Source organism: Artibeus jamaicensis, unplaced genomic scaffold (genome assembly GCF_021234435.1).
Source record: "Artibeus jamaicensis isolate MK-2021 breed Jamaican fruit bat unplaced genomic scaffold, CSHL_Jam_final contig_3206, whole genome shotgun sequence".
NCBI lineage: Eukaryota > Metazoa > Chordata > Mammalia > Chiroptera > Phyllostomidae > Artibeus > Artibeus jamaicensis.
Genome location: NW_026521757.1, coordinates 177205 through 249293, shown reverse-complemented (window position 1 = coordinate 249293; position 72089 = coordinate 177205). Strand labels below are relative to the sequence as shown.

At 35.2% G+C, this 72089-nt stretch overlaps 1 non-coding gene across 1 annotated transcript; it reads left to right on the top strand.

The window, feature by feature from the left end:
• Positions 1-1100: 1100 nt before the first annotated feature.
• On the top strand, positions 1101-1233 carry LOC119039960 (small nucleolar RNA SNORA33). The gene has a single exon (XR_005080759.1). It is a non-coding gene; the product is annotated as a small nucleolar RNA SNORA33 (small nucleolar RNA).
• The last annotated feature ends 70856 nt before the right edge of the window (positions 1234-72089 follow it).

Below are 72089 nucleotides of genomic sequence, written 5' to 3'. Positions count from 1 at the left end.
GTAAAATGCCTGCATGTATTTAACAACTAGTTCTCCAAATTAAAACAAAAGCAAGCAAAACAAACAAACAACAAATTAAAATATTTATTTGTAGTATTCAGTGATTTCCATGGTGTAAATACCCATTTTATGACCAATTTCAAGCTGTCAATCAGACATAACTAAAGTCTCTAAGTTGGGAGCAGATATGTACAATCGGGTTGTATGAGGTGCCTTTAAAACACCACTGGGAGACTCCTGGTGAGCACAGAACTTCAAAAGTGTCTCCTATAAATAGGAAGCTATGTAGTAGCTGAGTTACAGACTATCTCAACCATTGAAAACTGCTTCTCATATATTCGTGCTCGATAATTAGTTGTTCAACAGATATCTCAAATGAGTTACAATAATTTCTGAGCTAGTTAAATTACATTTAAAGTAGTATATTCTCTTCTAGATTTTACATTTTTACAAAGTTTTTATTTTTTTATTGAATTTATTGGGTAACACTAGTTAACAAAATTATAAAGGTTTCAGGTGCACAATTCTACAACACATGATATGTACACTGTACTGTGTATTCATCACCCCAAGTCAAATTTTTGTCTATCACTACTTGTCTCCCCTAAATCTTCTTCTACGGTTACCAATTCCCCTCCCTTGGCAATCACTATATGGCTGTTTGTGTCCATGAGTATTTTCTCTTTTTCTTTTATGCTCAGTCCCTCTAATCTCACTAAGACTCCCAAACACTCTGACTTACATTTTAGTAGCAATGTGCATAAAATGAAAATCATGTCAGAATATTGATACAAATATTGATACAAATATAGCAATAGTATATAATACCAGAATATCTAAAGAAAAGTAGATTTTGCTTATAGAAATAAAAATTTAGAGGTCACATGATAACCATTTAAAAATATTTAAAGTGTCATTTTGAAAAAGATATTTGATTTTTCTATATATGTCTTTAGGAAGTAGAATGAGAAAGAAATAATATAGGCAGATTGGCTTACTGCCATAATGAGATTTTTTCAATAATTTGAATCTTTCAAAGACATAATAAAACTCTGTAACAATTAAGAAATTTATTAGCTTTAGTTCAAGAATAGGAAGAAAACCCAGCCAATGTGTCTGCTCATCTGAATGTGTTTCTGCAGAAGTTCGGAGAAAGCTGGCAGTATAGTAAAGCCATGTTACAGAACTTTACAGACATTGAACTCATTAAGCTCCCTGAAAATGTCTGTAAGAAACAAAAAGCAGGAGAGAAAAGAAACTTTTTTGAAAATCTTATTCTGGAAATTTAAATGTCTGGTAGAAGGTTTGAATAAATAAATCTAAAGTGTTCTGCTATCTTTAAATTTTATGATTGTGTGTGAATAAATACCCATAGCAGAGCAATGTAGACATTCCCTGGGTGATAAAAGAATTGCTAGCCGTCATTATACATTTCCCACAGGTGAAACTGTACCACACTTATGCAGATGGATGGCAAATTATCTCTCTATTCATGATTCGAAGTGTTTCTGAGAAACCACTTTTCAACTCAGACACACTGAATTTAGAGAAAATGAATAATTTATTTACACAGGCTATAAAATGAATATGAACCATGCCTTCTTTAGCATTATATGAAGTATATTTGTGTATAAATAAAAATATTCTCTACTCATATGAAACATGAAATATTTTCAAGCCACTAAATATTTTAATAAAACCAAGTATATGTGAGATCAAAACCTCTAAAAGGTGCATATCTTCCACACTCTAAAAGTATTCCTTCTGGGCTTCTGGTCAAGATGGTGGCATAGGTAAATACAGTTCTCTTCCTTGTACAACCACATCAAAATTACAATTAAACTACAGAACAACCATCACTCATGACTGTCAGAAATTGAGTTGAATATAAATCTGGCAACCACAGAATTACAGAAACCACATCCATCCACACTGGTAGGCGGGGCAGAGACACAGAACAGGCTCCTCCCACATCCACATGTGGTAGATAAAAATTCAAAAAAGATATCCTGGAAGCAAAAAGTCCCAGCCCCACATCAGGCCCCCCAGCCTAGGTTTCCAGTGCCAGGGAGATAAGTCCCCATAACTTCTGGCTGCAAAAATCTGCAGGGATTGAGTCAGTGGAAGAAACTCCTGGAGTCCCAAGCAGTCCCTCTTAAAGAACCCACATGTGGACTTACTCAGACTCATGCCCTCTGAGCTCCAGCTTTAAGGTAGCAGGTTGAAAGACACCAGTGGCATTCAAGGAAGTATTAAAGTGTCTGGCATTAAAGCAAGAGCTGGGGGACAGTTTTCTCCTAGATAGAAAGGTGGGCAGATGCCATTGTCCTTTCTGAACCTTCCCCCACAATACCACAGAGCTAGTTAGTGGGTATTTTTTCTGAGATTCTATCAATCTAGCTAACACTGTTTGCCCCACCTTGGAGATCCTGGGTTCTCCAACTTACCTAACTTATGGGCCTCCCAAAGCTATTTACAGTGACTTTTCCTTATGAATGGCTGGTCTTGGTTCATAGTTCACAACTTCTTAAATCCTCTCAAACAAGCAGCTGGCCTCAGTGAGCTCCCAGATCCTCTACCTCTGGCTAAATAGCTCCAGCAGCAGCTAGCTTAGACTCACAGTTTGGCTTCACCTACAAATCTCTAAGCCCAGCATGAATAGCAGCTATCTCAGATTGCTCATAGCTTAGGCAGGGTGACACCAGGCAGAACACAGGTGAAGGCTGACCTTGGCCTGCACCATCCAGGAAACACCAGAGCCTGTGCACCCAGTGGACAGTTATAGATTACACTGAAGCACCACTGCCCTGCTTCTGCACAGCTGATCTTCCACAAAGGGCAGAGGTTGGTGGTGAGTGGTCAAAGCCAATCCTTGCAACTGACTAGCCTGGGTAAATCCCTCCTATTGAAGTGCCAGCAGAAACCAAGCCTCAACTACAAGAGGAAATATAGTCAGCCCATGCAGAGGGCACACCTTGAATAGTCAGCCTGGGTGATAGGAAAGGCTGTGCCACTGGACACCTGATACAAGTAGCCATGTTACCAAGACAGGGAGTCATAGCAGCTCTACCTAATACATAGAAACAAATGCAGGGAGGCTTCCAAATTAAGGAGATAAAGAAACACGACCCTAATGAAAGAACAGATCAAAACTCCAGAAAAAGAACTAATCGAAACTGAGATAATCAATCTATCAGATGCAGAGTTCAAACACTGGTTATAAAGATGCTCAAGAAACTCAGTAAGTACCTCAACAGCTAAAAAAGATCCAGCCAGAAGCAAAGGATACACTAATTTAAATAAATAACCATTTACAAGGAAACAACAATGAAGTAGATGAAAGCAAGAATCCAATCAATGATTTGGAACATAAGGAAGTAAGAAACAACCAATTAAACAACAAGAAGAAAAAAATTAAAAATGAGGATAGTGTAAGCAGCATCTTGGACTACTTCAAGTGTTCCAATAATCACATTATAATGGTGTCAGAAGGAGAAGATCAGAGCAAGAAATTAGAAATCTATCTGAAAAATAATGAAAAAACCTTCTCTAATTTGGTGAAGGAAATAAACACATAAGTACAGGAAGCACAGAGAGTCTCAAACAAGATGTATGCAAAGAGGCCTATTCCAAGACACATCATAACTAAAATATCAAAGGTTAAAGATAAAGAGAGAATCTTAAAATCAGCAAGAGAAAAGAAGTTAGTTACCTACAGGAGAATTCCCATAAGACTGTCAGCTGATTTTTTCAAAAGAAACTTACAGGCTAGAAGGGATTGGCAAGAAATATGCAAAGTCATAAAAAGCAGGGACCTAGAGCCAAGATTGTTCTATCCAGCAAAGATATCATTTATATTCGAAGGACAGATAAAGAGCTTCCCAGCCAAGAAAAAAGCTAAAGTTCATCATCACTGAGCCATTATTATGTGAAATGTTAAAGGAACTTATTTAAGAAAAAGAAGAAGATCAAAACTATGAACAATAAAATGGCAATGAATACATATCTATAAACAATTGAATCTAAACAAACTAAGCAAACAAGAAGAACAGTGACAGAAGAACAAAATACAGAGAGCATTTGGATGGTTGCTAGTAAAAAAGGGGTGCCTATCAGAGAAAGGATGAGGAGGTAAGGGGTTTAAGAAGTACAAGAGATGGTTAGAGAATATCCATGGGGCTATAAGGTACATAATAGGAAATGAAGTAGCCAAAGAACTTAGAAGCATGACCCATCAACATGAACAGTGGTGTGGGAATTACCTGAGGAAGTGGGGGATGCTGAGTGGAGGGGGAATCAATAGCGAAAAATTGAGACAACTGTAAGAGTTATTATTAAATATTATTAATAATAATAAATAGCCCTGGCTGGTGTAGCTCAGTGGATTGAGTGTGGGCCTGCGAACCAGAGTATCGTGGTTTGATTCCCAGTCAGGGCACATGCCTGGGTTGCAGGCCAGTTCCCAACGGAGGATGCATGAGAGGCAACCATACATTGATATTTCTCTCCCTCTCTCCTTCCCTTCCACTCTAAAGATAAATAAATAAAATATTTTATATAAATAAATAAATATAATTTAGAAGTAAAATTGTTCTTCCTGATTGCAAATATATGTTTTTTCATATTTGACATTCTTTCTTACTTTGTCACTTGACAATGCTATGGTGGCCAATTTTTGCTTTCTGAAATAAAATATAGCAATTTTACTGGTGTTCATATTTTTGTAGAAGCATTTCCAGTTAAAATATGATAATAAAAGCAATTTTTTAACAAGAACTAATTTTCTGAACAAGGCATTTAATGGCTTAGGCTATCAGTATTGTCAACTGGATAATGAAGGCATTAAACTAAAAGTATCTAAATTCACTTTTATTTCTACAATCTATGTTATCCAAAAAAATATATTTCAGGAGGTTATAATCATTCTTTGAACTGATACTATGTACCGAGTTGTATACTAGACACTCATGACACAGAAGAATAAAACCTGAGGCATAGTACCTAGTAATAGGCACCATCATTTAAATGTTGTTACAATTTATATTCACTGTGCCCAAGTTTCAGTGTCTGTACAGAGGAAGAATGATTTATTCCATCAAGAGGATGGCAAGAGAGAATATTATACAGAAAATATAATGTTTGAGCAGTTTAAGAAAAAAACTAACATTCAGAAAATATCCATATATCTCACGATTTGTTACTTTAAAAAAGAGGGTATGGGGGGATAAATGGTGATGGAAGGAGACTTGACTTGGTGTGGTAAATACACAATACAATATATAAAGGATGCGTTATAGAATTGTACAGCTGAAACCTGATGTGTGCACCAGCTCCCGATGCCTGCGGAGTCATAAATGAGATATGAAACAAATTCACATGGACTACCAAGTCTTGTGGAGGAAAAGAGACCACATGGCTACTCCCTCAAGGGGGGAATGTCTTAGAGCAGCTTGGCCACCCTCTCAAGGAGAGAGCACGTTGACCTAGCCTAGACAGGCTTTTATTGGGTTTAATTTGGGAAGGAATGCAGGTACAGCTTGTTAATCATTGTTAGGCAGTAAGGATCAAATAGTAGATAGCATACAAAGAACTTCTGGACTTCTTAGGGCTTCTTCTGAATCAGGGTCTATCAGGTAAAAGGCTACAAAACTTTGGGAAACAAACTCATTTCCTGTTCTGGCCTTTATCATTTAACTAAGAGCATTCTTAACAAAGCAGGTTTCACAGGATTTTACATATCCTTTCTCAGACCTGATCACCAGTGGAGCCCACCCTTTCCAGCACAGGACTACACTACCCTCTGTCATTGTTTCAGGCTTAAGTCAGGCAGAGGAGGCAGATAGTCAAGGAATTATCAGAGACTTCTCAAGGACTCAGGGGAGTCAGGCTTTGTCAAAGCTGAGGGGCAAGGGTCCATCATCCCCTTTCTCTATAGCCCCCCAAGTCCTTCCCTGGGGCCTCCATGTGATTGTGCCTGTCTTAGGTCAATCCTCCCTTGAGGACTCTTGCCCGTCAATGGCTAACCGACCAACACTGGAAGCCAATTAAGGAGCAAAGGTAGTGCCCCTGCCTGGGAGATAAGCTTCGTCTCCTTAGTAGCTTATGGTCTGAAGGTGGTTCACTCAGCTTTAGCCATGGGGGATTCACAGCTCCCGAAACCAGGCAGGGCAGTTCCCAACAGAAACCTGTATCATTTTATTGAACAATGTCATCCCAATACATTCAATTAAAAACAAATAACAAACCTATATATGTAACACATATATTGAAAACAAAGTTATACTAATAATTTTTATGGTTCTACCTTACATTTAAAAACTTTTATAACTATCCTTCTTTTATTTTGTTTTTTTATTGTTGTTCAAATACAGTTATCTTCATTTTCATCCCACCATGGGCCCCCTCCACACCCATCCCTGCCTCCCACCCTCAAACCTACCTATTTTGGCTTTGTCCATGTGTCTTTTATACATGTTCCTTGATGGACCTTCTCCTAATTTTCCCCATTATTCCTCTCTCCTCTCCCCTCTGGTTACTGTTAGTTCATTCTTTATTTCCATGCCTCTGGTTCTGTTTTGCTTGCTTGTTTGTTTTGATGATTAAGTTCCACTTATAGGTGAGATCATATGGTATTTGTCTTTCACCACCTGACTTATTTCATGTAGCATAATGCTTTCCAGATCCATCCATGCTGTCTTATACACAGTATCCTTAAATGCCATTTATTTCTAAAAGAATAAATATATATTTAAGATACTTGTAAAGCATATACCAGTTTAGATAAATATTATTTTTTAATAATTTTTAAATTTTATTTATTTATCTTTAGAGGGGAAGGGAAGGAGAGAGGGAGAGAAATATCAATGTATGGTTGCCTCTCATGCATCCTCCGTTGGGAACTGGCCTGCAACCCAGGCATGTGCCCTGACTGGGAATTGAACCACAATCTTTTTGTTCACTGGCCCGTGCTCAATCCACTGAGCTACACCAGCCAGGGCTATATAAATATTCTTATGGTAGTTTTTCAAAATCTAGAATTTCATTAAATTGTTTAACTAATTGCTTTAACTCCCATTAAGAATAATTTTTACAAGACCAAGTAACAAGTATATCTCTGAAAATTATGTAAAGTCCCCAAAGGTCTCCAAATTCATTGTCTTTTGCAGTGACTGGACAAATATGAATGTGATTGAAGGACACTAGAATTTTTTAAAGTTGTCATAAGAACCCCAGCTGAACCCCAAAACCACCTTCTCTCCTTAGTTTTTTTTTAATTTTTCATTTAATTGAATTTTTATTATTATATATTTTCTATTACCATTTACCTTCCAATTCTTTCTTCTACCTCCATCCACTCTCTCCCCACTGCAATCACCACACTGCTCTCTGTGTCCATACATCCTTTCTCTCTTTTTTTTTTTTTTTGCTTGATCCCTTTACCCGCTGCCTTTCCACTTTAGTAAACTTTGTGGATCATTATCTTCTAGAAATGCACTCTCTTCCATATGTAATCCCTATTTCTTATTGCTTGCACCAATCTCTATCAGTTCCTTTGGGTTCACCTTGTCAAGAAGACTGCTACATGGTGTTGTGTCTCAAATTTTCTTTTAGGACTTCTGCTCTACCTACCTCCTTTGGAAATCTCCTCTAGTTTCATGACTTCTGTGATCAGGTATTAATTAGAATTCTTCAGTCTAGACTCTCTTTTCTATATATGCATTTGAATATTTCACATAGACAAAATTTTCACTTGCCATATTATTCTTTACTAAGTACTTGTCTTTATTTATATTCTGTACAAGAAATAGTGGACCCATGTAAGATATATCTGGTTATTGGAAAATGTTCTCGTCCTTTTATAAATTCTCCATTCTACCCTGATTTGTGTGGCTCAGTAGATTGAGTACTGGCCTGTGATCCAAAAGATCACCAGTTCAACTCCCAGTTAGGGCACATGTCTGGGTTGCAGGCCAGGTCGCCAGTAGGGGGCCCATGAGAGGTAATTACACATTGATGTTTCTCTCTCTCTCCCTGCCTCTCTCTCTAAAAATAAATAAATAAAATTTTTTTAAAAATAAAAGCTAATTTAAAAAAATTTTTGAAGTTCTCAATTACTGTATGTTCAATCCACTTCCAAAATATCTTTAATTTTCAATGTCAAACACTGCTTATTCATGTCAAAATGCAAATGTTCATGTGGTACATTTGTCCCTTGAATAATACAAAACATACAGTTAAAAACAAGTATATTAACACAAAATGCTACTTCAACCTTAAGTGGTCTGTTGATTTAGTAGCATCAAGAGGAACTCTAGGAATTGCCTACCACTATATTTTATATACATCACCTCACTGAATCCTCACATAAAGCTGTTTTTAACATCTCTGTATTATTTTACCTCCTCATGATCTTGCTACTTCCCTCATTCTATTTAGTAACATCAAAATATTCGCAATTATATATGTAACCCATTATGTCAAGTGGCCCTTTTTGCACTGCTAGATTTCAGCAATCCTTAGGTCTCTGCATTCAGACCCTCACCCTTGGCTTGGAGCTCATCCATTTGTATGGCTGGTTATGTCAAACTCATGTTTTTATTTAAAGGGCACCTCAGGCTTGCCATGAACAGTCCATGTAGGACTTACTATCCTGTTTTAATTGAGGTTCATTTTTATAAAATTATACTTGACCATGTATGTGTAGGTCACTGTGGAATCTCTCTGTCTTTAGCTTTTTAAGATATAGATATTCAAAATATTATCTCTCCATGCTTTATCTCTATGTGATGACATTAGCAATACATTTTATTTTTACAAGAAACATTTACAGAGACCCAGACTTTTTTTACATTTTCTTAATAATTGGTCAAATTCATGTTATGCCTAAGCACTAAATTACATGTTTATGAGTTCTTGAGCCTTTCCTAAGCAGCATCTTAGGTTTTATGGGTCCAGAAGTGAGTTATCTTTACTCAAGTAGAAAAACAAACCTTTTAGGAAAAAGGTATATAGGATTCATTATGACACATTGACAATTACATTTAGTATTTTGACAATGATATTTGAATATAGGCTTAAGAACATTTAATTTACTCATAAAGCTATTTTGGATAAATGATCATGCATGAAACCCAACAATCTATATTAGATTAGGTGCTATTACTATTGGTGTTAAATTCATTCTCTGCAATGTGTGACTAGCTTTATCTCAGATTGATTAACCAGATACTCCTTCTCATAACCCTGGTTAATTAAACTTCTTTCAGTTATTCTGTTATACTATTCTCTCTTCATTTTCAGTATACAATTACCTATTTTTCAATTTGAGTATCCTGACTTTCAAAATTACATTACATTAAGACTAAATATTCCATGCTTTGACTAGTAATCAGGCTTCATTTGGATGGCTATCATCTTTCCCTTTAGTAATTCCTGACCATCCACTTTGCTATTACATTTGTGAATACAATAATACTTAGTACTCTGCAAAAAGCCAATGTATTCCACAATTCTCATTCTTTAGATCAATTTCCAAACAAAGTCACCTCAGCTCCTTATAAAAACCTTACTAAGGGTTTTTCCACATGTCAATGTAAACTGCCACTCATTTTTAATTACAGTTATGCATTTTAAATTCAAACAGGTGACCAGGGGTGAAACCCTCATATTCAGAAAAAGTTAACCACAAATTAACTGAAAACAAAGATTTTTGCATTTCAAAAGAACAACAACAACAACTTTGTTTTATCAGTATCCCTTATGTTCATTGCAGCATAATCAACAATTGCAAAGCTGTGGAAGCAACTGAGTGTCCATCAATAGATGATGGATAAGCTACGGGACATTTACACAATGAAATACTAATCTGGCCTCTTTCAACAGCAGGTATCAACACTTTATTTACTAATCAGTAGTAACTAACCAATAGTAGCTGCTAATCAATAATGTCTATAACTTCATTTGTGTTCATCCACCCAGAGGACGCTGGTAAAATTGCCAGGTTTTGACCAGCAATTTTCCAACAACTGTTCCCCCAGTTCTCCTCTAATTTCTCTTTGCACCTATCCTCTGAGGTGTTTTTTGATTTTCTTTTCCATGTCAGCATTTCAAAATATCAGCTTCAATATACCATAGAAAGCCAGTGCCATTGTTTCTAAAACACAAGAAACAATTCCCAAGTCCCCCATAAAAGCAAAATATCTTTTTTTAATGCCTTATGTTCTCCATCTCTACAGCAATTTCATGAGTCCAAGGCACAGGGCTCTCTTAATGCCACAGAATTCTATGAAAGTATATCATAATCAAATCAATCACAATGTCTTGTACAATAGCTGGCAAAATGTTATTTCCATCTCCTCATTTTATTTCCCCACTCATTTTTGATTCTGTGATGATTCAGAGTGTATCTAAGGTCATGTCAACCACCAACTAAAATCCTTTGAAGGTTTTTAACAGCCCTTAAAATGAAGATCACTTTTCTTCTTTGGACTTTAAAACTCTTATTTGATACTGCCTCCTACTCTTCAGCCTTATTTGACATCACTCCTATGAAAGCTCTCTGCACTCCAGCTATCATAAATTCCTTTTGATTATTCTATTATGCCATTTCTTCATGCCCAAGGCTATCATACACACTGTTCTATCTGCAAGAAGTGGGTTTTCTTGATTTCTACCTCACTTCTGCTAACTAACTAGTATTTGTGCTTCAGGTCTCAGCTTTCTCTTATCACCTCTCTCCCCAGACTATAATTCCTTTGACTTTAATATGCTTATCTATTTTTTTCCTCACCTGAGGTCATGCTTATTGACGTTAGAGAGAGGGGAAAGAAGAAAGAGAAAGATAGAAAGAGAAATGTTGATGTGAGAAACATTGATTGGCTGCCTCTCCCAAGCACCCCAATCATGGACCAAACCTGCAACCCAGACATGTGTCCTGACCAGGTTGAATCAAACTGTCAACCTTCCTGTTTATGGGATGATGCTCCAAGCAACTGAGCTACACTGGTCAGGGCTAACATTCTTCACTTTTACTCTGTAGCACTTAGTGCACTTAAAATTTTTTGTTTAATAAATGTCTTTCCTCTAAGGTCAACCTTAACTTAAAACATTCTATGAAAAATATTGTTTTAGTCTAGATAAAATAATTAATTTTATATTTATATATACATAATAAAATTTAGCATGTTAATTTTTATCAAATATTATGAGAATACTAAGGCATGTACAAAAATATTTAGATCTGTGTTATGTACTGTGATAGAGAAGCTGACTGGGGAAGAAGAGGAAGGAGGGGAAGGAGAGAAAAAGGAGAAAGTTTTGCAATTTTCAATTTTTAGGAGAATAAGAACAGTAAAAATAAAAAATCGTATGCCAGAGAACTGTTGTGTGCATGAGGAAGTGTGAGGTTTACTTGTTAGAACAGTTTAAATCGGGCTCACAGTAATGATGCTTAAACATAGTTGTCTACAAGTATCTCCTGGCTGAAATTCACATGTGCAATAATACATTCTTTTCCCTTAGCAAATTGTCTTCAAGTCAACAAAACCTGGCTTTAATGTATGTATATATGATATTTGACATATATTAATCCAAAATATACATCTCCTCAGAAAATAATGAAGTAAAGAAATGAAACAATAATAACAGATGACTAAATACCAAGGAATGCTTTTTACATGATATATTGAAAAATAGATAAGGTATTTTTACTTGATAAAATTAACCAGATATTATTAATTATAAAATTCTCTTTGAAATAGAATATACAGAATAATCATACCCACAGAAATATGCTTGTGGATTTTGTATTTGTATTAAATGTTTGCATAGCAAAAGAGACTGCCAACAAAACAAGAAGGCAAACAGTGAAATGGGAAAATAAAAGAAGATATTTGCAAACAACAGCTCCAATAGGGGGTTACTATCCATAATATATAACGACCTCATAAAAGTCAATACCAGCCCTGACTGGTGTAGCTGAGAGGATTGAGCACTGGCCTGTGAAGCAAAGGGTCACCGGTTCGATTCCCAGTCAGGGCACATGCCTGGGTTGCAGGCCAGGTCCCCATTAGTGTTCACATGAGAGGCAACCACATACTGATGTTTCTCTCCCACTCTTTCTCCTTCCCATCTCCTTTCTCTAAAAATAAATAAATAAATAAAAAGTCAATACCAAACAAACACAAAATCCAATTTAAAAATGGGCAGAGGACCTGGACAGACATCTCCCAAGAAGACATATCAATGGCCCACGGATATTAGAAAAGATACTCAACTTTACAAGCAAATCAAAACTACAATGAGATAACACCTCATACCTGTTAGAAGGGCTATTATCAATAACACAAGTAAATAATAAATGTTGGTGAGGCTGTGGAGAAAAGGAATCCCACACTCAATGCTGGTGGGAATATAAACTATTACAGCCACTATGGAAAACAGTGTAAAGCTTCCTAAAAAATAATAAATTAAGACTAGAGTTACCACATAACCCAGCAACCTGCTTTCTGAGTATTTATTCAAAAATATGAAAACATTTATTCATAAAAATATAAGCACCCCTATGTTCGTTGCAGCATTATTCACACTGACCAAGACATAGGAACAACCACTGTCTTTTGATAGGTGATTGGATAAAGAAGATGTGATACATTATGCAGTGGAATGCTATTAAGACATAAGAAAAGATAAAATACTACCATTTGTGATAACATAGTTGGATCTTGAGAATATCATGCTAAGCAAAATAAGACAAACAGAAAAAGTTGAGAAGTGTATGATTTCACTCATGTGTAGGATATACAACTAAGAACAACAAATTAACAAAAAAGAAAAGCAAACAAAACCACATAGACACAGATAATTAACTCTATGGTGGTTACCGGAGGGAAGAGGGGGTACAGGGTAGTGAGGGATAAAGGATGTCCAATATATGGTGATCACAGAAGTTTTGACTGTGGGTGGTAGGCATACAATGCAATATACAGATAATGTATTATAGAACCGTATACTTGAAACCTATGCAATTTCATTAACCAATGTCACCCCAAAATTTTAATTAAAAAACATGCATATGTTTAAATGGATAAAATTGAATATTTAGCAATAACTGTAACATAGTTGGGCCTTACCTGTGACCATATTCACTTCCCCTAATTTTCTCTCTTAATCTTCTTTTTTTAAATTTTATCTCCCTCTTTAAGTCGCAATGGTTTAAATATCTATTCTAAAATGTAGACTTGATAGAGATCCAAGATGGTGGAGGAGTTAAGTGGAAGTTACACCAATTTCATCCTGGGGCCAGTCTGGAGTTACAACTAAACTGTGGATAAATTACCAACTGAATGCTAGTTAGAGAGAAGCCAAATAACCGAGGACAGATAGAAGAAACCATTTTACCATAAGACTGGTAGGAAGAGCCAAGGAGGCACAAGAGGGCTGGCTGGGCTCCCACAAGTGGCAGCTGAAGTTCTGAAGAGGTATTTCAGTGGCCAGAGGGTTCCTCCTGAGAAGTGTGGGGTCTGAACCCCAAGCCAGGCTCCCCAGGTGACAGCACCATAGCTGGAAAGGAACCCAGATAATATACATCTGTGAAAAGAGGCAGGGTTGCCATCTGCTATGGAGAGATGCAGAGAGGCCAACATACAAAATTTCATTTGTAGCCACTTAACCTGGGCTCTGGCAGAGGGAGGGCAGAGTAGACTAGAGATGCTTGAAGAGAGTCGGGGGGTTGGTGACTCTGGAGAGAGAACTAAAGGAACAGCTGCCAGGATTCCTGTGCTTGAGTTATTCCCCATATTGTAGAAGCCATTTTCTCAGGTAGAGCACTCCTCTCCAAGTGGCGTCAGCCTGACAGAAAGCAACAGCCCATCCTACAGGAATTACTCTTCCTCACCCTGTAGATCTTAAGCCAGGCTGCTAATTTCAGCATGACTAGTTCAACAACTGGTTAGTTTAAAAACTAAGGAGAAAAATACAAAGAAGCAGCCAGATTGAGAAGACAAAGAAACAGACCCCAAATGAAAGAACAAGAGAATTCTCCAGAAAAATAATTAGATGAAATAGAAGCAAACAATTGATTACATAGAGACTTTAGAGTGACAATTATAAGGATCCTTAACAGCTTGGAAAAAAAGACATTGAAACCATGTAAAAGGACCAATCAGAAATAAAGAGTGCAATATCTGAAATCAATAATATACTGGAAGGTGTAAGTAGTAGGATGCATGAACTGAGAATTGAATCAAATGATTTGGAAGACAACATAGAAAAAAATACCCAGGCAGAGTAGCAAAAAGAAAAAAGAATTTTGAAAAAGAAATGAGTAGAGCTTAAGAAATATTTTGGACAGCATGAAGTGTAACCACATCCACATCATATGAGTACCAGAAGGAGAAGAGAGCAAGATGAAGAGAAGGAAAAGGGACCAAGAACATATTTGAAGAAATAATGAACAAAAACTTCCCTAAACTGGTAAAGGAAAAAGACACACAAGTCTAGGGAACTCAGAGAAAACCAAACAAGTTGGACCCGAAGAGACCTACACTAAGACACATCATAATTAAAATGACAAGGCTTAAAGACAAGGAGAAAATCCTAAAAGCCTCAAGAGAAAAGTAGGTAGTTACTTACAAGAAAGCACTAATTAGACCGTTATCTGATTACAAAACAGAAACATTTCCAGTCAGAAGGGAGTGGTGTGAAATATTCAAAATAATGAAAAGCAAGGACCTACAACCAAGACTACTTTACCCATTGAGGCTATCATTTGAAATTGAAGGAGAAATAAGGAGCTTTCCAGAAAAGAAAAAGCTAAAGGAGTTTGTTAACACCAAACCAGTACAGCAACAGATGTTAAAGGGTTTGCTTTAATAAGAAGAAGTAGGAGGAGGAGGAGAAGAAAAACAGAGGAAGACAGTCTAACAATAGAATGGCACTAAGTACATAACTATCAATAGTCACTTTAAATGTAAATGGCTCAAATGCTCCAACCAAAAAGCATAGAGTAGCTGAATGAATTAAAAAACAAGACCCATATATATGCTATCACCAAGAAACCCATCTCAGATTGAAATATACACAGAGACAAAAACTAAAAAGATGGGCAAAGATATTTTATGCAAATGGAAGGGGAAAAAAGCTGGAATAGCAGTACTTATATCTGACATAATACTTTCAAATGAATACTATAATAAGAGACAAAGGACAATACATAATGATAAAGGGAACACTCCAACAAGAGGATATAACTGTAGTAAACATTACAAACCCCACACAGGAGCATCTAAATATGTAAAGCAAATCTTGATGAATGTAAAAAAAAAGAGCAACAGAAATACAGTCATAGTTGAGGATTTTAACCCGCCAACCCCTGCATTGTCTTCAGTGGATAGACCTTCCAGACAGAAAATCAACAAAGAGACAATGACCTTAAATGGCACCCTCGACCAAATAGATTTAATTGCTATCTTCAGAGCATTTCACGCCAGTACAGCAGGATATACATAATTTTTGAGTGCATGTACAGTATTTTCTAGGATAGACCACATGCTAGCACACAAAATAAGTCTCAATAAATTTAAGAAGACTGGTATCACATCAAGCATCTTCTCTGACCACAATGCTATGGAACTAGAAATCAAGGACAAGAAGAACACAGAAAAACATGCAAAGACATGGAAGCTAAATAACATATTATTAAACAATGAATGGGTTAACAATAAGATCAAGGAAGAAATCAAAGATACCTTGAAACAAATGAAAATGAGGACAGAGCAATACAAAATCTGTGGCCTGCTGGGAAAGCAATCCTGAGAGGAAAATTTATAGTATTACAGTCCTATATCAAAAAACGAGGAAAAGCTTAAATAAAAAATCTAATGTTACACTTAAAGGTCCTTGAAAAAGAACAACAAACAAAGCCTAAAGTGAGTAGAAGGAAGGAAATAAAGATCAGAGCACAAACAAGTGAAATAAACTCTAAAAAATGATGCAGAAAGCAATGAATACAAAAGCTAGTTATTTGAAAGGATAAACAAGATTTAAAAAACTTTAACCAAGTTCATCAAGAAAAAAAGACCCAAATTAATAAAATCAGAAATGAAAGAAGATAAATAATAACTGGCATCAAAGAAATACGAAGGATCCTAAGGAAATATTGTAATCAATCATATGCCAATAAATTGAACAATCTGGGCAAAATAGATAAACCCTAGAAACATACAGTCTTCCAAAACTAAATCAGGAAGACTCAGAGAATCTAAGTAGACAGATTACACCTAGTGAAATTGAAACAGTAATAAAAAACTCCCAACAAATAAAAGGCCTGGCCCAGATGGCTTCACGGGAATTTTACCAAACATTCCAAGAACTAACCCCTCTCCTTCTCAAACTAGTTCATAAAATTCAAGTAGAGGGAAGGCTCCAAGCTCATTTTACAAGACCAGCACTGTCCTAATTCTAAAACCAGATAAAGACACTATAAAGAAAGAAAATTATACACCAATATTTCTGATGAACATAGATGCTAAGATCCTCAACAATATATTGGCAAACCAAATATAACAATGCATCAAAAAGATCATACACCATGATCAAGTGGGATTTATTATGGGAATGCAAGGTTAGTAAAACATTTACAAATCAATGAATGTGATTCACCACATAAACAAAACAAAGGGTAAAAAACACATAGTCATATCAATAGATGTAGAAAAAGCATTTAAAAAAATCCAGCACCCAGTTATAATAAAAACACTCAGCAAAGTGGGAATATAGGGAACATACCTAAACATAATAAAAGCTGTATATGCTAAAGGTGCGCCCTAAATTTCACCAATCACTAAGTATTAGCACTAGCAGCACAGCTTTACTCAGAATGCCCAGTTGCACCGGATCTGGCAGCAGCTTGCAGCAGGGTCTCTTCAAACATGTTGTTACTGCCAAATCATTCTGAATGCACTTCACATTCACTGTATCTCTTCTTGAAAGGACAGCATGGATTAGAGTAAAATCAGCCTCTACTTCTTATTCACAATTAATTCCGAGGTGAATTCAACTTTGGGGGAAAATAAAAACAAACAAACAAACAAACAAATGTAACAGATCATGAGAAAAGATGAGATTCATGTTTGGAGGGTAAATTACAATTTAGAAGAAAATGAAGTTTTATAGTTAAATGGGATCTTAGACATTATTTGATTTTGCTTTATCACTTTATGGAATATGAATCTAAGTCTGAGGAAGGTTAAATGACTTCTCTAATGTCACAGAGGCACCAAGAGTTGTTTGTTTTTTTTTAATAATTCTCAATATTTTACTCAATGAAAGTGAGTCTTCTGTTCAAAATTTATTTTGCAGTTTTATCTGGCCTATGTAATAATTAATACCACATAAGAGGTTTTGTAAAATACATTTTTACTATGAAAAAGTGTGCCCATAATAAATTTAAGTGTTTCTCCTTAAATTTTATTAATTTATTGGAAAACAAAACAAATTTATTTTTGCAAACAGGTAAAATTATTTACTGAACAGATAAAAAAAGAAAATATCAATATTGTTTCAAGCAGCAACAATGCTCTAAGAAATTAATAGTAGAGCTTTTATGAGTTTATTTTTCAACACTATTTTTAAATGCCTGGCCAGGTAGCTACGTTGATTAGAGCATTGCTCCAATATGCCAAGGCTGAGGGTTCAATCCCCCATCAGGGCACATACAAGAATCAACCAATGAATGCGAAAATAAGTGGAACAGAAAATTATTTCCTCTCTCTCTCATATCAATTTGAAAAATCTTTACAAATTCAACAGATTACCTAAAACCAGATTATTTAAAATGTTGGAAAATACAGCTACCTTAAGAAAAGGCAAACTGTTAATATATAATACAGCTAAATGAATACTATAAAGTTTCTAATTTTTTAAGTATTTATATTTCCATATATTTCGTGCAATTTTAGTGGAAATATATCAAATGCTAAATCATGCTAACTTTTTTGTTGTTGTTTGTTTTTACAATATATTGTATACCTAACCAGCATTTTCTCATTCAGAAGTCACATCATGTTTTATTGATTGCCAGAAAAAATCCTTATAAAATCTCGTCGCCTTGTACTTATGTTTATGAGATTCTAGTTTTAATTGATTTTCATTCTAATTTGTTACTCTGAGGATTTTTTTTCCTTTCACAGTATTGACAATTGCATCCAAAGTAATGTATTATGCAGGGGTGGCAACTGCCTTGTTACTGTTGGTAACTTTTTATTTGTCACCACGCAAGTGAATGTTCTTATCTGAAACTGTCCAAGTCATCATTTTTCTTGGGTACAGCCATACAATCAATGCGGTGTATGACCGATGTCTAACTTATAAACATTACAGGGTGTGGAGTCTTAAAAAAATAAGAAAATATTAACAAAAAACTCAATACTGCAAATAACTGAACCCATTAAAGGAAAAAAGTAAAGATATCCCAAAATGTCAAAACAGCTGGATAAAAACTAAAATAATATAAAGAAAATAGAGTCATGAATTTCCACACACAAAAAAAGGAGGCGAGGGATGTAGTCACAGGTGCGGAAACCAAGTAATGGATAAACCACCTCAATTGAGGCTACAGAGAGATCCTCAGACTGTGTTTAAAGAATACAATTTCTTATGCCAATGAAAATAATTTGAGAAGGAAAGGGTGAAAATTTTATTTTAAATAATGCAGAAAAGAGTCAAAGAAGAGAAACACACATATATGTGCAAATGAGTGCATGTACATGTAAATACTTTCAAATCTATCTCAATTATTTCATCCATTTAAACAATAGCAGGCCATCTGCTCCCTCCAACTTTATGAAGACCTGGTTTCTTAGTGAAAACGCTTAGGTAATTGATCACTGCAGTGACTTCACTCTTAGAGTAATCTCTTCCATGCTTCACCAAAGTTGGAACTTTGTTTCACATTTTTTCCCAAGGTGATCTGGTTGCTCCTGTCTAATGCTCTGTTCTCCCTCTCACTTCCCACATACTACTGGTATTGCTGTGAGGGAGGGGAAAGGTGGACCATCATCACAGTCTCAGAGTCCCTGCACCATAACAAGGATCTGCCTTCTATTGTCAGGTAGGTCTGCAGCAACCGCTACTAAAACTGTCCATCACTTCCCCCGCATCAGAACTCCACACACATGTCTATACGCCACCAATCATGATGAATGTCCCATTTGAGTTAGTCATCTCAGAGATATCTGAAAAAAATAAACGTGATTAAATTCATGTATGGAAAGGATTAATAACTTTCTTTTTTTAATTTTGTGGGAGAGGATAGCAAAGAAAGTTTTAGGTCTTTCTAATCCACATCAAACAATTCTTCTAGTACCCTTAAGTCTGGTTCTAAAAGGCTCTTAAATGATAGATATTGGAAAACAGTGCACTCCATCACGATTTTAATAATTTAGCTAGTGTCCAAGGTTCCCTTAGTTCAAGACTTATATACATGCTAATTTAGAGATGCAGATTTTCCTAAAGTGTGTAGCAGGAAAGAAAAATAAGATCTGAGTGTTAGCCGACTGTTACTATGAAAAACTGTCAGCAAACACATTTCTTGAGACACAATCTCCAAAAGATTACATGAAAAGGGATTGTTTAAAAAAGTGAAATGATGTCGTCAATGCAGTCTCCCCAGATTCCTTTACTAAATTCATTTTGTTGCAGACAGTACAGAAAAAACAAAAGCATATTTCTACTCTCTCTGAGTCAAGACTATGTGTTAGTTGGATCATATGTTACCTGTCAAAATACAAACCTTTCCAATTGTGATCCAAGGCTTCACGCGTAGAGCTTCTATCAAGGAGTCCTCTAATAACACTGTCTCTATTTGAAACAGGCTTTCAGGGTCTGGCCTCCGACTTGGTACCAGGAACTTTCACAGAAACCTGCTCCTGCTGTGAGAATCAAGGGCACTGATAATGTTCAGCAAAACCTTCACTGGCACTTCCACCACCATTTTTAATATAGAATCAATGTGCCTTCCTTTTGATGAATTAAGTAATTCAGGTTTGGAACAAAGTAAACAGTCCACAAACAGAACCAGCTCCTTATATTTCATTCACAGTTTCAACTACTTGTGTGAAAGCATTTGGAATTATTTTGTGAAGGGGTCTAGAAGATATATTATGTCTTGTTTTTAAAGGATCTTAGAATACTCATTTTAACTATACAAAGGCAAAGACATCTTGATTTCACAGGCCTCGTTTAATATCTGCAGTTCTCCAGTTTTTTCACAAATACATACACGTCTAGCATTGTGCCCAGAGCTATCGCAAATGTTTACAACTACAAATCAATGACAGTTCTGTTGCAACATGTCTCATATGAACCAATTCCCTTGTGAAGATATGGGAAATTAAAATCTTCTCACTAAGAAGGAAGTCTGACACCATCTGAATCCTTGTAGAACTAAACCAGGCACAGTGATCAATGCAGGTCATTAGAGAGTTAACGATGATGGATCAGTTGATGGTAGCATTTCTAAGAAAACACAAACCGTGGCCAAAGATTATGTTATGTGCTTTTTCACTCACCAAGGAAATACACTCAGTCTTTTGTGAAAGGACAGGATATAACATATGGGCAATAAAAGCCAGATGCTACCCAGGTCTGTATAGGACGTCTAGATTAGAAAATCTCCTTTTAGAAAATACCACTTAACGTAACCTGATTTGTTGTATGTAAAATAATAACCATTATATTGAAACATGGAAAGAAGTTAATCATTAAAAATTATTTTACTTAATTCTTTAAATAAACCATAAACTAGGAATTTTTATTACTATTTTATAAATAAAAAAATTAAAAAGATGTGATACAAATTACATGGAGTCACATAATAAGTTGGACTAAGGTTGAGAGATCTGAATCACATTTACCTGGTTTCAGAATGAATTCTTTCCCTTCTCTGTCAGTGCCATAGTCTCAAATAATTAAACAGAATACTTGGATAACAAACAGTTCCTCAGTACATTATTGCAAATCAATACCTGGAGAGACTTTGACCATTACTAAAAAATGTTTGAATCTATAATGCACAGGTTCTAGTAAATATATTAAAATAATATAAATAGTATACACATTCATTAAGTTTTTGTGAAATAAACTTATATGAAAAACTCATTAATCAATCAGTTCAATTTGTGAACTCTTATATGCTCAATACTTTCCTTCAATTGTGGATGAAGCACAGGAATATAACTGATCAATCTTCTCTAGCAGATAACAATCTACATCCATGAGGCACCTAGATATAAGAAAACAAAGAGCAAGATGACATTAGTGATAACTTCATATAAATATTAATATTCACTTGAAGAAGATTTTACACTGTATTACTAATATTTTGAAAATGATAATAAGTTTCACAATCATAATACATGACATAATACTATTAATAGACAAATAATGATAATGCAAAGATTCATTCTTACTCAAAATATATTTTGTAAATTTATCTGCAATAATTTACAATTTTTAAAAATATCACTTTGGTCAGTATGTCTAGTAAGACATTTACATGTAAACTACTTTGGTCCTGATTCTAATACCATTCTTTCGTTTTTCTAATTGTTGTCTAATTTTGACAGGAAGTACATAGGCAAGCTTTTAAAATGGAAAATAAAAAGATGTCTGACAGGTCTTTCTAAAAAGCATCCTTTGAGTGTGTTAATAAAATGTGTTTGACATAGCTTTAGCGTTTCATCATAGCAGAGAGACAAAACAGAGGAAAGCACATGGGTCAGTCAATGCCATGAACACCATTCAAAAATTCATACTACACAGCTTCTGCTAAAATGGAAAAGACACTCTTTTTTAATGAATATAAATGTTCAGTAGTAAATACTGAGAACATCTACATCCTGCCTTCCATTCCAAATTGCCAATCATACATGAGCTTCTCCCTTTATCTCCATAGTCCCTGAAATACAGACTTTAACTCATTCTTAGGCTCAGATTCTTTGAAACAGTTTTCCAGAAGCAGGGGAGAGAATATGAGAAGCTGTGAAAATTATGGAAGGACAGAGAAAAGCTAAAAGAAACAAGGTAGAAGCTGAAAGTTATAAGCGATAGGGCCTAAGGATTTTGGCAAAGGAATAGACAACTTGACCTAGTATATACACTGAAACATTCAAAAAGAAACTCAATACTCATTTCTGTTATGATATCCCATTATGATGTAAAACTGACATATGTCCACCCTGATGTAATGTGGATGTAGCTTAAATAGCGCTAACATGATGAAGTGTTCTTGTGTAATTGATACAAAATGTGACACTAATAAAGGCCTAAAGAATGGACAAAGAGAGAGGAAATAAGTTGAATTTTAGAGGCATTCTTACATTTTTACCATTGTGCTCTTAAGACTTGTTCCTTTTAATTCCCCTAGAAAAAAATTTGAATATTAAAGTAAGAAAACTTTTCTTGGCATTGTCAATAAATAACAGGGAGTCACTTAAAATCCTCTTTGGAATGAGAAATATACAGACACATAAATAGACATGCAAATAGACAGCAGTTACCTATTTAAAGAAAAAATTTACATAGGCTAATTTAATAATGGCAGATGTATTGTAAAAATTCATCACTTGTTTCAAGGCTTGTCTTCAAAGGGAACTTGTCATTTATTCAGTAGCTAGAAGTAGGTGTTAGGGAAAATAGCTCAATAAACTTAGAGACAAATGTTCCCTTGGAGATTTTTATGTAGATGCATTTAACCCACTGTCATAATCAAGTCTTAAAATTGGGAAGAAGAATGAAGAGGGAAGGAAGGAAGGTAAGAAAGAAAGGAAGAAGGGACTTCCTCACAGTTATTTTATTCTAAGTGTTCTTTGTAGAATGTTTGTAATAATATTTTATTATGTTCTACAGTAAGAATTACTATAATATAAAATGTGTATTGTTCATAAATATTTTAAATCAAAAGTAAACTGACTCTATTTACATGTGGACTATATGACATTTCTCTTCATGTTCTATTCTACTATTGATACAGGTATTGATCCTATTGATCTTATTGATCCTATTGTTACAGGGTGCAGCCAAGGCAGGGGGGCCAAAAAAGATTTGGAATGGTGTCCAGAATTCAAAGTGTATAGGAATATTGGAGAGACATATAATATGTCCTCACCCCCCACCCCCTAGGGGGAAGGGACAAATGGAGTAGGGCCATTGAGAGCTGTTTTGCATAGCAACAGCTTTGCAGCTAACCTCTGGAATGGTCATTTAACATATCTATAACCTTTAACTGGTTTCATAGATATGTTAAATAGCAGTGGCCAAGTTTTGAGCCAGGAGTGGCTTCTACCCAGGATGTAACTAGGGGCTGCACTCCTGAGTGGGAACACCTGTGTGAGAGCTTGGAAAAGATGAGCTCCAGGACATGAGGGGATAACTGCCCAGGTGAGGAGAGGGCCACGCAGTTTGGGGCAGAGTGAGGACCCCTGCAGTCATGTAGGGGAGAGCCACGCGGTTTCAGCAGAGCGAGGACCCCCTCCTGGTGAAGTGAAAGAGGGAGCCACATGGTTTTGGCAGAGTGCAGACACCCTCTTTCCCAGGTGAAAGGGAAAACCAAGCAGCTTTGCCAGTATGGAGATCCCTGCACCCAGGTGAAGAAGAAAGACACATGTTTTTGGTCAGAGTGCTGACCCCTGCAGCTTTGATAGAAGAGGCCCACGCGGCTTTGGGGTGCCCCTTTGGCTGCGTGGCCTGGAAAGCAGGAGAGACTTTGACTGGAACTGGGTACAAAGAACTCTTGCCAGTGGACCATGAGAAGATGCCACATAACTTTGGATTAACTCGAGATCCTGCACGGTGACACAGCTGATGGCACCAGCAGCCTGAAAAAGGGACGTGTGCTCTTTTCCTGATTTATGGTACCTGGAGTTGGGACAGTAGGAGAAAGGAGCATCTGTGGGTGCAGGTGTATACCCTAAAGGACTTTGCTATTTTAGTGGAGGCATTAGGCCTGAATAGCATTAAATAAACATTTTGTTTCCTTTTCACAAATCTCTGGCATTGAGAAATGCCATTCCAATTGGCGGCAGACAGAAGAGCCCAGTAGATATTAGTATTCTTTCCTTGGGAGGGGCCCCTGTTCTTTAGCAATTTTTGGCATCCTTAGGTGGGCCAAATATTGCCCCCCCTTGGACCTCTGTTCTGTAACACTATAATTCATAAATATCATGTTTCCAATTTTAGAGTACAAACAGAAAATGCAGATTTTTTCTTCTTTTTAAAATTTAATGTTACCCTATTTTTTAATCATGAATAACATGACTTCATAAAATTTTGTATTGCCAACACTTGATAGAAAATCAGTATCGAAGCCTGAACTGAAAGGTACTGAATGTATCTTGCTCTTTTGTTTAGCAATCTGCTTCCTGGAAAGGCATCATAAGAAACTACTCATTGATGTAAAAAGAACAATTTTAATAATGTAAATAGTTTAAAAATGTAAATATTGTAAAATCACCCACTATTATTTTTTTAAAGATTTTATTTATTTATTTTAGAGAGATGGGGAAAGGAGTGAGAAAGAGAGAGAGAGAGAAACATCAATGCTTGGTTGCCTCTAGCACACCCCATCCTGAGGACATGGCCTGCAACCCAGGCATGTGCCCTGACTGGGAATCAAACCAGCGATGCTTTGGTTCGCAGGCCTGCACTCAATCCACTGAGCTACACCAGTCAGGGCCACACCTGCTATTATTTATTTTAATGTTATAAATTATCAATATTTTAAGTAATGTAAATATTCAATATAGCATTATGTATAAGAGGAAAAATTGGGGATTAACTAAACATGCAATCAGTAGTAAATGGTTTAGTAAAGTAGAAAATAGCCACCAGAGAAAAATTTAGGAATGTAAAGACTTTTTTGGAAACAGTGTGCATTATGTTTGATATTACCAAACAACTGAGACAGTATGTACATGAGAAATAAATGCCAACAAATTATGAAAAGAGTAGTTTTGTAGCAGTAGTAAAACAATACTAATCTTCTGCACACAAACATATATGTGTTATTATATGGTTTTGACAATGCAAACTGATGAAACTGTAGTATTATTGTAAGGGGCAAAAGTAATTGTTATCGTGTTTCATATTATATAAGTAACTCATAATCTATATGCTAACTAGCAAATATGCATTTAATGATTCACTTTGAAGTTCTTGTGAGGCCAAAATTCAATGACTTTAATCCTTTATTTTTCTTACTAGGAGATAAATCATTTTCATAAAAGGTATATGTTCAGTAAGCTTTCACCTTGCATTTTGGATTTTACAACTCCAGTTTCATAAATCCCAATTTTTCGTCTCATACATAATGCTAAAAAGGAACATGTGCTGCGTGTCTTAGAAATGGTCAACTGTTTCAGTTTCTGAAGCTTTTCTATATATGAAACATAGCAGGTTATGTAATTACAAAAGTGGCATTTATGATCACAGGCTTTCAGTATTCTGTAATCCTATCATGCAGTGTGATATATTAAAAGTAAGGTTAGGGAAAGCAAACAGGCTATACTTAAATTCAACAAGAGGCCGTCAAGACTCGTGGCCCCTGTGCCGCTGCCATAGCGACAGCCCTGGATGCCTGAGGAGTCAGCTACAGGAGCCAAGACAGTCAGCAGTGGTAGGTGACCAGCGCAGGGACCAGCGCAAGGACCAGCGCGAGAGTAGGTGGAGACAGAGAACATCAAGATACCTGAAAGAGTCTGCATCACTGAAATTCACAGGTATCATACCACAGAAGTTCACAACATAAACCCAGGGAGTCAGAACAGATCAATTTTAGAAGCTGAGACTAACGAGAAGAGTCTCAAACAGTGGGAAGACAAAGTAACAATCCCCAAATGAAAGAAAAAGGAGAAACTTCAGAAAGAATGTTAGATGAAATAGAGGTTAATCAACGATCAGATCTTGAATTCAAAGCACTGGTTATTACGAAGTTCAAAGAGCTCACAATGAGCTACCAGAAACTACAGGGGAACTACAATGATCTCTCTGAAAACTACATCAACATGAAAAAGAAAATAGAAAATATCAGCAAGGGACAAGAGGAAATGAAGAATATAATTTCCGAATTGAAGAACAAAGTAGAAAGTTTCAAAAGTAGAATAGATGGGGCAGAAGATTGGATTAGCGAGCTGGAGGACAAAGTAGAAAGCACCTCACAGAAAGAGCAGAAAAATGAAAAGAAGCTCTGAAAGAATGAAGAGGGATTAAGAGAAATGCAAGATAATATGAAACATAATAATATCCAAATAATAGGAATACCAGAAGGAGAAGAAGAAGAATAAGGGATAGAAAATGTATTTGAAAGAGTAATGAGAGAAAATTTCCCTAATTTGATGAAAGAAAAAGTCACACAAATCCAGGAATCACACAGACTCCCAATCAAGAGGAACCCAAGGAGGCCCACTTCAGGACACATCATCATTAAAATGGTAAAATTGCAAGTCAAAGAGAGAATCTTAAAGGCAGCAAGGGAGAAAAAAGAAGTAACATACAAGGGAGCCCCAATAAGGTTAGCTACTGACTTCTCAATGGAAACACTCCAAGCAAGAAGAGAATGGCAAGAAATATTCCAAGTAATGAGAACCAGAGGCCTATGACCAAGGCTACTTTACCCAGCAAGATTCTCAATCAAGATAGATGGCCAAATAAAGAGCTTCCAAGACAAAAGAAGTCTAAAAGAATACGCCTCCACCAAACCAGCTCTACAAGAAATACTAAAAGGACTGCTTTAAGGAAAGGAAGGAAAAGAGGGAGACAGAGAGGAACATAGGTACAAAAATGGCAATGAATAAGTACCTATCAATAATAACCTTAAACGTAAATGGATTAAATGCTCCAATCAAAAGACACAGAATAGCTCAATGGATAAGAAAGCATGACCCACACATATGCTGCCTACAAGAGACCCACCTCAGGAAAAAAGACCATTACAGACTAAAAGTGAAAGGCTGGAAACAAGTTTTCCAAGCAAATGGACAAGAAAAAAAGCTAGGGTAGCATTCTCATATCAGACAAAATAGACTTCAAAAAAAGGGCCATAAGAGAGACCCAGAAGGTCACTTCATTATACTCAACGGAAGAATCCACCAAGAAGACATTAACATTGTAAACATATATGCACCAAACATAGGGGCACCCAAATATATCAAGAAAATCTTAGAGGACTTCAAGAAAGATATTGACAGCAACACAATTATAGTGGGATTTGATAGTGGGATTTTAACACCCCACTATCAAAAATGGACAGATCTTCCAAACAAAATATCAACAAAGATATCGTGGCATTAAACAACACCCTAGATGAAATGGACTTAACTGATATATATATAGAGAGAGAGCCCTTCATCCCAAAGAAGCTAAATACACATTCTTTTCAAATGCACATGGAACACTTTCAAAGATAGACCACATGATAGGACACAAAACGAGCCTCAAAAAATTCAAGAAAATTGAAATCATACCAAGCATCTTCTCTGACCACAAGGGACTAAAATTGGAAACCAACCCCAAAGGAAAAAACCCAAAGCACCCAAAGTCATGGAGACTGAATGGTATGCTATTAAACAATGAATGGGTCAAGAATGAAATTAGGGAAGAAATCAAAAAGTTTCTGTAAACAAATGAAAATGATCTCACAACAACCCAAAACTTATGGGACACAGTGAAGGCAGTCCTGAGAGGGAAGTTTATAGCAATACAGGCCTACCTAAAGAAGATAGAAACATTTCAAACAAACAACCTAACCCTACGCCTGCAAGAACTCGAGGAACAACAACAAAGACAGCCCAGAGCAAGCAGAAGGAAGGAAGTAACCAAGATCAGAGCAGAATTAAATGACATAGAGACTAAAAGCACAATTCTAAGGATCAATGAATCCAGGAGTTGTTTCTCTGAGAAGATAAACAAAAATAGACAAGCCTTTAAGTAGGCTCATTAAGAAAAGAAGAGAGAGGACACAAATAAACACAATCAGAAATGAAACAGGAGAGATTACAACTGACACCACAGAAATAGAAGGGATTGTAAGAAATTACTATGAAGAACTGTATGCCAAGAAATTTGAAAACCTAGGGGAAATGGACACATTCCTAGAAAAATATAATCTTCTAAAACTCAATGAAAAAGAAACAGAAAATCTGAACACACCAATAACAGCAAAAGAAATTGAAGCAGTAATCAAAAAATTCCCATCACACAAAAGACCTGGACCAGATGGTTTCACAGGAGAATTCTACAAAGCATTTAAGGAAGAGCTAACCCCTATTCTCCACAGACTATTTCAAAAAATCCAGAAGGACGGAAAACTCCCAAATTTTTTTTTATGAAGCCAGCATCATCCTAATTCCAAAACCAGATAGAGACACAACAAAGAAAGAGAACTTCAGGCCAATATCGCTGATGAACATAGACGCTAAAATCCTTAACAAAATATTGGCAAATCATATCCAACAATATATCCAAACAATCATACACCATGGCCAAGTGGGATTAATCCCAGGGATGCAAGGATGTTTCAATATTCACAAATCAGTAAATGTAATAAGTCACATAAACAAAAGCAAAGACAAAACCCACATGATCATATCAATAGACACAGAAAAAGCTTTTGATAAGGTACAACACCCATTTATGATAAAAACACTCAGCCAAGTGAGAATAGAGGGAGCATTCCTCAATATATTAAAGGCCATATATGAGAGACCTACAGCCAACATCATACTCAATGGGCAAAAACTAAAAGCTTTTCCACTAAGATCAGGATCAAGACAAGGATACCCACTTTCACCACTTCTATTCAATATAGTATTGGAAGTTTTAGCCACAGTGATCAAGCAAGAAAATGAAATAAAAGGCATCCAAATATGAAAGGACCAAGCAAAACTGTCACAGTTTGCAGATGACATGATAGTGTACATGGAAAATCCTATAGACTCTACCCAAAAACTGCTCGAACTAATTAATGAACTTGGCAAAACAGCTGGTTACAGAGCCAATATCCAGAAATCAAAGGCATTTTTGTATACTAAAAATGAAACAGCAGAAGCAGAAATCAAGAAAATAATCCCTTTCAATATAGCAAAAACAAAAATAAAACACATGGGAATAAACCTAACTAAGGAGGTAAAAGACCTGTATACAGAAAACTACACAGCCCTGAAGAAAGAAATCAAGGAAGGCACAATGAAAACATATTTCTTGTTCATGGATTGGAAGAATTAACATCATCAAAATGTCCATACTACCCAAAGCAATTTACAGATTCAATGCAAAACCTATTAAAGTACTAATGGCATATTTCACAGACATAGAACAAACACTTCAAAAATTTATATGGAACCATAAATGACCCCAATAGCAGCTGCTATTTTGAGAAAGAAGATCAAAGTAGGAGGGATCACAACACCTGATATCAAACTGTATTACAAGGCCACTGTAATCAAAACAGCCTGGTACTGGCATAAAAACAGGCACATAGACCAATGGAACAGAACAGAGAGCCCAGAAATCAACCCAACTCTCTACAGTCAATTAATATTCGACAAAGGGGGCAGTAACATAAAATGGAGTAAAGATAGCCTCTTCAACAAGTGGTGTTGGGAGAACTGGACAGCTACGAGCAAAAAAATGAAACTTGAGCACCACAAACAACAAAACAAACAAGCAAACAGAATAAAAACAAAGACACTAAAATAGAGAACAAGGGGACAGTGACCAGAGGGGAGAGGGGAGGGAATTTAAGGGGAAAAAATGGGAGGGATTTAGAGGAACAAGTATAAAGGACACAGGGACAATAACTAAGGGGGGTGGAAATGGGAGGGAGGTGGGGTGCATGGGGAGGGGTGGTCTGGGATGGGAGAAATAAACAGAAAACTGTACTTGAAAAATAACTAAATAAAATTTTTTTTAAATAGAGGCCATCAACCCAGAAGAAAAAACAGTGGCTCTGGAATGAATTATGACACATCAGATTGTGTAAGGTAGGCTTTATAACCACAACCATAAGAGCTTGTAAAAATAGCATTAAAGGAATCATTTCAAAATGGTAATATTTATCAAGTGCAGACAGATTTACAATGTTCGTTAGATTTGGAGAAGTACTGCTGAAGTTTTCTTGACTATTGTGAAACAGCATAAAGCACAAAGGCTTTTGCTGGTTCTATCATCATGTTTTTCATTATTTTATACTTTGCTATTTTGTCAAGATAAGTTCTGAATATTACAAAGGGTTTTAAGTCTCATTTGGCTCCTACTTTACCATGTGAACTTAGCCATGACATTTAATATATCAAAATTTCAATCTTCTTGTCTAGGAAACAATATAATTAAAGAAAGATATTTATTTACAACATCCTTTAATAAATAATGTTCTACCTAGGAAATCTCTTGTTTTTCACATCTTGTAGCATTTCCCTGACCTTTTTGTTCCTCTTGTTATTGTTGTTTGTAAGTACCCCAAATGTCACATAGAGAATAGGAGAAATATCAGAAATATGCACATAGGGAATATAACATGGGATATTTAATGTGAGCTAAGCAGAAATGCAGGAGGAGTAAAATTAAATGATAACAGAATACCGTATTTTGTTAAGTATAACGTGCACTCACATTTTTGACCTAAACTTTCAGGAAAAAAATATTTCGTTTTAATTTTTTGATTCATTTATTTTTTTTGTATTTAGATACTTGTTTTTTGTATTATATATGAATTTTGTCATTTATTTTTGAACATACTGTGATACAAAAATTTTTATGTAACAAATAATTACGAGGTATAAGAACAGGTACAAAGTTTTTCCACTACTACCTACATATAATGCACGTCCTTATTTTTCCCTCAAAAAATTGTGCAGCTCTGGCTGGTATAGCTCAGTGGATTGAGCACAGGCCCAGGAACCAAAGGGTGGAGGTTTGATTCCCAGACAGGGCACATGCCTGAGTTGCAGGCCAGTTCCCAGTGGGGAATACATGAGAGGCAACCATACATTGATATTTCTCTACCTCTCTCCTTCCCTTCCCCTCTAAAGATAAATGAATAAAGTTTTTTTAAAAAATGTGCATTAAAATGTACATTATACATGGCAAAATGAAGATATAGGAATTTTTACACTATGAAAAATGAAGTTCCTAGAGACCTCAAAGCAGAACAAAGTCATGGAAAGGAAGCCTAATATCTTGGAAAGTGAACAATAATTACCCATTACACACCACGCCTCTGCCATTGTCTAACCAGTGTAATGATTCCAGACTATCTACAGTGGAGGTAGTCATTCATTACCTGCATGAAATGCAGATAACCTAACTAAAGAAATCTTGCTTGAAAGAGGAAAAGTATTCTTAATTCGGACAACACTAAGAAAGCCTCCCATCCTGTTCCCAACACCAACTGAAAAGGATTTGTTTCTGGAGGAAAATTGGAGCTGTATGTCTTACCAAATTCCTTAGAAAAAAACAGGAAGTTGCCTCATAGCTTTTGCCTCAAAAGCTATGAGGCAAAAGGAGAAAAATAATACCCCCACCGCCCACAGAAGAGGTTAGTATCCTAAAGCTCCAGAACCTGTGCATGGTAAGTAGGTTACCTGGCAACAAAGAATGGGAATTAATTAGGTTTCAGGTAGTTGCTAATCAGATGTCCTTAAAATAGATTATCCTGGATTATCCAGCTAGGTCCAATTTAATCACAAGGCTTTATTTATTTATTTATTTATTTGTTTTTAACTGTGAAAGAGTGTCAGAGTGTGGGATTGTGAGAAAGACTAGCCTGACTATTGCTGGCCAAAAAGGAATGGGGCCTTGCTGACGGAACACCTCCTGACATCCAGAATGTGAAAGTGATAAATGTATGTTCTTTTCAACCCCTACAGTTGTGCTAATTTGTTTGCAAAAACAATGGACACCTAATACAAAAGCCTTAAAACCCCTGGGGAAAAAAGCCTGTTTATGTTGTATGACTTTCATAGAAGCAACTCTTTTCCCTATGTGTTTCTTGAGCAAAAGCTAACCCTGATGAAGCTCAAGTTTTCCATGCCATTAAAGCAAACTACCGGACTGAAGATTCACAGAGACATAGATTGGACCTGCCTCTCCCTAGCTGGACACCTAGCTCCCATTATAGCCCTGATCACAACACTATCCTCCAAGACCTTTACGCAGCAAAACTAAAGTTTATGTTTTTAACTCTATTTAGACTACCAGCTTTTTTCTGTAACATTGGCTATATTATAATAAAGTTGTGGGGATTATAAATATGATTCCCACAAATCATATTTAGATTTAGAAGAGTTTTCCATACTTTAGAATCTGAAAGACATAAAGCTACCAAATTTTGACAATATTTTACCAAAGAAGTTGGTAATAATGATAATATAAATCATTATATTGGTAGTTGGTATATTGGTATATCAGAAGTTGGTAGTTGATGATAATATAAATTCTGTTACAGTACTGAGATCAGAATGTTCCCAGTTGGCAAAATGAAAAGAACTTAGAGATAAGTTTCAAAATTGGATGATTGTTTATATGTCTTCTTTCTCTCTCAGATCTGGATTTTTATTTAAAGTTAATCGTATTCTCTCAGAAATTGCATTTAAAATGTCCTGTGGTTTTATTGATTCGGTGTATAATTTTAGACAAATGAAAAAAAGATACAAAATCTCCAGAGAATTTGGTGTTTTTATCTACCTTTTTAATAGTCCCACTTGAATCCTCTACTATTTAACATTATTTCTTATAATTGATACAGGGTGCAGACAGGGGGGCCCCAAAAAAGACTTAGAAAAGTGTCCAGAATTAAAAGTGTATAGGAATACTGGAGAGACATATAAGATGTCCTTACCGCCCCCCCTTCCAGGGGGAAGGGATGAATGGAGCCAGGCCATTGAGAGCTATTTTGTATAGCAACAGTTTTGGAGCTAACCTCTGGAGGAATGGTTATTTAACATGTCTATAACCTTTAACTGGTTTCATAGATATGTTAAATAGCTGTGGCCAAGTTTGGAGCCAAGAAGGGAGAGAAGGGTGTGGAACTGAGGGACTCAAGAAGGAACTAGCCGGGACGGAGGATGGAACTAGGAGGACTCAAGATGGGAACTGAGAGGCTGCTCTCCTGAGTGAGGAGGGCTTGGGCTCAGGATGTAACTAAGGAGCTGCACATCTGAGTGAGAAGGGAGTAGCTGGGACTCAAGATGGGAACTAGGGGCTGCGCTCCTGAGGGAGAAGGGCTTGGACTCAGAATGTAACTAGGGGCTGCGCCCCTGAGTGAGAGTACCTGGGTGGGAGCTTGGAAAAGACTGGCTCCGAGACATGAAGGGTCCCCGCTTGGCCAGAAGAGGGAGAGAGCCACGCGGTTTCAGCAGAGTGAGGACCCCCTCTAGGTGAGGTGAAAGAGGGAGCCACGTGGTTTTGGCAGGGTGTGGACCCCCTCTTTCCCAGGTGAAAGGGAAGAACCACGCAGCTTTGCCAGAAGGGAGATCCCTGCAGCCAGGTGAAGAAGAAAGCCACATGCTTTTGGTAGAGTGCAGACTCCTGCAGCTTTGGTAGAAGAGGCCCACGCGGCTTTGGGGTGCCCCCTTTGGCCGCGGGGCCTGGAAAGCAAGAGAGACTTTGACTGGAACTGGGTACAAAGGACTCTTGCCAGTGGACCATGAGAGGGTACCACAGTACTTTGGATTAACTCGAGATCCTGCACAGTGACACAGCTAACGGTGCCAGTGGTCTGCAACACAGACGTGTGCTCTTTTCCTGATTTACGGTACCCGGAGTTGGGACAGTGGGAGAAGGGAGCGCTGTGTGGGTGTAGGTGTATACATAAAGGACTTTGATATTTTAGTGGTGGCATTAGGCCTGAATAGCATTAAATAAACATTTTGTTTCCTTTTCACAAATCTCTGGCATTGAGAGATGTCTTTCCAATTGGCGGCGGACAGAAGGGCCCAGCAGATTTTAGTATTTTGGTTTTCGGGAGGGGCCCCTGTTGTATAGCAGTTTTGGGCATCCCTGGATGGGCCAAATATTGTATTGCCCCTCCCTCGGACCTCCTCTTGTTCGGTAACATAATGACCTTTACCCTTCTTTTTTTTAAAAAAGATAATTTTACCCAGATCATTTTAAAAACCATATAGTTATTACTGTAGACCCATGTTTTGCATTTTATATTTATTTGAAAGAAAATCTTCCTATCTTATATCCTGTTAAATTAATCCTAAGGATTTATCTCTTTGTACCCAAAGAATATACATAAAAAATTTCATTATTCCATTTTATTTGGCTTTAAGAGATTTCAATTCAAAACAGTTAGATATGTCTTCATCCTTTCTCCAAATTTCCTCCGAAAGCTATGTCTGTATGAAGACAATAACTTAATTAATAGGGCAAGAGGCTTATCAGTTAAGCAAAAATGACATAGAGAGCCTTTTTCTTTCTAGAAACTAATTAAATATATATAAGACTTTTAAAGAGTAAATAAAATTTGCCTCTCAATTCTAATTTTAGCAATCTCTTGTTAGTGAACAATTTTTAAAATGTTGCTTAAAGCTCCTTTTGTTTAAAATAGAGTATAAGGGTCACTATTTATACTGAACACATTTACAGGAGTATAACAAAAGGATGTAAATAATTTTTGGTGGATTTAAATGCTCCAGGTTATCTTGTCTTCAGCTGAAATTGAGTTGTCCTGCTAAATTTTATAACTGAGCAGCTGCATTTTGACAATTAAGTGTCTCTGGTCTCTATTCTAAACTGCAAAGCTGAGATATACCCCAAGTAGAGCCACAAAGTTTCAGTTCAACAAAAGAATGTTTGCCCCAAATGAATCAGATATAGCCATGATTGTACTGCAGTGACGGTAGAAAAGAACAGCTTATGAAAAGACTCATCATTCATTACCTTTTCTGATGTTCTCTCAAATACCTTAATGGTTCTTTATGCCCTGTAGTATATCAATGTATTTGCCAAATGGTTTAATGTTCCCCTAGCTCAACTAAACTTTAAACTTTTTACCTCTAGGTCCATGACCTGCTGTTTCTTTGAACATTTCCCTGAAAATCTGAAATTGTAAATTCTTCCTCCTTCCCTTTCAAATGTAAATATTTTACAAAGCGTCTTGCCAGTGTTACAACCAGGATGTCTCTTAAAGACCTAGGGGCTGTCTTTTGAAAATATAATTATGAAGTAAAATAGTGCCGTATTTCTCCATTTTTGTGGGAGAATGGGAGCCTGACTTTAATTAGTGAACACAGATTGTTTAATCACAAAGAAAGCCATTTCAAAATCAGGAATAGCTCAACGTACTGGAAATATCCCTCTGATCAGCTTAACGTTCTCCCTAAAGTCCTCCAGTATTCCTCTTGCCAGCACTTAAAAACTCTCCTGCCCATTGACTCAGCGGAACTGAGTTCAGATCCTCCATGGTCTTCCTTCCCATTGTTGTAGCCTTGAAAAGGTATGCCTCAATGATATGGGAAACTTTGAAAAAACCTCTGTTTAACCTTTATTTGCCCAGGCCCCAGGCGCCCTAGAGAGAATGATGGGGCCGTCTGGGAGGGCGGGTGGCCGGATAGTGAGGACTGGAACTGGCACCCCCGCTGATAGAACAATTATCACATTCTGCTTCTGTATCCCACGTTTGTCACGTAGACAGAAAGACCCCTAATCTATATATTCCCCAAGAATCCTCTGTTCGGGGCTCAGAATTTGGAAATGACTCCTCTGGGCTCGTGCACGTTAAACAATAAACCTCATACTCCAGAATCCCTCGGTGTCTGGTTGCTTCGTTTTCCTATAACATTAAGAGTGTAATTTCGTCTAAAACAGTTTTTGCTCTGACATTACCTAAAACTTCTGTGTCATGTGTCCAATATCCCATTACCACAATGGTTTTTATGAGCAGCATTTTATTTTGATGAAGGCAAGATGAACAAAGCTCTTTTAGTTCTCATTCTAACAAGGACACACACCAAGATAGGCATGGATTTCAAGAAATTTCTAACATTTTAACAGTGCTTTGAACTCCTAACCTTGATTTTACTTATCTCCAGAAGAAAATATTCTAAGATGACAAGATTATTGAGAACCCCACAAAACTTCCGTATGCAGCTTCAGAACTCTGTGAAGCTGCAGATGTGCACCCAGGCTGAGTCCGATAGTGAACTGTGTTAAAAGCAAGGACCAATTTACATTTCCACTGAAAGTTCTGAGTTGACTTTCAAAGGGTGTGAGGTTACCTAGGCGCTAAAAGGTAGGCTACAAAATATTGTCGCTAGGAAAAAAAGCATAAAGAAAAAGGGGTTCTGATGGCTTCTTGAGGTTAATTTATTGGTTCCTTTGTTATTAAGTCTATCCTCAGGTGAAATAAACTTCCTCTGTTGGTAAATAGAATAATTCAGAAAAATTGGTAATTTTTTTAATCAAAGAAAAGTGGATGGTTGCCTCTGAATGTTTCTAGTCAATCCTAATACATTCAATTAGCAAAAAGTTTGAGTCACAGGGAAAATTCAAAATGGAGATGGAACGTGAAATGATCCACAGGCAAAGAGCAAGGTGAACAGAACTAAGGGGCAGGCGTAAGGGTAATTAAGGAAGTACCATTGTGATAAGGCTCTAGTGGCTATTTTTGGCTCCTTTAAAAATCTGTAGATTTCATCTTTTCTCCAACTTTTTAAACCATTTTTTTCACCAAGCATTTAGATTTTTCATGTTTTATTTTAAATAGAATGACCGAAGGAGTTAGTTACCGAAACTTTTCTGCTGAAAACATCTTCCCTGAACTATTTGATCAGTGCAAATACAGCTATTTGTTTTCACACGGTTTCATTACTAAAGAAGTAGACAAATAATATCCAGTGTGAAAAAAGACATGTTTGGACAAATAAAAGGGAATGCTGGTCATAATGAATCATAGCCATGGGCTCATTATAAAACATTTTCTTTACTCATAAAATTATATTAAAATTAAAAGAAACATTTGAATTATATTTTTTAAATTATAGTTGACATTAAATATTATTTTATATTAGTTTCAGGTATACAGCATACTAGTTAAACAATTATATAATTTACATAGTTATCCTCTTGATAATTCAAGTACCCACCTGGCACCCTGCAGAGTTATTACAATAATACTTACTATATTCTATTCTCTATGCTGTACTTTATATCCCTATGACTATTTTGTAACTACCCATTTGTACTTCTTAATCCTTTCACCCTTTTTACCCAGCTCCCCAACTCCCTTCCCATCTGGCAGGCAATAGTTTGTTTTCTGCATCTTTGAGTCTTTCTATTGTGTTATTTAGTTTTTTTAGATTCCACATGTAAGTAAAATCATGTAGTATTTGTCTTTCTCTATCTAACTTATTTCACTAGCATAATACCCTCTAGGCCCATCTATATTATCACAAATGGAAATATTTTATTCTCTTTTATGATTAAGTAATATCCATTATATATCTATGCCACCTCTTTTTTATCCACTTATTTATACATTTATACAATTATTGATGGGTCATGAGGTTGCTTCCACATATTGCCTGTTGGACATAATACTGCTGTGAACACAGGGGTGGTGCATATATCTTTACAAATTAACGTTTGGGGTTTCTGTGGATATATACCCTGAAGTAGAATTGCTTGGTCATAATGTGGTTTTATTTTTAATTTTTTGAGGACACTCCAAGCTGTGGCAGCATCAGTTTGCATTCTCACCAGCAGTGTAGGAGGGCAGCTTTGTCTGCACAACCTCAGCAACACTTGTTGCTTCTTTATTGATGGTAGTCATTCTGACAGGTGTGAGGTGGTATCTTATTGTGGTTTGAATTGATCAAATTAAACAAAACACTTTAAATTGAAAAAAGTATAATTTTTCACTATTCCCAAGTAGGCTGGATATTTTAAAATAATAAATATGCCTGTCCTCAATGTCCTTTCACAAATACAAAGGTCAAAAATGTTTTCCCTCTCCTTTAACTAACACCCAACACTACAATCACATGAAAATAAACTTTAAGAAGTGTGATGTTTATAGAACATACAACAAAGATTTATATCTAACATTTGTAATTTTAAATTTAGATTATTATCTGATGGACAAAGGATGTTTGCCTTTACACTATAAAGAAAAGACAGTTTTGGGAAATGAAATGATATATACTGATTATATTTAATTTAAAAACAAGCTCCTGACCTGGCTGGTGTGTCTCAGTGAATTGAGCACCAGCCTGTGAACAAAAGGGTCATGGGTTTGATTCTCAGTCAGGGCACATGCTTGTGTTGCGGGCCAGATCCCCAGTAAGGGGTGAACAAAAGTCAACTACACATTGTTTTTCTCTCTCTTTCTTGCTCCCTTCCCTTCTGTCTACAAATAAATAAACAAAATCTTTTAAAAATAAAAAATAAAAGCAAGCTCTTATTTCCATTTATTTCTTTAATAAATACTCAGGCTTAGGGTGACATAAACCATCTCCCTCAGTACCAGTTCTTCACTAGAGAGCAATGGATTTAGTGAATGCCAAAGGCTCACAAGAATGCAGCCCCCCAAAAACTTACTAACTTACTTTAAAAACATAAATTCTGTTGAAGTATGAATCATTTTCTTAGGTCAGTTCTTGTCACTGTAGTAGGTCCTTAGCCAGGCATAAATTTCCATCATGAAGCTTAAACAAAAATAGACATGTGGCCTAAGAATTCAAGCAATCAATAGTCTCACAGATAGTCTGCGTCAAACTTTGGTTGACCTATGCACACACTCTTAGCAGTAGCAGTAGCTGTTACCAATATAGATTTAAAGAAAGTAAATTAAGTGTACATAAATATTTACATCTTTAAACAAACACTGGTGACTTTCTGCACTAAGGAGACAACCACGTCAGTTTATTAATCAATTGATTACATTTGACTTCATGGAATTATCTCTACTTGTCTAAGAATGTTAAAAACTTAACCTGAGGCCTAGCTCTGCATATGATTGATGATGCAACCTTAGAAGATTTCCCTAATCTTTACAGGCTTCACTTTTCTTCTCCATAAAACAGGAGCCATAATTCATTGATCATTAGTACTTTCTGAGATTCAACAGGTAGATGAAATTTAAGAATATTATCTTTATTAAAAGGCTAAAAAAATCTAAGGAAATGTTAATTATGACTAATTACATATGACAAAGAACTTAATAAGTTCATTCATAACTTATACTTGTCATCAACTGTAAGTTTACATTTTTAATATAGGAATGAAAAAAGTCTGAGTGAGTTTTTTAAAAACACTCAATTTCATAATAACCATAATGCATTAAGAAAAAACATAAAACTTCTAACTAGTGTTATAAATATTTATTCATTGGCACAGTCCAACATATCAGACACTAAAATGACTGGTCTGGACTTTTACATTCATCACAATGAGTAACAAGTGAACTTTATTCCCCCTTGTTCTGACTGCTAGAGTCAGCCATATTGATCTACACAAGAGACCACATTGACTTACATAGAACAAACTCACTGTTAAAGGTGTGAATCAAAGGACAAGTTGCCCTGGAAAGAGTTAAATAAACAAGAAAAGCTTTATTCAAGGCTATGGCAATAGGTGATAGAGGCCAAAATGTAGTTGAGCTCAATTCTATTGAAATAAGCTAGAGAGCCTTTAAGAACTGGGACAAGATCATAAGCCATTCATATTTATTTATTGATAACATTACTAAACATTCAGCTATCTTTATGACAGGGGTCCTTTTATAACTCAGAGAAGGCACTGACTCTCCAACAGAGAGTGGGACTTACAGGTGCTATGCATTCATTTCAGAGTTGACTTAAGTCCTTGAGAAAGACTTTTACTATTAAACTGGCAAGATTATTTTTTTAAGATTTACATCTCAAAGGAATAGAGAAGGAATTTACAAGTTTCCTCAAGAAAACAGTCTTAAGAAAAAGAAGGTAAGGGGCTGAGAGTTAAGGGTGAAAAACTTCCTGTAATTTAGTCAAACTGAGGGAAGCATTAAGGCAACCTTGGTTGGGTGACCCTGACACCACAGGAAAAAATAATACTTTAGAATCTATCAAGTGAGAGTGAGAAGTTTTTACTATATAGAGCTCTATTTCCTAAAAATAGGGTTTGATTCGTGAGTCATCAAAAAAGTATTTTAAATAATCATAACTGCATTTGTTCATCAACTTGTGCTTTTAATGTCCAACAGATCCTTGAATACCATTATTCTGTTCAATGTTGTTTTAGTATAATGTTAACAAGATATTGTAGGAACTTAACCCACATCTATTAGTCCATAGTAAAATTGTTTTTCTCCTATGTTATTAAAAAGTCATAGAAGCTATCAATGGCATTAATCAATGATGTTAAGTGAAGACTTACTGTATTCACTTCCATTATGTGTATATTTAGTGCTATTTTTTTCATTTTCTTATAACAGCATAGAAGGGCTAGGTAAGTTTGAAAACATTAAACCCATTAATTTATAGACAACACTGCTGGGGTTAAAAGAAATCTATGCACTATTATAGTCACATTAAGTAACAGAATGAGGCTCTAAGTCATGGCTTGTTGCTCAGTACAAGTGGCTTCACAACATGTGGCCCATTGCTGAACAGTCATGTGCTCTCTGTGTGACTGTGTATGTATATGATGTATAAACAAAATATTCAGATAACATGTTTTAATTGACATTTCCAAGAAATATGACAGGAAACTTAAATGACAAAATGTTGTAACTATTTATTTTGTGGAGGCAAATATTTTTTGCCTTTCTTTTGAAGATAGTATAGTCAATATAAGAGGAAAAAAGCATTGTTTTTAGGATATAAAAAATTACAGTTTCTTTTAAAATGCCACCATACGTCCATGCCATGATGGTAAAATACTACATATGTTTGGTTAAAAAGAGAAGGTCCATAGTCATTTAGATGAAATGACAACCCAGAATTTTCTTCACTTCGAACCTAAGTTTTGCTTTTTCTAAATGAACACCTATGATCACCAGCAGAGAGCTTGATTTCGGCTTATTTGTAAAAGATTTAAAGTTTCTTTTTAAAAGAATTAATTCACTTTGATCAGTCAAACCATTCAATTATTTTGAGCCATGAAAATATTCTGTTGCCAGCCCCTTTTTTCTTGTGCTAACGTTCTCGGTATTCAGGATGGCTGAACACATAAAACAAAATAATGATGAAATTATATGTGACTAGAGCTAGAAAGGAAAGGCATATGGGAACACCTTCATATTATACCTCATAACAGGACTGTAAATTCTAGGCTGCCCTAAAGAAAAATGCGGATTGTGCTAGAGAGAATCTGTCAGTATAATAGAGAGAAGTTCCATAAACTTTCTGCTCACTGGCAGTTTAACTTGCTCCAGGTCTGAAAATCCCTGGCCTCTGTGACAGCTTCATCTCTCTTTGAAGAGAAATCAAGCTTGGGGAATGTGAACAAACAAATGACAACATAAAATTCATTTTACTTTCACTCAAAAACCATATTTATGGGTAATATAAGTGCTATGAACATTTTACCTACCAATGATGGAGCTAGAAGAAAATAGAAAAATAAAAACCAAATAATTTTATTTTAGGAAGGAAAATTCACTGGAAATAAAAAATATTTTGCAGATTTTTTTCTTTTACAATAAAGCTTGAAATGATATACCTTTTCTATAGGGTTTTTAAAATGAAAACATACTTTTGAGGTTAAAATTATATTATGATTATATAAGATTCCTGAATCTTAATCAACTTAATGTAAAGGCATCCATGGACAAAAATATGTTTATTTGGCAGTTAAGCTTATTCTTTCATTGGATAAATTAAAAAATCAATTTATAATAGAATGAGTAGGATATTATGTTATATTGGTAACAATTAGTACTTTGGACGCACTCCTGTACTTTGCTCCAGCATGTGAAAAAAATTCAGTTAGATAACAGCCACGGCTGGTGTAGCTCAGTGGATTGAGTGCAGGCCTGCAAACCAGAGAGTCGAGGTTCGATTCACAGTCAAGGCACATGTCTGGGTTGCAGGCCAGTTCCCAGCAAGGAATGCACAAGAGACAATCATACATTGATATTCCTCTTCCTTTCTCCTTCCCTTCCCCTCTAAAAGATAAATAAATAAAATTTAAAAAATTTAGTTAGATAACAAACAAAGATCAGGCTCCCTTGACATTGAGTTGTGACCATTTCCTGAGCTAATTTCCTGCTGATAAACAGTGTTCCAGCTAACAGCCATGTTTGGGAAAGGTAACCTATATATTGTGTTCCTATCAACTGAAACTACATTAATTTAAAAGCAAGCTCTTATTTCCATTTATCTTTCTGTGATAAATACTCAGGCTTAGGGTGACATAAACCATCCCCCTCAGCACCTGTCCTTCACTCTCCCACTAGAGAGCGTTGGATGTAGCGAATGCTGAAGGTGTACAAGAATGTAGGCCTACTTAACCTGGTGTACATATATACATTTTACTTAAAAGCGAATTATTTTCTTAGATCATTTCTTATCACCTTAGTAGGTCCTTGAGTAACCTGGGTGTCAGTAAAAAAGCTGAATGAAATGGAGGGATTCCAACAATTACATGGCCAATTCAAACGAAATGAAGAAATGACCTTTGTTTCCAAAAAATAAGATAAGAATGGGGAGGGGAAGAAGGGAAAGAAATGCTTCTCTGAACCATCCAGCTTACCTTCATATTCTCCTAAAATCACTGGCTGCTTGTTCAGCATTCTTACCATTCTATATCTTTGTTTATCTGAGGTTTAATACTTGCAATTTTTTAATTTGATACTATTAGAATTATATTTATGCTGAATTTATTTTTAGACTTATAATCAAAACACTTATGGCATGTCTAATATTAAAGTGTTTCCCAAGAGTTTAAACAATCTATACTAGATTAACAATATTCTTCTCTATTAAATGTAAAGAAATAAAAAATATAACCATTTCACTGATGACATGAAATTCAAGCTGTAAGCAAGCTGTAATACCTAACCAACTAATCATTATGGTGATATTTATACTTATAATTTTATTTATGCTAAATATTTTTTCTTTACAATTAGATATAGAACATCCAATATAATTATTGTATCTTTCTTAGGCAAAATTTATTTTTATTTTTATTACACAAAAATAGATAGTGTATTTACTAAGGAAATCATCATTCTCTTTTCTCCTCACCTCACACAAAAACAGCCCACAAGAACCTTCCTAATATCATTCATGAAGGTTTTATACATTAAAGTAAATGTCCTCTCAAAAAACTATGTCTAACTGTCAGCAAGTTATGAACTACTTTATAAAGCACATAAAAAAGGGAAGCAAATAAGACAGATTTGTAGATTTGTATAAATAATAACTTTTATTAAAATTATCCTATGTTTTATTCAATAGTGGCACACATATTCTGATATGTGACTCAGAAAAATTCCAAAGAGCATCAAATTATGTTTGCGTAGTTAAAATTTTCAATATGGTTTTGATAACTTTATATTATTGGTAACACTTTCAAATTTACAAAAACATTTTCACAAAATTGCACAAACATGCAAACATAAAAATTTATAAACATAAAAATTTAAATGTACGCATTTTATTTATCCAAATTTAACTATTTAGTTAGTGTCTATTATGTTCTAAGTTCCTATTAATTTTTATAAAATAAACATAGTAGGTAGACTTGGGCTGATTCAGAGTCTGGCTGGTATAACTATATATTAAAAGGCAATAGGAATTCTGTATTCATTTACATATTTACACTTACTGGCAAGCTATATATTTTCATATACTTTTGTGTTAATATCTGAAGTCCTTTCATCACAACTTGCAAGATTCCCTTAAGCAAGTCTTGTGACCTTGTGGTGATGAATGCTGTCCACATACTGTTTTTGTCTGGAAAAGTTTTTATTTCTCCTTTTTTTTCACTTTTGCATCGTAATATCCCTATATGAAATTTACTGTCTTAACCAGTTTAAGTGTGCAGCTTATTGACATTGAATACAATCATATTGTTGTACAACCATCATTACCATTCATTTCCAGAACTCTCTTTATCTTGCAAAAGTAAACTATATTCATTACACAAGTCTCTATTTCCCCTCCTGAGCTGCCATTCTACTTTTTGTCTCTTTGATTTTGACTACTCTAAGTACCTCATATAAGTGGAATTATAACTTTTTTATAATTAGCTTATTTCACTTAACATTACATCTTTAACATTTACCCATTTTGTAGCATATGTCAGAAATTCTTTCCTTTTTAAGGCTGGATAATATTCCAAATACAGTTGTTCTTTGGTATTTGAAAGGAATTGATTCCAGGATGCCCCTTGGACCCCCAAAACCATGGATGCTTAAATTCCTTTTCAAGACACTAAGTTTGGGGTAAGGTGATATGTAGTGATAAAAAACAAATATATGTGTCTCTTTCTCTATTCTCTTTCTTTTCTTCCTTTGAATTTTAAGTGAAGTGAGGTTATCTTAAGCAAATTTTCTCACACCTGGAATTTACTTGGTTTTTGTTCTTCTTCAATTAATCTAGTCAAAGATTTTACAATATAACGTCCTTGGTCTATACACCAATGTATATTCAGAAGAAGTTACATTTTATTGTGAAAATTTTATTCCACAGTTTTCAAACTTGGTAAAGATCTAGCCATACGAATTGGGGAGTGGGAGGAAAAAACAATTTACCAATATCAGGAAGTAGAGAGGGACAACACTACAAATTCTCCAGAAATTAAAACAATTACTCTAGCTAACATAATGTAAAGTTTTGTTTAAATATGCAACAACAAAGACAGTGTGGTGTTGGTTTATATGCAAGGACATACAGATCACATGAATAGAATAGAGTCCAGAAGTATAGCACACATGTATTTTCAATTGATTTTTGACAAAGGTGTTAGATATATAAAAGAAAAAGATTCTCTTTTCAGTGATGGTACTGGAAAATTTGAATATTCACATTGGAAGAAAAAATAAGCATTGGTCTTTAGTTTATACTATATACAAATATATACATATACATTACTGTGTACACTATATGCATTAATTGGAAATATATAATTTACCTAAATGCATTAGGTAAAACTACAAATTCCAGAAGAAAATATAAGGGAAATATCTGTAAACTTGTAATAGGCAAAATTTTCATTGGTAAGCCACAGAAATGTTAAACTAGAAGAAAAAATTTGATAAATTGGACAATCAAAATTTTAAAAATTTGTTCTTTGAAGGGCACTATCAAGAAAATGCAAAAGGAAAAGAATAGGAGAAAATAATTTCAAACATTTTATGATTTTACATTCACATAATAAATAGAAGTTTTATAACTCAATAGTAAAATAACAAAAAGTTCCATTAAAAAGGGGCAAAAGAATTGTACAGAGACTTCAAGAAACAGTTATGGAAGTGCTAATCATATGAAAACATGCTCAACGTGGTCACTCACTAGGAAATACAAATTAACAACTATAACAATGTACTCTTACACATTCATTAGAATGTCTAAAATTAACATGACTGACAATACCAAATGTTGGAGAAATGTAGAACTAAAACTTTAGTATATTGTGGAAGACAATACAAAATGATTCAGTGATGTTGACACCGATCCACCGTGTCCAAGTCATTATGGATGAAATGATACATTCACACAGACTGAGTCTGGTGGAGGAAAAGGGACAGCATGGATTTTTCCTCAAGGGAAGCAAAAGCCGCAGCACTTGCTGTGACCAGCCTTTATTGGGTTTCTCAGCACATTACATGATGGTCCTCATTTACTATGCACAGATTGCCTTAGGTGGTTATCTTTTACAGAAAACAAAGGAGCCAATGCTACTAATCACATCACAGAAGAGGGATATTTGTAAATGAAAAGGGAAAAGTAGTTGGACTGGTTACACTAGTCCTAGGAAGATTAGGAAGTTACTTTGCAAGAAATGTTTGCCACTGGGGGCTGGGCCCACACCACTCAGAATGGTCTCCTACGAATCAGTAATTTTGGATAATAGTTGGGCAGTTTAGTTTAAAGTAAAGCATACATTTTCCATATAATTCAGCTATCCCACTTCTAGGAATTTACTCAAGAAAAATGAAAATCTTTATCCACTGAAATGATTATGTATGACTGTTTATAATCACTTGATATACTCTGTCCCTGCTCCCAATCTGAGACAATGTAAGTGTTCACTAACTAGTAAATGACTCCACAAATTCTGATACACCATAATAAGGTTACTCTTCAAAAATATAAAGTAACTATGAAGGTAATGGAAAAATTGGAATATAGCCTAGATAGTCAATTGTATAAAGAAATTACTTTTAATGTTTTTAAGTCATGATGAGAAAATTTTTATTTTTTTGACAGAGGAACACAAAGTCTGAAATTTGCTTTGAGATAATCATATATGTTGTGCGTTAACATGTAATACTGTGGTCATAAATCAATAATGGTTCAAGCTGAGTGTATTGGATTAAGTACATTCTTTCTACTTCTGTAAGTATGTACCATTTATCATAATAAAATATAAAATAAAGTTCTCTACATGCTGTATTTAAGTAATTATTCTAAAGTAGCAGATGAGGATATTTTTTCAATGTACACTCACTAAAATAAACTACTTGCTTATTTTTAATAATGTAATTATTAAAAATAAATGTATATTTTTGTGCTAATTTATAATTACTTGGTCACACTTACTTTACATTTTATTTTCTTATTTGTGATTTATCTTTTCATGCCAATAGACTTTGATTCTTCTCTAATTTTTGTTTTCTTATTTACCATCTTTCTAAATTCTGTTGCATAAAAAACCCAGTAATATTACTTGGTAAAATTTATTGTGTGCTATTAACAAAGGATTTTGTCAAAAAGTTATTATACATACAAGGTCTGTACAGAAGGTACCCAGCCACATAATATGAAAAATAGAACACATTTATTAAAGAAGATACAAGATACAAGAAACATTATACATAAGACGATAACGCCTTGGTCCCCTTCAAATTAGACACCTTGGGACTTCACACAGTTCTCCCAGTCTCCATCAGCTGCCCAATCATATTTCCCTGGATCTCATCAATGGTCTGAAATTTCTTCCCTTACAAAGGTGATTTTAGTTTTGGGGAAAGCTAAAAGTCACAGGGTGCCAAATCTGGGCTATAGGGGGAGCTGAGTCACCTGGGTGATTTGCTGTTTTACCAAAATACTCTGCATGAGATATGCTACATGAGTGGGTGTGTTGTTGTGATGATATGTCAATCACCAGTTGCCCATAACTGTGGCCTCTGAATCCTCTGAATAGTTTCCACAGAGGAATGTTCAAGCTTAATGCAAAATTTGATGCAGGCTCCTTGCACTATTTGCTCAGTCATTTAGAATGCAAGGGGTCTACCATTCTCACTGTCTAGTACAGTGAAGTTATCACTGTTCATGCATGTTCATTCCATCCAGTCTCCTTGGCTGCCAGATCACATCAATGTCACACAAATTGTTCTAGTTATATTAATAATACCTGGCCTTCTAACAAACCTCCTTCACCAGCTCAAGTCAACAGAGCAATCTGACGGGTTGAGCTTCATTGCTATTGGTTTGCATATTTTCCTAAAGTTTGCACAGCTAAAAAGGAGCCAAGAATTTAAATTTTGTTCAACTCCAATCACAAATCTGCATTAAGCAATCCATTCTCTGCTTCCTCTTTAACACTTGCGAATTTGTTTCATTTTTTTCATGCTCACTTTAATACTGCAATTTAAAAATCTGATTCCTTACCATGGAATGAAAGCCTCTTTATCTCACCTTATGTCCTCAATTTTGCTTTCCTCTATGCCTGTTTTTCTACTCATCACAAACTGTGAAATTACAGTTCAAATAAAACTTCCTTCATAAATGTGTATAGTGAGTGGTTAATATTATTGATTGTGTAATAATTATGTGGATTTGAATATTGAATGCATCTTTCAAGAGTATATGCCTTTGGACAATTTGCTAAACATACGTCTTCTATTTTTTTCTCATCTGTAAAATGGGACAATGAAACCCAAATTACATTGTTATTTTGAAGAGTAAATTATATGAGTTTGACAATGTTTTTAGTGTAGTGATTGACCCAAAAGTAATTATTAAGTACAAAAACTTATTCCAAGAAGTAACAGAAGTGTAATTCATCATGATAAAAAGAAAATTTTCTTTTTCACATGCTGCTCTAAGCTTCTTCTGTTGCAGGCAATTTCTAGCGTGGCCCTAAATGACCTTGACCTCTTATTATCAAGAGCTTTATGTAATACCTCTCTTTGTGTAACTTGCTTCTAAACAATAGACTATGGCAACATTGAGAGGGCAAAACTATAAGTTATAAGGAATTATTTTCACCTCGCAAGCAGTCTCTCCCCCTCCACTTCCCATTGGCTCTGATGAAGCAGGACTACTTACTACATGAGAAGAAATCACAGAAGTCTTCAGCCAACAGCTGGTAAGAAACTGAGGCCCTCAGTCTAAGAACTATCAAGAAACTGAATCCTGCCAACAATCGAATAAAGAAGATGGAAAGATCATTCCCCAGACCTGAATATCATCTTAACCTCAGCCTTATGTGTGACCATGAGGCAGAGGGCCAAGCTAAACTGTGCCCAGATTTTTGACACAGAGTCTGTGGGATCAAAAATATATGTTGTTTTAAGTGAAATTTTAGGATTGTTTATTGTATTGCAATAGATAGCTGAACAATTTTAAAATTTTTGAGTTGTAATTAAATCACTTGGCATGTACTCATAAGTCTGTGAATAATTAAAATAAATTATTTATGATTCATTTTTAAAGTCAACACTTTTTATTCTATTAATATTTATTTGATGGGTATTTTGATGAATGCCTGAATGGTTGTTACAACACTGGCTTACATACCTTGGGTGCCTAAGTATCCCCAGATATATCATACAGTTCAATTTCCAGAGTATTTTCCATTAGTGTGATGCCTCACAGGATGTCTGTTATGGAGTCCTGCTCTGAAAAATGTTTCCTGTTTACACTGGTTGAATGCACACTGAACAAGATGTAGTGATCCAGATGGCATGTGACTTAACTTGAATCAATATACTTCTTCCTTCAGTGTGTCTTAAATATTTTTGTTCAATAGTAATTAAGTTCTGCTACTATTGCACAAAATCTCCCGTACATGGGGTGTTGCAACATTAAATCTCAATTGTTATAGCATTGCTAAAGAAAATCACAAGCTCAGCTATTCAAAATTTGTTTTATATACATACCTAATTTTTAATAAATCAGTTTCATGTATACTTTGAACTGCAACTTAAATTTTGACATTCTTTATTATTTTCTTTAAGAGTTAGAGATTTAACCTTTCTTATCTCTTTCCCTATAGTGTCTGCCAACACTATATAGAAAAATACTTATTTGTCAGACATGATCAGTTGTTCCCCCTGTGGAAAAAGTATCTTTCTTTCTGGGTGAAGTATTTTCTTTTTCGTTTTCACTTTGCGAAATATCCAGTTATAGCTCTGATGGACTTGGAGATGCTTCACAGAGAATAATGTTATACGTCAGGATAAAGTTTAGGACATTGGTTTCTACTATGGTAACTGACTAAAATTTACTAATACACACATGTTTTACCAAATAGCATAAACCTTGAATAATTTAAAACCTACTGACTTTGCATTTTATTTTACCCACTATTATGGGCACATTATGTTGCTGTAATTCTTATTTATGAAACAGTCAAAGTGAACTTATGAAAAGTAGCAGCAAAAAGTGTATATGAATACTACCTGATCCAATTTCCTAGAAACCATAGTAAATGTTCTATTTAAGACTGGATATGACTAAACTTTATTAGACTTGAAATGTATTATGGGTAATTGTCCAGTAATAACCATTGCTAAATTATACCAAGTCTTTACTTTACTTAACAGGGAACATAGACTCTCCAGCCTCTAATATTATCATCATTCAAGATAATGAGCAACACAAACCATTCTATTACTAATCTAAATGCAATAAATGTCAGAGTAAAGAAGTATGCAATATTCCAGTCTGAAAGAACAAAAGACAAAAGTAATGATAATACCTCTTTATATTTTCAGTCTATTATATCATGCATAACAAATGATGCTGTAATTGTACACAATGCTATTTTAGCATTTGATTAGAGGAGATTGTGGGGGAAGTGCAAGTGTATTTTGACTATTATTATGAAAAATGTTTTAAGCTTCTTAATTTAAAATATCCAGCAAGAAAAGGGTATCATTTTTAGAACACATTTGATTTTGCTTCTTTGAATCATATAAGCTGAAGATTTCAGTGTTTGATTAACCATCAATTCACCATATTGGTGAAGTCAAGATAATTGGAACATAGAGGCAATACAATATATTTCCTTCCAACTAAATTATCATCAGAGTGAACAAGGAGCAGATAAATAGTTTCTTAACTGTTCATTTCAAGCTGTCTAGTAGAAACCAATGTTGGAAAGGCAGACGTAGGGTAAGCAAACCAAACCCTGTTCCCCTAGTGAGCACTGAACAATAAAAGTGATGTCCTGTCCTCCAAACATCACCGCTCACGTGTGTCTGTGTCCTTGTAATGCTGGAGAGGAGCACAGCTCCCTCCTGCCCTCAAGGTTCTTCAGGCTGGCCTAACAATTATGTAGACAAGAGAAGGACTAGCAAGATAAATGACCAAATTTAATACATATCAATGTATGGGAACCCAACATGCAGGAGAGATTCAGAGACAGAAAAGGAATATGGATATGTATACAACATTTTGCGATACGGATGGGGTAAGGTGACTTGAGGGACTCAAAAGGCCATTGTAATATTATAAGAGCAGTTGTTTAGTAAGTAAAACTTTGCTTTGCCATATAGGTACATCAAAAAGGTTACAGTTAAATAATCTTGTACAATGGACAAGGCCCTTAATTCAAGTTCTTCTAGATAGTTAAGGGAAGGGGAAGAAGTTTCTCTTGAGCCTGAAGCATAAATTACCTTTGGCTCAAAAATACCCGCATACCATGAAGGCACATCTTGGGGTGATTCATTCTGGCCCCCCACAGTGAGAGCCTCAGGTTTCAAAACTGCAGGGACAGGCCACTGGGGGCACAGAGGAGGAGACACTGGCCTAGGCCCTGACTTCTCTCTTCAATAGTATTTAAAATTATTCTTAAAATATTTTTAATTGGACAGAGATTCAGAGATTCCATAGTCCACATAGATTACATAAAATACAAAGATATCCGGGAAGTTCTTATTTATATGAAGTTTTTCACACTTATATGAAGCTTTTATGCTCTTTAAACTTATTCTATCTAATTTATCCAGAAACATGGGGCGATGTGTAAGTAAAGTTTATCGATATTTGAGGGTGACCTCCCCTTTTTATTAAGGCTTCTGCAGCATTCTGCAGTGGCAATGCCATCAGCCTCTGTCTTCTTTAGGTGTCTGTCCTCCCTCTGGACAGCATGACATTGGTAATCGGGACAATATAATTCTTTAAGTACGGGGTCATCTGGAGAGGTTGAAATTCTTTCTTAATGTTTTCTCTTTAGTCCACAAACATAATTATCTTTGTAATTTGTGATCATAATGAACAAAACCCATAAACTGCTTTTGATAGCAATAAAAATATATTTCTTCCTTCCTAATATTTACAAGAGGTCACAATTTACCTGTGAGTGATTAAATTCAGCCTGTAAATAAATCACTGATTGCAACTGGAAAACCCACTAAGAGAACAAAAATATTTTGCTTTATAATAATTACACATGCCCCTCCCTGTGAATGTGAAAGTCTCTTAGACATCCTCTCAGCTGGACTAGTGTACGAGTTCATGCCTCACAACCTCATATTTGTTGTTAGCCTATCCCTGCTTGCCTTGCTCCAAGTACTTCAATGTACTGCGTATTTTTCCACTTCTCTGTGCATTAATCTCATCTTGTGCAGAAGCAGTGCTTTCTTTAAAAATTATGAATGGAATATATGTTTTCATAGAGTTGGTATACCAATATATTTTCTTTATATTCAGAATAATATTCTCAGTAATATGATTCTGTCTTAGTATAATTGCCATATGGGGAATTTTGCTTCAGAATTACTGGGATAATTTTTTTAGAAAGAGCTTAATGATCCATTTAGATCAGAATCTTCTAAAGTAAAATACTCATAAAATAATAATTTTTAAATTATTTCAGCCAATATGTAAGGTAATGTTTTTAGGACTAGCATATTTTAAAGATGTCTTTGGAGGTCATAATTATTTACTGATTGCATTTTTTTCTTTTTTAAAAAAGTTATTATCAAAGTACAATTTACATTTCTTTTTGTTGTTGTTGTTGTTGTCCAAGTACAATTGTCTCCATTTCCACCCCAACATGGCCCCCCATCACACCCATACCAATATCTACCCTGAAACCTACTCCCTTTGGCTTTGTCCATGTACCTTTGGCTTTATACATGTCCCTCGATGGACCTTCCTCTATTTCCCTCATTGTTCCTCTCCCTCTCTCCTCTGGCTACTGTCAGTTTGGTTTTTATTTCAATGTTTCTGGTTATATATTTTTTGCTTGTCCGTTTTGTTGATTAGATTCCACTTAAAGGTGAGATCATATGGTATTTGTCCCTCACCACCTGGCCTTTTTTGTGTTTAGATAATGCTCTCCAGTTCCATCCATGCTGTCGCAAAGGGTAGGAGCTCCTTCTTTCTTTCTGCTACATAGTATTCCATTGTGTAAATGTACCATAAGACTCCTGAAACATCAATTCAAAGGAACCTATGCACCCTAATATTCATAGAAGCACAATTTACAATAGCCAAGTATTGGTAGCAACCTAAGTGCCCACCAGTAAGTGAATAAAAAAAAACCCTAAAGTACATTTACACAATGATTGCACTTCTTATAAAATTCAATATATTTACTTTTCCCCAGTTTTACCTTTTTTTAAAAAAATGAGTAATCTGGAATAAGAATTTTATGAGTGTTCATCTCTGGCAGTTACAGTCTAAATTTAACCTGATTATATTTACTTTGATGCCGTGAGATTTTCATTCAGTCATCTGTGGGTGCCCTCCAGTAGACTCCCTTTCATCTGCCACTTGACAGCAACTTAATCAACTTGTTTAGAAATTAATGATTCACATATGCTTAATATTTTATAGCAAATAATCTGGTAGAGTATAAAACTTTTATAACTCCACTTTCTCAGAAAAACACCTCTGTGGAAAAAGTTTTGAGCATTAAACCAAAGTCTTCAAGGTATTTGAGTCACACATATGATGATTCTCTTTTTAGGACCCTAAAATATAATTTAGGGCCCTAAAACATATATAATATAATAAGAATATAATTTGCCTTTTACTAGATATTTCCTACTTGACTCCAAGTTAATTCAAGGCAGGAATCTGCATCTTTTACATATTGTATGTAATGCTTAGAACTTATAAATATTCTAGATTCATTGCTCTATATAACAAAAATGAAAGAAAGTCTTGTCATTTGAGATTAATGTGCCTTCTACGGTTAGTCAGAGTAACAATTCAAGACCAAACAAAATGCTTTTGGTCTTAGGAATTTTTCACTGTTCAATTCAATTTTTAGGTTGTAAAGCTGGACCTGAGGTAATTAAGAAAATAGAGCATTACAGAAACACTGGGTTAAAATAATAATATTTGACCCAACACTTTTTAAAATAATAAAACCACTAATTCATAATTTCTCTGATCACAATGAGCCAAATTTTGCTCTTATTTATTTCATTACAATTATTTGTGATTACTAGAAGAGTTCAGAAGAAGTTCTTGACAGCCAAATTCAGCCTGGTAAATTTAATGAAAATTAACAACCTTTTATGGTACAGTCACTGTTTGGAAGGATGAGGTGAAATTGCAGATTCAGACTTTAATAAAATAGTGTGAGAGGAATAGGTTTGGTAACAAAGTGATTCACTGATGAAGCTACTTTGAGTTTTAAATTTGCTTTTAATGTTTCTAAAAAATAGCATAAGTTATTACATTTTTTACCTGAAGCTACCAATTAATACAGTGTTTGCATTTTGAATTAACAAAAATTTTCCTCATTCCAACTAAAAAACCCCAAAACATTAAACTTTATGGAATTTAAAGCATTTCTAATATTATCTTTAAAATTATGTTTCTAGTATTTATTACTGTCCTTCCTATTTGTCTCTAGATTTTGTCAAAAATGTATAAAAATAGTTTAATAGTTAGATTCACTCTATAATTTTCACAGCATTTCCAAAAATGTATTTGCTTGTTTTCAATGAAAGATTCTAAAAACAAATACCAACCTCACTTTATTCCCTCAGAAAATACAAGCACATTTTTATCAAATGAGCAATTTTGGGGGAAAAATGAACATGTGTGTTATTTCTAATCTAAGACAAACAAAACAGCCAAATAGTTATTTGTGGTTGTTCAGTTGAGTAATAAGAGCTACCATTTCTGAAACACTTGGTGCTGGATAACTGCTGTACACATAACCTGGAAACATAGAAATTATTTCCTATTTTACGGATGAAGAAATTGAAGCTTAAAGATAGATGTATATATTTTAGTTGCTCAAGGCCAGATCCTTGATGTAAAACACAGTTTTGTGTAAAGTGAACATCTCTTTTCTAAGCATGACACTGCATTGCCACAAATCAGGTTGTGTATGACTTTGTTCGAAGTCCTTAACCTGTGAGTCACCACACATGGGGGACACACATGACTCAGGTACCGAAAAACCTCAGGGAATGATGGCCTAACAAATGACCTCAGAAGGATGTAAATTTAGCTTCAGTATAGTATATGAGAGTCAATTGAAAGGAAATTTGCTTTTATTTCTCCTCTTTTTGTGTTGGTAGAAGATGGATCCAGACTGTTTTTCTTGAAGTTAAAGGACATTGAACATTTTCCATGCAGTAAATACAAGAAATAACATATTTAACACAATTATTTTTATATTTTTGTCTTTATTTTTATTGTTGACACTATTGTGGTTGGCCCTGTTTTCTCACACTTTGCCCCCTTCCTCCCTGCCCCCAGGTCCCCCTTCCCTCAGGCCATCACCACACTGTTGTCTATGTCTATAGACTGTGCATAGATGTTCTTTGGCTTATCCCTTCACCTCCTATTATCCAGTTTCACCCTCCTCCTTCCCCTCTGACAGCTGTCAGTCTCCATCAGGTACCAATGCCTCTGTTCCTCTTTTGTTCATCAGTTTCTACATATGATACCATATGAGTGAGATCACACGGTATTTTGTCTTTCACAGACTGGTTTATTTCACTTAACAAAATAATCTCAAATTCCACCCATGCTGTCACAAAAGATAAGAGTTCTTTCTATATTATAGCTCTGTAGTAACAAAATGATTTTTTAAAAAGTTAAACACACATACTTGCTTAATAAATAGCAAATAATATATAGGTTTCTTCTGATATTACACAGGAGAGTGCTGACATCAGTCTAACATATATTATTTCATACTTTGTAATCTGAGGATCTCTTTACAAAAATGAAATTGCATGTGCCATTCTACAAATATGTGTAACAATTTAAAGCAGAGATTTGATTGAATGGTGGGGCTACCATCTTTCTGCAATGATTGTGGGGTGGGAATGTCTGTGCAGAGTCATTTGGTGCTTCACATAAGAATTGTGTAAGTATCCTTGAGCCAGATATTCAACATGTAAAAATTTAATATCTTAAGGATATCATTGACATTTTAATTTTTTTCTATAGGGCAAAATATGAAAATCACTAAGGTAGCCAAGCAAAACTTCTGTGTTCTATTAAAATCAATAAAGGCCAAGTCTTCATCAGGAAAACTATGTTCCATAATTAGTGAGTATAGTCAATACTTTCAATAATGTGAACCTTGATAAAGTCTCAAGACTGAGAGAAGAAAGAACTGTAAAAGGAAGATTTAGAAAGACCAGATCCATATCTTGAACTAAAATGATGGATTCTACAAGAAAATATGCAACCAAAAAATAAAATAATAGACCATTAGGTGATGTGTCTATAGTATCTCTAAGCTTTTTTCCTTTGCAATATCTTTTTATTAGGTTGGGTTTCTTACATTTATAATATCACTTCCTTTTCTTTAAAGAATTCAACCAAATTAGTTGGCAATTTAAGGAGAAAAGCTTTGATGATTGAATTAGTTTTCTGTACCTGCTGATAGAAATTACCACAAACTTGGCAACTTAAAAAATATAGGACTTCCTGTCAACATGAGGAGTAGATAAACTCTGTGCTTGTTTCCTTCCATTATCCTTCAAAATTACAACTGAACTACAGAACAATCATCACTGAATACCACCTGAAGTTAGCTGAAAGGAGTCCTGTATAAAGATATACAGAAGAACCTACATGGAAACTGATTGGAAGAACAGAGGCACAGAAGAGGTGGGTCCCACACCCAAAAGTGTGGTGATTAAAAATATCGAGGGATATTATATCCATTCGACCCACATAAGTGATAACCCTAGAGATACCCCTATCACATATGAGGTCACTTCTGGGGAGCTAGGGATCCCAGACCCTCATCGGGCTCCCCAGCCCAGGTTCCAGTGCTGAGAAAGGAAGTCCCCATACCATCTGGCTGTAAAAACCAGAGTAGATTGTGGCTGAGTAAGACCAAGGGTTACCGGAGTCCCAAACATTCCTCTTAAAGGGCCTGCATGCCGATTTACTCATATTTATTCACTCTGAGCTCCTGTGCTGGGGTGGCAGCTGGAAAGATTCCAGGAATATATGTGGAGGAATTGAATTGTCTGGCTTCAAGGTGAAGGCTGCAGTGGCAGATTTCTCTAAGACAGGAGTTTGCGCAGAGGCTAGTGAAAAGTTTGAGTCTCCATCAACAGGACTAACATTGCTGGCCAGTCCTAGTAATTCCTCGAGACCTTGCTCTCTCCCACTTTCGGACTACTCAAACTGCTTCCAGAATCTTTTCTATACTCTCATCCTAAAATTCTCAGCTCATCCTAAAATTCCTCAAAAGTTCAAAATCACCAAACAATCAGCAATTGGCCTTGACATCTCCTATAATTCTTGTTAGGTGGCTGGAAGCCCAGCACTAGTGGCAGCTGGCCTCACTTTACCACTTTACCACTCTTCTAGATGCCTCCACATCCCAGTACAAGTGTTCATTATCTGCAGGCCACTTTGTAGATCATACCAGGTGGCTCTGGGCTGGGCACAGGCAGTAGATGACCTTGGTCTGCAACAGATCCCCTCCCAAGAGGCACCAAAAACGATGCATCCAGTGGTCAGCTTCGGACCACACCAGAGCATCACTAAATTACTTCCACAAACAACATACCTAAAGAGCAAATTGGGCAGTCACTAGAATGCCACTAAAGCGAATCCTGTTCTGGGGAGTCAGCCCCTATAGAGTAACCCCCCTGTTGTAATCATGGCCATTCCTCAAAGCCAATCAACCTGAGGGTCAGTTCCTCCCCTTGACATGCCAATGACAACAATCAAGGCTCAACTACAACAGGAGGGGACGTACAACCCACATAAGTGATACCCCTGAAGCACCCAGTTCAGTTGACCAGAGACACTGTGCACTGGGCCACATATGACACCTACTTCATAAGGCCACACTACCAGGACCAGGACATGTAGCACTCCCATCTAACACATAGAAACAAACACAGGGATGCAGCCAAAATACAAAGACAAAGAAACATGTCCCAAATGAAAGAAAAGAACAAAACTCTAGAAAAAGAGCTAAATAAAATGGAGATAAGCAATCTACCAGACACAGAGTTCAAAACACTGGTTATAAGGATGCTCAATGAATTTAGTGGAAGAGTAGATAAACTTAGTAAGAACTTTCACAAAGAAATAAGAAACATAAAGATGGAAATAAAAAATATAAAAAGAACCAGTCCAAAATGAAGATTACAATAACTGAAATGAAAAAAATACATTAGAGGAAATCAATAGACTAGATGATGCAGAGGATCAAATCAGCAATTTGAAAGACACGGTAGCTGAAAACACCTAATCAGCAAAAAAAAAAGAATCCCCCCAAATCAGGATAATTTAAGGGACCTCTTGGACACCATCAAATATACAATTTGTAATATAGGGGTAACAGAAGGAGAAGAAGGAAAGCAAAGTATTGAAAACCTATTTGAAAAAATGATGACAGAAAATTTTCCTAAACTTGGAAAGAAAATACACAAATAAGTGCAAGAGGAAGAGTCCCAAATAAAATGAGCTTAAAAAGGACCACACCAGAGCACATCATAATTTAAATGCTAAAGGTTAAATATAAAGAAAGGATCTAAAAAGCAGCAAAAGAAAAGCAATTACCTACAAGGGAGCTCCCATGAGACTGTCAGCTAATTTTTGAAAAGAAATTTGTTAGGGTAGGAGGGACTGGCAAGCATTAAGTCTTGGTCGTAGGTCTTTGTTTTTTATTACTTCTTAACATGAATTTTGTAGGTCAAAAGGGATTTGCACAAATATTCAAAGAAATGAAAAGCAAAGACCTGCCCTGGCTGGTGTAGCGGGAGGACGTGCGCCGGGGGGCCCATTGTGTCTTCCCAAATGAAAAGAGACCATAACCAAACCTACTCTAACCGGCAAGTCTATCATGTAGAATCATGGGACAAGTAAGGAGCTTCATGGACAAGAAAAAAAGCTAAAGTCTTGATTTCACCTTTCTTCTTCCAAAAATATATCTAATCAGTCTTAAAATTCTAAATACTGTGTTCTCTATATTATTTTAACCCATTCATAATTTTCTAATCCTACTACCACAGCCTTAGTTTATTTCCTCTTGGGTCTTCTTGGACTTCATAACAAACCACTTAACTGGTTCTCTGCTCTGACATTTGTCTTCCTCAAATCCTTTCCTCCCTTAGCTTTCAAAGTCAATTTTTTAAATTTCAAATTGTCTGTGTCACTTCCATGTCTACTTTGTCCAAAGACTACCTCTGACCTACAGAATAAAAGGCAAAGAAGTTAATATAATTTTCAAGTCAACTCTTAACATCTCCATTATCATTCTTGATAATCTGTGTTTCACTTCACCCATTCCAGGCAAATTATTTTCCTTGTTTTGTGCCTTGTATCTCTTCTTTGTGTAAAGACTTTTTTTTTTCTTTCCAGCTGTTTTTGGTCTGGCTAACTCTTATTTGTCCTTATGAGTTAGGTCAAACACCAAGTCCTGGGGGATGTCTTTCTTATTCCTCCCTTTACACTTCCAGGCATGATCAGGTACCCTTTTTCTTGCTGCACTTAACATCCCGTATAATATGAATGCATTATCCTAATGGAAGTATATTTAATCTGTGAACTTAGCTTTCTAGACTACACTGAAATCATTGAGAATAGAGAACATGACATTAATTTTTTCTTCCCACCCAGTTCCCTGGTATGTGTAATTATTTGATAAGTAAATAATGAGTGTTGAATGGAAGAATGTCTTAATAAATAAATAGTAAGAGCCAAAGTGATAATATATCATTTTAAAGGCTAAATTTGGCTATATTTATATACTGAAAATATCCAAAATGAATCCCACAACTCTAATTAAGATTGTATCTGTAATTATAATATGTTTTATGAACTTTCCTTTGTAAACTGATTCAGCATAGCAGTTTTTTTAATGTGGTGCCAGTAATGCAAATAGAATAATGTATCTTTTGTGGCATATGACCATTCTACTTAATTTAGTTTTTAGAAAAATAAAATTAATTCTACATTTTATTTTAACTGTATCTCATTCTCCACTTTAATGTAAGGATTAAATGTTCTGTCTTTCAAACTAAGTTCTCTTGAATCCAAAATTTGATTGTTAGCCTACAAGTCATGTGTTCTTGACAATTTACTTAACTTTATTTTTATTAATTTTCCAAACTGTCAGTGGGAACATTAATAAACCTCCTGCAAAGAGTTGTTACAATGGCCGAAGATTATTTGAGTCAAAATCTTGCAATAGACCAAATAATATTCACATTCAAACAGTACTTGACATAAATGTTAACTATTATTGTGATTATCATTATTTTATTTATTTTTTTTAAAAAGATTTTTATTATTATTATTATTATTTATTTATCTTTAGAGGGGAAGGGAAAGAGAGAGGGAGAGAAACATCAATGTATGGTTGCCTTTTGTGCGTCCCCTGCTGGGAACTGGCCTGCAGGGAACCGGCCTGCAACCTAGGCATGTGCCCTGACTGGGAATCGAACTGCGATCATGTGGTTCGCAAGCCCGCACTCAATCCACTGAGCTACACCAGCCAGGGCTGATTATCATTATTTTAATATGACACAATAAATCTGATAACTTTAAAATATGTAATATTCAAGTAAATTGTTACATAATTTATTAAAGTAAATGATATCTTAGGAACCATGAACTGTGAAATTGAAAACTCCTAATCTAAATTATTTTATGTATTATCACTTATTTTTAGTTAATATCTTAGTTTTCTATTCTTTTTAGTCTCTCAGCTATCATATTTTGCTAGTGTCAAGATCCAAAATTATAACATCATTTCCTGCCAGTGAGTGTATTTAGATACACAAACAGTTAAACAACATTGTCTGAGAGCGTAGCTGCCTGACCAAAGAAAGAAGCAATAGGGAAGGAATTGACTAAGTCAAGGTGTCCTGCACAGTTTATTGAATGGCTTTTTACTTCAACTAATTTAGAATATAGCCTGATAAGACTTGATACAGAAGTCACAGAAAAATAAAATAGACTTTCATAAGTATGAAATTTAAATCCTTATTTCCTCACACTTATTTATACACACTATATATTAAATTACATATATTGATGTTTATGTATATGTATATGCCTATCATTAATTTATTATAACTTTGCTTTCATTATCTAATGTCAATTTTAATCAATCAAAGTAGCAACTTCTAGAAGAAAATAAAGTTCACTTTCATTTCCTCAAGTTCTTGTATCAAAATTCGATCCTTCTATTTCTGAAAATTATATCATTTACTTGTATTTTTTATTTTTCCTCAGATTGGACAGGATGTCGAGGCACCAGTTTTGTGCCACTCTGTGTCTGAGAATTCTCCCAGTAGCCAGCCACAGGAACCTGCTCTGGGTGTGTTTAACTTCACAGGCATTTCATTTCCCTTTTTCCTATGTTCTTCCAACCATTGATTACTAACAGCCATTTCAATAACTAAGGAAGAGAAATAGAGAAAGAAAGTGAACAGGAAATGTTATTGGCTCATTAGTTTTTCAGGTAAAAACTTTTTGGAGCTAATTACACCCTGGTGTGGCCCAGTGGACTGAGTGCTGGCCTATGAACCTCAGGGTTGCTGGTTCTATTCCTACTGAGGGCACCTGCATGGGTTGCTGGCCAGGTCCCCAGTGGGGGATACTCAAGAGGCAATCACACATTGAAACTTCTCTTCCTCTCTTTCTCCTTCCCCTCCCCTCTCTAAAAATAAATAAAATCTCTTAAAAAAACTTTTTTTGGTAAAATACACTAGAATTTATAATTAATCCCCCTTTGTAATCTAAACTAGCACTTTGGCTATCTGTGTCATCTATTTTTTGTCAACAAGGCTAACATTATAAAAACAAAAAGAAAAAATACTAGTATTTCCTAGCAATATTAATTTTTAATTTTTTATAATGAGCCAGATTTATTCTCATTTTATTATTCCACTTAATGAGATCTGAAATATCTGGGAATAAAATCAGAGTCTACTTTAGTCCATGAAACTTGGGAGTGGCCCCCTTTTGGGACATGTTGAGTAAAATAAGCCTCTTTCCATAAGTTATACTCCTTTTTTTTTATCTCCTCCTAAACCTAATTTGTGCTTAGACATTTCTGTGACACAGCAAATCAATAAATGAAGAATGAAATACAGTTAATGATGATATTTTCTTGGCCTGCATAAAGTCAACCACCTCTTATGGATTTTTTTCCTATATTAATTTATCCTTCTGGTAGGGAGTCAACATAATCAATAAGAATATATATAGGCCAGAATTATGTTCTTCTGTTGTGTGTTTACATTCCTCCCAGATGGTTATGTGCTGCCTCTCCAAGCTTGTAACACATTTTCAAATAACCTCTTAATTACCTTATAGGGCTACACACATAAAAACAACACAGTTCAAATAAACATTTTTATCTTTTCCTATATCATTCCCTGAATAGGCTAAGGTGAACATATCTTGATTTGCAATTTATCACAAGATTTTTTTATTTTTTAAATCTATAATGGAAATAGACATGATAATATTATTTTTTTAAAAATGTTTTATTAGAAAGTGCTGCAGTTATTTTGACATATTGAAATGGTGTTGGCCATTTTGCAAAGTTTGATCCACAGTAGGCACTGAAAGACAGTAAAAGATGGATACGGAGTAATATTTAGGCAATGAAAAATAATGCAGTTAGAAAATGGAAAAACTTTTATATTATAAACATTAACGAAGGAGGTTCATCACAATAACTAATAACTTTGTTTTACAGAAATCTATAAGATTTAAAAGAAAAGAAAATTGGCTTGTTCAAAAATGTAAACCTGGAAAATATGTGTTCAGTGTCAAAAATTAAATATATAAATATATAATGAAGTGATGAAGTAAATAATTACTGAGTTTTGAATGCAGCAATTTACTATTTTGGCTTACAACTTAAATGCATTATCACATTTAACTTACATTTCAACTCAAATTAAATAATATGGTATTCTTTAATATTCAAATTTTTATCATTATGCCTTATTGACCTATTTATTGTGTCTCAGTTCCAAATCTACTCTACTGTATTGTGCTTTCTCATGTGGAAGGTGAGAACTCTACAAATGCTAATTCTTCTTTTCCACTTGGCCTTATATTATATTCTGCTAATAAAGGGCACCTGAGACAGAATGGAAAGCAAGAAAGGGGATAGAAATTTTATATTTCTGTTTCTTTGCTGCAAAGTATAACTTTACTAGAGTTTCAGCAGCTCATCAACTGTTTCCAGCATTTTTTGGGAAATTCAGAACCAGCCCCCTTGGGCCCATATGCTGCCATTGTGTTCAGAGCCCACTGATTACCCTGAATTCCAGCTCCTTTGTTCCTCAGGCCTGTGGGTGAAAGCTGCCCTGTCTAGTTAATAATTCTGGGTGTAATTAAAACCTAGACAGTAAGATCCTCACCGTACTCATGTAAATGTTTCCCTATTTTCTCTGTTTATATATCTACTGTGATTTCTGTTCTTTCTACTAGACGCTGATATAAGAATTATGCTTTTATGGTCTGGCCCACCTGTATTTTTATGTTTAATTTTATTTTCTCATTTATTATATATCAAATCACCAGAAATGACACAATCCTTGTTTTTTTATGTCCTTGCATTATGGTTCCACTTATGGTCTGTTCTCATTTCTTTTTTTTTTTTTTTTTGACAATGTGATCAGCACTTTTAATTCACCACTCAAAAAAAAAAAAGCAGTACAATGCAGTGGGAAAATGGCTGGTCTTCAATGAATAAAGTCAGGTCAGATGGATATTCATGAAGGGGAAATATATCTTGTTAGTTCAGCTTGGTCCTTACAGTCCATATATGACTGAAATCATATGGTATGTGTCTTTCCCTGACTGGCTTATTTCACTTAGCATAATGTTCTCCAGGTCCACCCATGCTGTTGCAAAGGGTAGAATTTTCTTCTCTTTTACAGCCAAGTGGCATTCCACTGTGTAGATATACCACGGCTGTTTTATCCACTCATCTTTGTATAGGCATTTAAGCTGCTTCCAAATCAATCTCGGCTACTGTAAATAACACTGTAATGAATATAGGGGTGATTATATTCTTTCAAATTAGTGTTCGGGTTTCTTTGGATAAATTCCCACAAGTAGAATCACTGGGTTATAATGAAGTTCCATTTTTATTTTTTTCCAGTAATTCCATACTTTTTTCCATAGTGGGTGTACCAGTCTGCAATACCACCAACAGTGAAAAAGGGTTCCCCTTTCTCCTCATCTTCTCCAGCACTTGTTGTTTACTCATTGATTGATGATAGTCATTATTCTGACAGGTATGAGATGACATCTCATTGTGGTTTTAATTTGCATTTCTCTGATGATTAGTGAGTGACACTGAGCATCTTTTCATATGTCACTAATTAATGGACATATTGACTATCTGCATGCCCTCTTTGGAGAAGTGACTATTCAAGTCCTTTTCTCGTTTTTAATTGGATTGTTTGCTTTTTTTATGTTGAGTTTGATAAGTTCTTTATAAATTGTATATATTAACCCTTTATCAGATATATCAGTGAATATGTTCTCCCATTCAGTGGATTGTCTTTTTATTTTGTTGATGGTTTCCTGAGAGGATGGAGGGAATTAAGCAAAAAAAAAAAAAAAAAGACTCATGAACAAGGAGGATAATGTGGTGATTGCAGGGGGCGGGGGGTGGATGAAGCTAGAAGTAGATATAAGGGAGATAAATGGTAATGAAAAATTACAATAAAATACACTATTAAAAATAAATGTTAAAAAATAAAATCTAGTAACTCAAGCAAAAAAGAAGAAAATTTGTATCTTTACTCTTACCTGACACTGCAGATATAAGTCTAAAGTGAAAAGTATGCTTTAAAAGATATCTTAGCACACTATCAGTGACTTGGGAAGAGAAAAATATTTCTTGAACAAAAGGCAAGATAAATAACAGTTAAACAAAATTTTGCACATTGGTTTACAACAAAAATTAGATATTTAATAGCTAAAAACACCATTAAAAGTGTTAATAATCAACACAAAAGAAAGTATTTGTAATACACATATGTGACAAAAAATTCATGTACAGATACAGAAACATAACTGAACAAGAAAAGAACAGAAACCCAAGAGGATAATAGTAGATTTGCATATGAATTTCACAAAGAGTTTATCTAATGAACAATTAATTTGTATAAATATGATCAATTTTATTAGTGATAAAGAGAAAGCAAGCTTAATCCATAGTTTTTTTTTTAAAAAAGACAGAAACTAACAAATATTGGCACAGATATGTTATATGACAGTGATGATAGGGAAGCATAATAGTGGAAATTGCTACAATCCGTTTGGGAGGATCTACTAAAGTTGAACATATACAGACCCTATAACCCAGCAATTGCTCTCCTAGATATCTGTTGACCATATACACATATACACATGTTCACCAAAAGTAGGTGTTAGGGTAGGTAGTAAAATAAGGTGGGGATGAGGAGGGAGACATGTCTCACCATTTGACTCAGCAGTCCCGAGCCATCTAATAAGATTGCCAGGCATTCCGAACATCACAAGCAAAGGTAGTGCAGGAGGAAGGAAGTCCTCGAAATTCTGTGTACTGGGAAAGGGAACCTCTGTAGCAATTTCATTAACTAAGACAAAGAGTCTTTACTAGCTGAGAAAGGAAGCCTTTGTAGATATACACCATTCCCAAGGTTTAGAAGGAAGAAAAGGAGGGGGAACCTAGAAACTGCCTAAAGTATATAATCCCATCAGTCGGCATATTCGGATTAGCTGAGTGCCCACTTGTAGCCTTGGCCCAAGTGTATGGAACAAACTTACCAACAGCTTTATTTCCTCTATATTTGGGGCATTCAGACTAGCTGGGTGGCTGTGTACAGCTTCTCACTCATATGTGTTTCATAAATAAACTTGCTATCTCTTTCCACTATATGTATTGCCTCTCCTGTGAATTGTTCTCTCTTGTAAGCAAGGCAAGAACCAAGGAACAAGCTTGCGGGGGAGGCCCTGACTTGGATTTTTCCCTGGTAACATAGGTACTAGTATTATCTGCACTGGCATTATTTATAATAGCCTCAAATTGCAAACTATATAAAGGCCTATTCACAATAGAGTAGATAAATAAATTTTGATATGTTCTCTCTCTTACACACATATAATATGCCACAATAATTAACCCTTTAGAACTACTTCTAGGAAATATATATGGATTCACCTCACAAACCTATGCGATATCGCAGAGACTATTTGGATGACTTAGAAGGCCACAGCTATGAACAAGTAGTGATCAACAGCGTCATCATGACAAGGTGCCCACACATTTATCACATATCTTGCAGAGTGTTTTTTGAGAAACATCTAATCACCCAAGTGTCTCAACTCCATTACAGGCCAGATTTGATGCCCTGTGACTTCCGGCTCTTTCCAAAACTAAAATCACCTTAAAAGGGAAGAAATTGCAGACAGTTGATGAGATTCAGGAAAATACAATGGGGCAGCTGATGGCAATGGGGAGAACTGTGTGAGGTTCCAAGGTGCCTACTTTGAAGGGGACTGAGACGTCATTGCCCTATGTACAATGTTTCTTCTATCTTGTATAAATGCCTCTTTTTCATAGTATATGGCTGCATACCTTCTGGACAAACCTTGTATGCTTAATAAGTTTTAGTATAAACAAAAGTTGAAACTAATTTCTTAATTAATGATAGCAACTAATAGTGTTATTCTTCTGTAAAAGCATACTGATGCATTTTGAGCATAATTTCTTATGCTAAGTGCAAAAGTTCTATTACCATATTTTTAGTCACCTGAGTGTATAATAGGCTAAAATCAGAATTTAAAAATATCTGCACTTATCAGAAAAAAAGGAAGAGTTGGCATATACAGTGAAATACAAAATTGACAGAGGGGAAAATGCTATATTTAAATCTATCTTTGACATAATGGATTGTGTACATAGGATCCTAGTAGTAACATTTATGCCTAATAGTAAAATTAATTTCTAGTAGTAACATTTTTAAGGCTGGTTGGAAATGGAAATATTTTTATTTGATGAAAAATAGTGTTTCTTGGAAGATTTTTTACATCTGTAGAAAATGAAGAAATTTAGTCCTGTGGAAGTTAGTCTCAAATATTATAATATATAAGGAAATGCCTAATTGAAACCTAGTTTATTTCACAGGCCTTAATTTTTATATTATAAGCAAAATTGTAAAATTTTTTCATAATGAAATACACATCTGCCTTTGTTTTGTCAATACAACCTATTTCCAACTGAACAAAAAGTCCTAATAAAAATGGTATAATCCTTTTAAAATTTTGTTCAAACCTGCATCAGCAAGTAGGCAAGACTTTTATTTGTATGAGCTTTTTAATGAAATTTCTATTAGGCCCTTCCTAAAAAGTTGTATTAAATAATTTACTTGAGAATGAAGATAAGAAATTTTACTAGATTTGGCAAGTCTTACCTAAGCAGATTTTCTCTTCCCAGTTTCTGTATCCTGTTGATAATTAGTTCTTTTGACAAGGTAAAAAACTATTAACATCAAGGTATGTTTCTTTGAATCATGGTACACTTTTCTTCAGACAAATACACAGAGAAGATACATGTGATTTGAAGTGAAGCCAGAGACTGCTTTCTAACATATTTGCATTTTCCAAGAGCTTTTAATATTTTTTCACTGGATTCACTCCTTTATACTTTTGTGTTTAGAATGATGATAATATGGTATAATAATGCATTACTAACCATTTTACTTATCTTATTAACATGTGGTCAGTTTTTACGGCAACCTGTTTTTACTATTGGGTGGCAACTCCGGATCTAATGTGACATAGGTCCTGGAAGGAAACTCAGTTCCGAACGCTGAAATAACAGAAAAGATCAGGTGGTAAGTCAGACTTTCGACAAGTGGAGTTCTTATCCAGTATCAGCATTACGAATACTTCAATAATACAAGTGAGCGTGGCACGCAGGAAAAGCAGGGACACGTCTGAAACAACCACGGCTGTCTCGTCCTTCCTTGTCTCATCAGAATGCACTTTTCAGCATGGATTAACATGAGAAAATCTGAAGCTGTATGGGGCTATACGGTTTCACGGGAGGGAGCCATCTCAGCATGAAACACCCTTATGGTATACTCACTTCATAACTTATGTGACATTTTCAAGAAAATCATGCTCCTGAAACTCATAGGTTCTGTGTTAGTTTAAGATAGGCAAGCCCAGATGTACTAGGTATGTGCTGGTAAAGGGATTACATAACTAAGGACTCTCTGGTTGACAAATTCCACTAGTTAGTTTTCAGGGCAGTCTGTCTTTAGAAGGTTTATAAGGGAGGGGGTGTTAAAAGGTCTCCTTCCTTCTTTCTTTGATGGGAGAATCTCTCTTTGTAAAAAGATAGAAAAGATTGAACACCTATTGCTCATCATTTTGTCTAAGCCTTATTAGAAGGGGAAGAAAACCAGATTAAGTAATAGAAGCTGGCAGTAAAAAAAGAAATAGTTTGTCTAGGAAATAAAATACCAAAATAAAGGATAAGAGTTTGGGAAAGAAAAAAGGAAAGCATTTAAGAAAGTATTTTTCTATTTGCAAATCTACCTATATCTACATTATAAATATCTACAATATAAAACATGTGATTAGTGCCACGTCCCTGTGAAGAACTTTTAGTGGCATGCTTTGGTTTTATTATTCCTCTAGTTTGTTGTGTGGTTTCCTTGATGAATATTACTTAGGGTTTTAAATCCTACACCAGGGTACTAAAACACAGAAGAAATGCTATGCAAAATGAATAAATTGTATTATGTCTTGCCAAGGCAATAGCCACTGAAATGATTGAGAATATTTTGTAATCACTCTCTTGAGAAATGTTATATGTTGATTTTAATTCTTTAAAAAATAATACAAAACATATATAAAGATAATATAGTTATAAGGTACAAATTATTATACCAAAAAATCATTAGGCTAACATACTTTATGTGGGTGGATGTCCTATATGTTATTAAAATCTTGTCACAGTAAAATCAAAGCAAAAAAGAAATAACATCCGGTCATGCAACATTATTCTTGAATTGTCCCTAAGAACAAAATAAGGGTGTTTAGAGAGAAAATATAATAAGTTTCCATGTGATTTAGACTGTCTAAATAAATTTTCACCATGTTTCCAATGCCTGTCTGAAGTACCTCTGCCAAATATGTCATCTCCTCCCTTTCTCCATACAATATTAAAAGAATATTATTAAATGCTAAGGAATTGGGTGAATCTCTACTGGAACTCTCTAAAAGTAGAGACAATTTGAAACACTTTTAATTAGTAATTGACCAAGAACATAATAATGTGTATATGTTTATTCAATAAATGATTAAGTTAATAGCTGTCTTAGTATTTCTCATTAAGAGTTATATGATCCTTTGTGGTAGGCATTATATTAAATTTTGTTGTGAATATATTGAAAAATTTATAAACATAACTACAATTGAGTTAGCCAATTTGATTCTTCTATCTATGGAGAGTACTTGATTCTTCATATATCTGATATTTTTATAAAATATTTTTAAATCCTTCCTTCTGCCCAAGCTGGTGTGGCTCAGTGGATTGAGTGCAGGCCTGTGAACCAAAGGATTGCTGGTTTGATTCCCAGTCAGGGCACATGTCTGGATTGTGGGCCAGGATACCAGGAGGGGGCACTAGAGAGGCAACCACACATTGATGTTTCTCTCCCTCTCTCTCTCCCTCCCTTCCCCTCTCTCTAAAAATAAATAAAATATTTTTTAAATCTTTCTTATGATATTGTCAGATTGTGTCTAGTCATACATAATTTCTTGATTTTGTGGTTTCCCATAATCTGGATAACTGCTCAAAACTCAGACCTCCTTATTTGCAATCCAGGAAAAAAAAACTACAGTTCATTCTCAAATGCCAAGTGCTGAAACACAAGATCACTAAGCAAGATGACAGTTCAGTGTCTAATGAAAGGATTTGAAAAATACTGACAGAAATAAAGCATGTATGTCATATCTAAAATGTTATCATTCCTTCTGGATAAAAATGAGTCAGGGGCAATACCCTTATCATATTTTATTGAGAAAAACCATTGAATAATTATTTGAATAAGTAAGAAAACATAGCTCAATAATTGACATTGACTGATTAATAATAAGGTGAGGAAATGAATAATGAAAGTATAATAAGTAATTCACATCAAAATAGACATGTAGAATTAATAATAAATTTATAATGGTAATAGGCAAGGATTCTTATAAAGCCTTAGGTTAAAAATAAATGTGTTAGTAAAATTGAATATCACTACTTTGTATAATCACTACTCCTGAAACTGGCAGAATCAACTATATTTTAAGCTATAATTTCAGGATAGCAAAACTAATGCTCAATGCAATCTACATGTACCTAAAGGGTAGAAAACAGTCAAGCAAGAAGGAATTATTAGAAGAAAATCACACTGACACATATTTCAAGATACATTCTGCCCCACCTGGTGTAACTCAGTGGATTGAGTGCAGGCCTGCCATCTAAGGGATCGTGGTTCAATTCCCAGTCAGGGCACATGCCTGGGTTGCAGGCCAGTTCCCAGTGGGAAACCCAGGAGAGTCAACCATACATTGATACTTCTCTCCCTCTCTCCTTCCCTTCCCCTCTAAAGATAAATGAATAAAATTTTTTTTTAAAGATACATTCTCATTACACCGAATGTCATATTTTAAATGCACTTTGAAGTGGATTGACTGATCCACACACTATACCAATTATTCATATACCAAATTTCACTAAATACATATGTCTTTTTAAATCTCCTGCAACTGCTGAACAATCTACCATCATTTATTTGTACCACAAAGGTTTTGACCCAGGGAAGAATTTTACTTCTAACCCTATATAATTTATCTTTTTTTAATCCTCACCTATGGATATGTTTATGGATTTTAGAGAGAGAGGCAGGGAGAAAGAGAGAGAGAAACATCAGTGTGAGAGAGAAACATTGATCGGTTGCCTCCCATATATTCCCTGACCAAGGGTCAACCCTGAAACACTTTGGTGCCCAGGATGAACTCCAACCAACTGAGCCCCCCGACCAGGGCCACGATTTTATCCTATTAGATTCAGTCCATTGCTACAGCTTTTATGATCACTGTTAATTCTGATTCTGATATGAGTGTGTTAGGGCCACTATGACAAGGTACCACAACTGGGTGTCTTAAATAGAAGTTGATTATCTCACAGTTTTAGAGGTAAGAAGTTCCAGATCAAGGTGACAGTTGGTAGGCAGGGTTTGTTCCTTGGCAGATCTGTGAGGGAGAACCTGTCCCATGCGTCCCCTGCCTCCCGCCCCAGTTTATGGAGGTCGTTTGGCAACCTTTGGTTTCTGCTGCATCACTCAGATCTCTGACTTTATCATCACATGATGGACCTGCGTGAGTGTGTGTGTGTGTGTGTGTCCAAATTTCCCCTTTTTATAAAGACATCAGTCATGATGAATAAAGTGCCCACCATACTGCGGTATGACCTCATCTTAAATTAAATTGGCTACAACTCTGCTTCCAAATATTGGGTCACATGGTAAGGTACTAAGAGTCAAGACTTCAGCATATTGAATTTGGGAGTGGAACACAATTCAACCTATACCAGGCAGTAAACATATTCTCTGTTTCTCACAGTTTTCTCTTACTTTATTATAAAAACATTTTAATGTATTCCCATTGCAATTTGAATTAAAATTCAACATATTCAGCAAAAACCTTATATCATCTGACCCCTGCTGTTATCTTTAGTCTCTTTTCAAACCATTCTTTGCTCTTTATGTTCCACTTATACTTCTTTAATTTCCTGACATAATGATCTTGGCATCAAAATAGCTTCATAGTCAGTTTTCTCTACCTAAAACACACTCAACTACAGTCATCTCTTTATTCACTTAGCTAACATAAGTAATATCTAGGCACATCTTAACATATCACTGACTCATGCAAGTGTTTCTTATGCCTAAACTCTTATCTAAACCAGTACTTTCATCTGTATGGTCCAGTGGATACTGGCTTTGTAAGCATATGACACATTTGAAACTATATATACTGTATTCTCTGGTGATTGGAAATTACATGACAGCAAAAAATATGCCTGTTTGTTCATCAGTGTATTTCTAGCACATGGGAGTGGGGCATCTGACATGTGATTAATGCTCAAAAATTAATTGTATAAATAAGACAAGAGTCATATAAGCCAATAGACAGCAACAATGAAGCTGTTTAACCAGTTACTAATTCACAAAA